The sequence below is a fragment of the Ascaphus truei genome, chromosome 4, assembly GCF_040206685.1.
Source record: "Ascaphus truei isolate aAscTru1 chromosome 4, aAscTru1.hap1, whole genome shotgun sequence".
NCBI lineage: Eukaryota > Metazoa > Chordata > Amphibia > Anura > Ascaphidae > Ascaphus > Ascaphus truei.
The window spans coordinates 84,190,674-84,262,762 of NC_134486.1; positions in this window are offsets into that span (position 1 = coordinate 84,190,674).

The following is a 72,089-nucleotide window of genomic DNA, read 5'->3' on the forward strand; positions in this document are numbered from 1 at the left end:
AGAGGTCAAATACCAATGTCAAACACACAATCATCACACACTCACAGCATTTAATTGTATTTTGTGATAAGTTCGGTATAGTCTGATTGTGCATATGGATGGGTAAGATATAGGATCCCAAACAATGCAAATGAAATCGTGTAAGTGACATATAGTCATAATGGAAGCAAAACACTCAGGTTAATACTATTAAGTCAGATGCAGTCAAACAGCTGCTGAGCCACAGTTCCAGTGATACTGTCACATATGATCACTGCAACCTGGACCGAACCGCGGGGCCGAGGTGAGGAATATATATAACCACCGCCCTAAGCCACGGGGGTGCATCCAGATTCCAGGGTCGTGAACGTAGCCGGGTCAGGATTGGAGAGTGGAGAGGGTAGCGGGTACTTGCCTATGGTCTGGGATTGGAGAGCATAGAGTAGTAGATGTCTGTAAGCTGAGTTTGTGGAGTAGAGAGCGTAGAAGTCCGTTAGCCAAGCCAAGGTTCAGGGGAACAAGAAGAGACAGGTCAGGTACAAGCAGGGTCACAACAGGTATTCGGAATCAACGTGGAAAGGTACTCAGGCTGCAAGTGTGCACAGTGCATAGAAAGGTCTATGCTCAGCAATGACTAGAGGGCAGAATGAGACAATATACAGGGAAGCACCAATCAGGGAGAGAAGGGAGGAGTGGCTCAGACGTAGGTAGACCGGTGATAGGCTGAGGCAGGGTGTAGCTCAGGTGTAGCCCACCTGAGATCAATCCAGGCATTATTGTAGGCGTTTGTCCCTTTAAGACCGCGTGCTGCGCGCGCACGACGGGGGCGCGCCGCGTCGAGATGGAGGTGGGGGCGGCATGCCGTGAGGACGGAACTGGAGGAGGAGCGGAGGATGCGGCCGCATGGGCGGCCCTGAAGGTCAGTAGCTGCTGGTAAGCGGGGAAGCACGGACGGCGGAGGCGTGATCCTGACAGATATCTCATCCCTCTCGTACTAGGTACTGAATATTCTCAGGACACGGCGGACCAAACGAAAGGTAAAAAACACCGATATACAAGCCGTCTCTTTGCTGTGTTACAGGGGAATCTTGCCAATCCGCTGACATGACATCCTACTGCCAATGCACTTTTCGCATGTGAGACCACGCTTCATCAGGGGGGAGGAGTCCCTGAAGAAGCATGTTTCTCACTACTTTCTAACAGCACTGCCAACATTTTATCAAAAAGTTGGGGCTTTTGCAAACTTAAAGAGACATCCCGCAAGATTTGGAGTTCTCCGTGACAGTTTTGTATGCAAGATGGAGTCTTTTCGGTTAGTTTTTCTTTTTTGTTTTTTTTAACACAATGTTGGCTCACACTTTTTCTTATTTGTATCATTTTTTGGCTAAACTTTTTCACAGAGCAAAATATATTGTTGTAGAAGATGCCTTTCCGGAGTATATTGAAAATGGCCCTTTTGGTTTAAGAATAGTGTTGCATGTATTTTGGACTACAGCTGTGACGACTGTTTGCCCAAGATTGCAGACATTTGCTGTTTTTTTTTTCCAAAAACAAATAAAATTGAAAACAAAGTCAAAGTTCGCCAATAAAATTAGCATGATGGTCATATGACCAATGTGCAGGTCAGATTCATCATGTGAATGATGTGTACTTTTACTAAATTGCAACACGTTGCCACCAAAATGTAACAAATTTGGTACCTTTTTAAAACAAGGAAAATATTTGCAAAAACACCCAGAATTACCCTAATTCTGCAAAAAAAAAAGTTAGCAAACTGATTTTACAACCACGACATTGGTCATTTAGTTGCAAAAATCCACAATCTCACAACATCACTACAATTCCATCATAGGCATAAATATCTTCTTAAGTCTGCACACCCAACATGTACTCAAAAAGTATGTACACAAATCTCTGCACGCAAGAACAAAGTATCACGCAGGTCAAAAAGACATTTAAAAAGTATGCATTTATTTGCAGAAAAAAGGTTTAGAGGAAACATTCCTCTTTGTCAGGTGTAGTGACAACATGTATTGACAGTCCTTGAAACATTGGGGCCTATGCAGAGAGCAGCGAATTTTAAAATTGGCGAGTTTAATAAAAAGTAGCTTTTTTGGAGAGTTTTATTCTCCATATGCAGAAATGTGCGAATTCTGCTATGTTTAACATGAATGCGTGTGGCGAGTTTAAATTGGCGAGATGCGCGCTGCAGAAAAGTGTTAAAAAAAATTCGCGCCTTTTTTTTTCCTTTGCTATGGCCGCGAGCGGCAGCTTCTTGCCAACTTTTATTGGCGAGGCAAAAAGGAGACAATCGCGCCATTTTATTGCCGCGAACAGCCGCTAGATGCCGTTCGCGCCTCTCTGCATTAGGATATTTTTAAAACTGGCGAGATGGAGGTTCTCGCCAGCCGCAAGGCGAGTTTTAGAAATATAAAAAAAAAATTGGCGCGTTTTTCGTAACTCGCCATTTTCTGCTGTTTCCGGCGCGAATTTCTCCAAAAAATGGCGAGTTTTGAAATAGCGCTGCTCTCTGCATAGGCCCCTATGTCTTTTTTTCCCCTCTGATTTCATTTCAAAAGCTTTTTTTTTAAACACATCTGAAGAGGAGACATTCCTGAGAACAGGTTCAATAATCCCAGGGCTCCTGTGTGCGGTTTGCTTGGAACATTATATTCTTGTATTCATGTATCCAGTTGGAAGTGTAGTCGACTGATATATTCATCCTATATATTTGTCTTTATATTGATCCAGAGTAGTGTTTCTCAACCATGGTGATGGTGAACTCTGGTGTGCCGCGATCCTCTGCCAAGGGTTCTAAGGCCGCAGGGGAAAAAAGTCAGCTGGCTGCTCATTAGTCACATCCTGCGCTGCCTGGAAATGTAGAGGTTGCGATCTGCCTCTCCTCTCTCACAGAGGAGAGAAGTCTCTACATCTCCAGACAGTGCAGGATGCACACGGGGGGAAAGTGGGAAGGAGTGAGGGCTTTGTGCGTGGGGAGGAGTGAGATGGTTTTTTGTGTGGGGTATGTGTTTTTTGTGTGGGGTGTGTGAGATGGTTTTTTGTGTGGGGTGTGTGTGTGTTTTTTGTGTGGGGGGTGTGTGGGGTGTTTCTGTGGAGTGGGGGAAGGTATGTGGTGTAAGTAAGAGGGGGGGGGGAAATGTGGTGTTTACTGCTGATGATTAAGAAAGAGGGTGTGTGCTATGTGAGAAGGGGGATAAATGTGTGAGGGGGGGGTGTTGATTCAAAGGGAGAGTATGATGTAGGAGGGTGAATGTGGAGTGTGTTAAAAGAGGGTGGGTGAGTGTGGGGTGCAGAGCCACTGACAGCTTTTCGTGGGGCCCAAGGCTAGAGTTTTCACCGGGGCCTCCTGTGTCGTTTTCACTCTGAGCCCCTCCTCCTCTTTTTCTAACACTCCCCTCTTTCTTCTTCTCATACTGCCCCCTCTATTTCTCTACCCCTTGTATTTCTCTCCCTCCCCATATATTTCTCTCGCCCCTGTATGTCACTGCCCCTCTCACTCTTCCTCTCTCTCTCACTCCTCACCTCTCCCCTCCCTCTTACACTCCCATCACTCCCCCCTCCCTCATTTCTCCCCACTCCCTCTCGTAGGGCAGGTCCATAGTAGGTGCGTGTGCGCTCGTGACTGAGCGCATGATGTCATGCGCGCCTGTACTTGAAGAGACCCGTGGCCTGCAGGGTTACGCAATGGGGGGAGGGGGGGTTGAGGGCGTGCCGAAGGTATGCCGGGGGCATGCCCATGACATCACGTGAGCGGTTCACCCTCATTAGCTGACTTGCGCACGTGACCGGCCATTGCGCGGCAAATTCAAAGAAGTTTGTCTCGTATCTGCCGCCTCGGCGCTCTCGTGCATGATCTATGGACATGCGCATTGGCCTCCAGCTGTTTGTATTTGGCATGAGCGACATCGCTCGGACCATCAGATCCACTGTGGCCATGGCCTTACATCCCCTCGCCCTCTCCTTTGGTCACTGGGGCCTCGTCCAGGGTGGCGCTGAGCGGGCGGGCGCACACTCGCCTGGGGGCACGGCCACGACGTCACGGAGCTGGTTCGCCCTCAATTGGGTGAACCGCTCACGTGACGTGCTTGCGAGCGGCAAATTAAAATTTACTTGCTCTGAGCGCCGAGCGGGCGCAGGCGCTTGCTCACGCGGGCCCCACACATTGCCGCGATGTGTTTCATCGTGGCCAGCGTGAGCAAGCGCCTGCGCCCGCTCGGCGCTCAGAGCAAGTAAATTTTAATTTGCCGCTCGCAAGCACGTCACGTGATCGGCTCACCCAATGAGGGCGAACCAGCTCCGTGATGTCATGGCCGTGCCCCCAGGCGAGTGTGCGCCTAGCCGGCCACGAATCCCCTGGCCGAGCAGGGCGCAGTGCATGAGCGCCCGCATGCCCGTTCCCTGCCTGGCCGCAGCCTTACTCCTCCCTCTCTTGCTCACTCACTCCCCTTCTCTTGCTCACTCACACTACTCCACCTCACTCTTCAACCTCTCTATCACTCTCCCCTCTTACACACTTCCACCTCTTTCTCATGCTCCCATCTCACTCCTCCATCTCTCCCCCTCCCTCTCTTACACCCCCTCAATCCCCCACCCTCTCTCTCCCTTACATTTTCGCTCACTCCCCCGTCTCTCTCACTCAATACCCCCTCCTCAGACTCAATCTCACTCCCTCAATCCTACGCCCTCTCACAAATCCCACACTGTCTCTCAAATCCCACTCCTTCTCTCAAATCCCACCCCCCTCACCCTCAATCACCCCCCACACACTCAATACACACACACTCTCCCCTCCCCCCCCCCCCCAGGAATATTACCTTGGGTGGGAGGTCATCGGTGCCACACCGATCCCACGGGCAGATGCAGATGTTAGGCCCGACTACTGGCGCTAACTAGGGGTATTCGGCACCCTAGGAAAACCTTCTTTTTTTGTTATTATAGCCTCATTCTCACTCACCCCTGCACTCCTCCTCTCTCCCCCTCCCACTCCTTCTCTCACCCCACCTCCCACTCCTCTACCACCCCCACTCCACCTCCTCTCACTCACCCCCCCACTCCTCTTTCACCACCTCTCTCACTCACTGCTTCTCCCCCACCCACTCCTCCTCCTCCCACCACCCTCCCACTCCTCTTTCACCCCTCACTCCTCCTCTCTCAACCCCTCCACTCCTCTCTTACACCCCCTCCAACTCCTCCTCAAACACCTCTCACTCCTCAGTCACCCCCCTTCACACTCTTTCACCCCCTCCTCAGCGGTTAGACCGCTGAGGTGCGCTTCTCCCCAACTGCCCTACTCCACTCCCACGATCCTCTGTCCGCTTCTCCCACCGCCGCCTTCTGTTCTCATCCTCTGCTGCCTTTCTCTTGCTTTCCTCCTCCTCTTCCGCCGCACACATTCCTCTGCTCCCTGCTTCCGCCCTGTGCTTACCAACCTCTTCCACCGTACCCCAAAATGTGTAGTCCATGGCAACCGCCTTAGTCGCCTAGTGGTTGCACTGGCCCTGCACGTGGGGGCAGCTTGGGGTGAAGGCCAGAACAATTGTCTCAACACTCATCCTCTGTTGACGGCCCTGGTGGGGGCGGTGTGCGCCTGCTCAAAAAAGGTTCAGAACCACTGATCCAGAGAAAGGCAAACCAAACTAAAATCTGCGAGTTGTCACTATCCTGTCAAGAACTAAACAGGGAACCTGCTTGATGAATCTGCAGGTCCTCCTACACTATCAACAAGTAGATTGTTACAGCGCCCCAGAGTTCCGCACAGCTGTTATCACATACTGTAGATAACGGCAGCTGGTTCCCAACATGCGTAGGAAATATTAGCCACAAGAATAATGGCCAACATAACAAGTGCTCAAACTATACTGTTCATGCTTAAAGTCACCTTTTTTGTTTGGTCAGGATACCCCAAACATGAGAATTTTTAAAATAATTTAATTAATCAAAAGGACTCAATTCTAAACTGCCATTTTTAGTAAACTGCAATACAGAGCACCTCTGGAAGAGAAGGGGTTAAGTGCTAATGTCAGTGGTCAAAGTGCTGTTAAAAAAAAAAGTTGTGGCACTATGGCCTACTATACAGTTTGTGTGTAACAGGTGTTCCCCCACCCCAAGGGAGATGTCACTGTTAACTGTACTCTGTACTCTGTGCTGTACCTGTGAGGCTCTCCAGTTGTAATCCAGGGGGAGCATAAAGGGAAATAGAACAAAAGACAAAAAACAATCTAAGTGCAGACAGTTTTGAAATTAGTGTATAAATTCTGTGTTCTGTCTTGGCTCATATGTGTTGCCTACTTACAAGATGTAAGTCAAAATCAAGCGGTTTTGACACACAATGGTCTCTGCTAGAAGGATTTCTCAACCAGGTAAGTGGAGTCTCCAACTCTCAGAATAAAAACAAGTGGTTTAATTTAAGACCCTTACAGTGCCTGCAAACACCTACGAATGGGAGCAGAACAACCCACTTAAGAGGGAGCCCACGAGGGGAAAAGGCCTGGAAGACGGCGTTCACCGCCGGAGGTGCAGAGTCCCAGAGACTGGTGGTCCACACAGAGTCACACCGGAGGAGGCGGGTGAGCCTGAAGTTAACAACTTTCTCTCCTTGATCACAATGATTGTGACATATGCTTAAACCACTTGTTTTTATTCTGAGAGTTGGAGACTCCACTTACCTGGTTGAGAAATCCTTCTAGCAGAGACCATTGTGTGTCAAAACCGCTTGATTTTGACTTACATCTTGTAAGTAGGCAACACATATGAGCCAAGACAGAACACAGAATTTATACACTAATTTCAAAACTGTCTGCACTTAGATTGTTTTTTGTCTTTTGTTCTATTTCCCTTTATGCTCCCCCTGGATTACAACTGGAGAGGGACGATTTGTGGGACTAGTGGAACCAGTCCCCACCAGCTGGGTCTGAGCAGGGGGTTTGAACTTTATAATATTGTTTGCACGTTATTTTATCACGTCACTATTGTCTATTAATCAATTGATTTTACTTATAATTCACTGTATAACACAAGTGTACACTAATAGAGTTAGCGCCGTTTTCTTCACCTTTACTTAGCACATACCTGTGAGGCTTACAGGATTGCTGAATGTCCGCCGATGGTAGTGGGGAAGACAGGACAGGCTTTCAGGATATTCTCAGCTCTTTCTGGGTGCAGCGCCTCCATTTCCAGCAGGCAGAGCTGGGTGCAGTTCCAGCAGGAAAACCATCTTGCAACCCCCTGATAAACTGCAGTCACAGGCAGGAGTATAAAAGCAGCAACTGGTCTTTATTGCCGTACACAATTAACAATGCATTTCCTCTGGTCCCTGGAATCAACCCCCGGGGCTTGAGGCCCCAAAGGTCTATCCTTTGCTCCCCTACATGCTGGTGGAGTAAGGGGTAAAAGCTCCCACCCCTGCGGGAGGGAATAGAACAACGACCCACTCCCAACTGTCAAATCCCAACTGCCACTCCCCACTGTTACCAGGGGCGGGGCTTCAGGCCTCAACCCCACCACCTAGGCCTCAGGCCACCCCCCTGTCACTCAAGCAAGCTGGATTAACACTGCCTTAAATAAAAGATCTAACAATACTGGCCTAAGTGCCATAAGAGAGCAGTTGTGACAATGGCATGTTTGTAAGATCGAGTAAGATTCTATTTTCTGTTTACATAAATGAGCAGGGGAAGGTTAAGCTTATAAATAAAAGAGCAGTGATACTGTTACCATCCGATATATAGTAATGCAGTAGTTTAAAGGCAAACATCCAGCAAGTTCAATTCTAACTGCGAGAGATATTCACACTGTAAATGTATTTATTTACATTGATCCAGAGGAAGCCAAACAAACCCCCAGTGCAACATTTTGCCAATCACAAAACTTGGATCGTTCCCTGGATTACTGCTCTGTCTGTGTTTTAACTTGTGTTGAGTATATACAGTACAGTAACAGTCTTTATACCTTTCCTCACTAAAGCGATGTACAGTGTATTTCTTTTAAACATACCTCCTGTATCTGCAATAACAGCCCTGATGGTCAGTAAATTCCACATTTTGGGAAATGTTCACTTCCACAGACCAAAATCAGTTACATTTGGTACTTTTGGCCACATAAAAAAATGGCGTTTTATCCACTTGAGTGCTGCGGGTGTTTCTACCCACAAAGCCACAATAACGATAATATGCTTTATATAAACTTAGGCAAATCATTTTGTGCTTTCTTTTTTTCCCCTCAGAACCTGTAGATCATAATTCTATCCATAAATTTGTGTTATAGAGAATATGAGCTTGTATAAATCCTTGATTCGATGTCATACACAATCTACATTTCGTTCTCTAACCCAGGGGTGCTCAACTACAGTCCTCCAGACCCCCCAACAGGTCAGGTTCTAGGATATCCCTGCTTCAGTACAGGTGGCTCAATCAGTGGCTCAGTATTCGACTGACATATACAGCCACCTTTGCGGAAGCAGGGATATCCTTAAAACCTGTCCTGTTGGGGGGGGCGGGGTCTTGAGATAGAGTGGATCCGTTTCCCGAAGTTTTGCAGATATAAACCCCAAAAACCATTTCACAGTGTCAAATTCGCAAATTTGGGCGGTTTCAAACCGTGTGGATTCATCCAAAACTGCTATTGGATACAACCCGTGGCCGGATTCGTAGAATCCAATCCACGGATTCAGCAATCCGTTGGCGTATTCTTAACAATCTGCCAACGGATTGATGATTCCGCAGATTGGATTCTACAAATCCGTCCACGGGTTGCGGAATACGCGGGCTGTGTTGGTAATAATAATATAAAATACTGTATGCAAAAGGCGAATCGCCCTTTTTCAGATCGATCCGCTGAAATCCGCGCACCAAAGTAAGTGGCGGATCCAAATCCGCCATAAAAATTCACCCATCTCTGGTCTTGAAGACTGGAGTTGAGAACCCTCGCCCTATCCAGAAGCCATCGGACATCAGGGCGGGTCCAGCTTCTGGATCACACCGGCGGGAGAGAGGCCCATAAGAGCTGGGGAGAGCTGGGGCACCAAGTGCCTCTGACCACCAGCAAGGTAAGTGTGTGTGTTTGTATTTTGGGGGTGGCTATTGTATTTAGTGTGGGGGTTTATTTTATTTTGTGTATTTGAGGGGGAAGGGCTATTTTGTGTGTTTGGGGGGTGGGTAATGTATTTTGTGTTTGTGTGTGTGTGGGTAGTGTATTTTGTGTGTGTATGTGTGTGGGTGGGTAATGTATTTTGTATGTGTGGGTAGTGTATTTTGTGTGTGTGTATGTGTGTGGGTGGGTAATGTATTTTGTGTGTGGGGGTGGGTAATGTATTTTGTGTATAGGGGTGGGTAATGTATTTTCTGTGTGTATGTGTGTGGGTGGGTAATGTATTTTTTTTGTGTGTGTGGGGGTGGGTAATGTATTTTGTGTGTGTGTGGGAGTGGGTAATGTATTTTGTCTGTGTGTGGGGGTGGGTAATGTATTTTGTGTGTGTGTGTGGGTAATGTATTTTGTGTGTGTGTGGGGGTGGGTAATGTATTTTGTGTGTGGGGGGTTAGGGGGACAAGCCTGGATTATCCACTGGACACAATAGGTACAGTGCCCAGGGCCTACGAAGCTCCCAAGTGCCTATGAAAATCTTTTAGGCCCCAAAGAATTACACAAAAAAGAGAAAACTGCTAAATCAAACTTATTAATTAGCTTTAATTGAATAACTTTACAAAACCTTTTTATTATAATAATACAACTACAAATGTTGAAGAATAAATACCCATCCACGTAACTAGTGGCGTTACTACTGCCTGCGATTCCCGGGCACGTCTCGGTGGCCCAAGCTTGGGGAGGGGGCCCCAATGAGAGTTGGACCCTCCCTCGGGACTCGATTAACACCCCCAAGCGGTTACAGAGTCCCTGCACTCTTCCCCACAGCAATGAAACCGATTGCCCGGGGGAGAGAGCGGGGCTTCTGTAAGAGCAGCCCTCCATCGACGTCACAGCGTCATGGTGGCCCAAAGCCATGACAACACGCCATCACGTGACGCCGCAATGTCATGATGCCGCGACCTTGCTCGGGGGCCCCTTATGGCGTAGTTACGCCACTGCATGTAACGTTAAATAAAATTATGAGATATTATGGAAACTTAAATAATCAAGAATTAATAATAAGTAGCATAACAGCATAATAAAATAGTACAATATAGAGTGTTGGATATCTGAATTAAGTTTAATGATATTTGCTCTGACTTCTTCTCCCCACTAACTCATGGCCTCCCTGATCATTAGAGGCGGCCAGTTACATATAATGCAATACCGCTAACAGTATTGTGGACAACATGTCATAGTCAGAGTATCAAAGCTTCATAGTCATATATTATATAGCTCTATGATTATATTATGGGACCTGTATACAATGCAAATATTTATCAATACAGTAGATTTATCATGGGATCCTACGATTATGAGAGTGCCCAGGGCCTACGGGGGGCAGGGGAGGTGTATTTTGTGTTTGTGGGAGGGGGGGGGGGAATGTATCATGTGTGGTGGGGTTGTATTTTGTGTGGGGGGGGGGGGCGGTAATTTATCGTGTGTGTGTGTGTATGTGTGTATGTGTAGGGGGTAATGTATTTTGTGTGTGAGAGGGTGGGAATGAGTGTGAGGAGAAGGAGTTTGAGGGAGTGGGATTGAGTGTGGGGAAGTAATTAAGTGATAGAAAAGGGGGGGAGAGTGTGAGAGGAGAGAGGGGGTGGAAGAGAGAGCTTGGGGAGTGAGAGTGGGGAGGGGGGTAGGTGGGGGAGAGAGTGAGTAAGAGATGGGGGAAGAATGAGAGGGAGGGGGTGGATAAATACATAGGGAGAGGAGGAATAGAGGGGAGAATAGAGGAGGGGGATCGCAAGGAGGTGTGAAAGGGGTGGGGGCCACCTACATGGATGGGGGGCAATTGAAACTCTTGTTCTGGGCCCCAGGAAATCTGTCATGGCCCTGGCGGTATATAGATAATGGCAGCAGTCACAAACATGTACACGCTCCCTAGTGTGCCAAATGTATCTATCTTGTGCAGGGACAATGCTGCAGCCCTATTGGTTGTTCTGGCTCACATGATCCTGCAGCCCCGGTGGCTGTTGGGGTTTGTAGTTCCCCTTGGAGCCTTCCCTACATTAGATGCCGCTTGCACTACCTTCTGCACATGCGTGCGCTCCCTTCTAATGACCGCCGTTACTTGGGCCATACTGCGCATGCGCAAGCACACCGAGCATGCGCGTGCACCCTAAAGATGGCGGCACCTTTTACCGGACACCACCGGGAGCCTTTGGCGATGGGCTGGCCCCTCCAACAACCGCACGCCGGCGCAGCACTCCCAGCACCCGCCGGACACTTCAGCGCACATACGCCACACAGTAGGAGGTAAGGGGACCCAGGGGGAGGGAACCCTGCTATTTTTGCCTCAAACAATCCTCCATATCAGAAGTGGTGTACGTCCAGCATACTGCATCAGATGTACGAAACTGTTCTTACATATGACGCAGCTCTGCTCCAACAAACTGAGCACTGCGTCTAAACGCACATATGTCTACATTAATACAGTACCTAGACCCCATCATTCTGGCTTCAAAGAGCAAGATTTAATTGAAGTCTGTGAGCAAGCTCATTTTAGGAACCCCTGAGCCCCCACAAAATATATATGTATATAAGTGTCAAAAAGGAGAGCTACTGAGCGTGGCATATGTATACAACAGACGACAGAGAAGCCCAATGCTACATCCAATATGACAAAAATACACAGTAAAATACTTACATATTCTCTTGAAATTTCCAGAGAATATATAAGTATTTTACTGTGTATTTTTGTCATGTTGGATGTAGCATTGGGGTCTCTGTCGTCTGTTGTAGACAGGTAATGACAATGTTAAAACCGAGTTTTTATCGCACCCAAGAAAGAAAATGTCAGGTGCTTTTACAGCAATTTTATTACCTAAGTCGTAAAGATTGCGGTACAGTTTTCCCAGGTGCACTATTTTACAATAATCTGTGATGCAGTAATTAATGGAACTGATAATTACAAGTTAATTACCGCATTGTGTTTTAATGGGGGAGGGTAATGCAATATTTGTACCATAGGGTTATATAATATAAATGATCAAATAACCCTATGGTAGAAAATACATTAACCCTTTGATCCCTCAGGCCCAAAGAAGTTATTATTAGTTCAACTACACTGCCTACCTCCCTTGGCTACCTAAGTGGCTAAGTATCAACCGCTAAGGCAAACAGGGGGTTAACCCCAACCACAACCACCACCCTGGGGGGCCTATTCATCACCCAGGAGCAACTACCCCCCCACAACCTCCCACTGCGCCCCCCCCCCTCCCTGTTAAGTAAACGGCAATAGGGTTTTTAGCCACTAGACCGTAAGTACCAAAATATTAAAGTTTAAAAAAATACCTTAAGATTACTAATACAATATCTAAAAATGTATTAAAATATATTGTAAACATAACCCTGTTGATTGTCACTGTGGCTTTTTAGGCCCTCTCGATAGGAGGCGAGACAGCCACATTGGCACACAATGGAAAGCTGTAAGATAATTTTCTTATGTAACCCCTTGTGTGATCCAACAAACACACTCACACTGTCCCCTGACAGGTTCCACTCCAATGTGCTATAGATGTGTGACTGTTTATGGACATAAGCTCAGCCACTATAAAGAACAAAGGCTGTGGAAGAGGTGTGACTAAGTCTGAGTCCATAGAGACTCCAGCCGTGCGGAGGAGCGCGGAGGCTGAGGGAAAGTGGGTGCTTTCCCTGGACTTACTACGGCCTTATTACGTGCGCCGTCCGGGGCGTGTCAGGGGTCGGGCCAGTGACGTCACGGAGCTATTTCGCCCTCATTGGGCGAACCGCTCACGTGACCGGCCCTGCGCTCCCGTGAGCGCTTAAACTAAAAAAAATTTGCCGGCTACGCCTCCGCACGCCTGCGGAAGCGAGCGCGAGCCCCTGCTAAAGCCGCTCTCATTGCGGCTGCAGGGTCTCACTGGCAAGCGTGAGCGCGGTTCAGCGCGGGTCAGCATCTAAGCGCTGACCATGCCCGTGGCCTAAGCAGGAGAGGGGCATTTAAGAAGGACGGCATGATATATGTAGTTCAGATATGCACAAGCCTGAATACCTTCAGGCTCGATCGAGATTGACCACGGGCCAGTCAGAGTCCCATTGATAGAGAGCCAAGAGTTGCCAAAGTGAGAGCAATACATTGTGGTGAGAGGCCATCGGGTACATGTCGGGAAGCTGGCAGAGCATCGAGCACTGTTGGAGGGGACTCTCAATGGCTGCAATTATAGTGGTACCAAAGAACCTTTGTGAAGTACAGGTTTACAAAACTTTAGTGCTTTAAGAGCTCCCACAGTGTGCTGGCACCATCTCAAAGTCCAATATACCCCGGATTGGGCGGCCCACTCTCAACTGACACCTGCACAGCGTTATTGTTAAGAGTTATAATATATGTATGTTAAGTGTAGTGATTCTTTTCCGAGGATCACAAGGTTCTTGAGATTGGATAGTTATTATATAAAAGCGGATGTACCAGACACACTGTGCATTTATGTTCTGCTTCTTCCCATTTTTTTATCATGACATCACAGATTTTGCCAACCAACCTTCCCCAACATTAAAGAGGACGAAGATTGCTTTGAAGAATAAGAAGAAAATAAGATAATAAATACTTACAACTGAAGAACCTTCAAGCAGCAGAGGAGCCAGGCTACATGTCAAGTTGAGGATGCACCGTTGCAGACCCATCGATAGGGCTGGATTGAAAACAGGCTACAGGGCCTTTATATTACACATAGGCCATCTATCTGGATTGTTTTTGGGGGAGGATTTTTATGTTTTATCTTTTTTTGGCCATCGGGCCTTGGATTAATTTAGTTTTTTTAATGGTTGGATTGGATTAATTTTGATGGGGTTTTTTTTCCAAATGGTTGGGCATCAGCCCTTTTTTGGATTGATTCCAGAGGGCTACAGCCACGAAGATGAGGACAGCATTGAGAAATATTATTATTTTTGTTATATATTTTAGAATTGTGATATTTATAGTATCCAAAAAAGCCCTATCACTAGTCACATTTGGCTAACAGGGCTCTTGGCCATTAGTCTATAGGGGGTGGGGTGTTATGTTTGTTGCTGGTAGGGTGGGTTGCTGGTTGTTGAGGGTAGTTGCCCTGAGGAGGGTGGTTAGGATGAATGCTTTGAGGGATCCCATTCAAAACCATGTACCCCCGCCCCCTCCCCGCAGCTCCATCGCGGCAGACACTGTCCCCGGCGTCGCTGACTTTTGCTTTTTTGTCCGTGACGCGAGGTACAATGTCTTGCTGCATCTGCATATTCACATAGCTTACACACTCACTCTCAGGCATATCATCATCATTATTTTTTTATTGCCACTTGAGAGCTAACTGCGTCTCTTTTTTTTTTACCCCTTCATCAAGTCCTCTTTCTTTCTTTGTGGCGCCTGCCCCAACTCTCTCTGATTTTACCTCCACCATCTTTCGCTTAAAAGTCTGGGTTTATACTCACTACAGTTTAGGGCTGGAGGGTCCCTGTCACAGTAAGCTACCTGCAGAAAGAAGATTTCCAGCCATGCCTTGGGAGGATTACATTTTTCTAAAGACGCTCACTACAGTACATCGATCAGTTGTTTTAAAGGAAAAAACAATAATGAGCCATCTATGTGAGACTACCCCTTCAAGACAGATTGAAAATATAATGCAGGTTTTTTTTTAATTCCAACGAGCATAAATGTTAATGTTCAAGGACATTCAATGAGTGAGCCTAGTTCAGAATGAGTGGCGTTCCTCTTGTTTAGCGTTTACTTCCACCTTTTAGTTAGGCGCTCAAAGCAAGGTGACAAATCTTATTAATCACATTCCTCTTTACCTCTATTGCGACCTCAGAAAAGTTTGTGTTTCTGCAGTCGTTATGCATCTACACATGTTGATAAATACCTACGTTTGAGTACTTGGCAGTGTTGTAGGTACCCAGATTATATCCCCTGGTCAAATGTCACAGAATTAAGTAATAATCCCTAAAAAGCAGGGCATTACCTGGGGTGGCTGGAGGAGCTTTAGTTTGTAGCTGCTTTGGGGCTTATACTTAAGATGTTGGTGGTCATTGGTACATCCTGTGAAAGTCATCAGCTATATCATAGTTTTCTGGGGTAGACCACCTTCACTGAACACGATCTGCACAGGAGAGGAGGACCCTCCATCTCATCAGCGTCACGGCCACGGATTGCTACCCTAGTTATCATTCTGTTGTCATTTACAGAGAGGGACTTGAAGAGGCTACAGCAGCAAACAATGCCACAATTAATATTCACACTAAGAGGCTGATTCTATAAAGAGTAAAGTGGGTGATGCACGGTGAATTGCCGAAATCTCCACTTGACTTTTGGACTTTATAGAAAAACATTCCCTAAGATCCAGGATTTTCATGCCCTGATTTACTGTCATATTTATTGTTATGCTTTGAAGACTCGGATTTCAGACTTATATTTGTGAAGCTTTTGTCACCATTTCATGTGCAATTGTTTATCCTACTTCTCTTTTCTAACACCATGCTTTCTTTTTCTGGCACAATGGGGCCGATTCACAAACCATTGATAAGTGGATTAGTGGGCGATAAATGCCCTTATAGCGCGCTACTGCTGATCTGCTAGTCACAAAGCAGTGATAACAGTGCAGTATCGCGCTATAATGGCTTGTATACGCCCCTAAACAGTCAGAGACAAAAAAGTCGTCGGATAGGGCAAAAAAAGGCAAAAGCGCAATTTTTGGCCAGTTACAGCGATTCACAAAGCTGTGATAAGTTTATCGGAGGATAAAAGCTCGTCATATTTTTTCACCAGCTAAAGGCTGGCACAAAATAATGCATAAAAGAATGTATTTTTTTTTTCAGCACTGGTATCAATCACGAGGCCGGCGGGGGTCTCCGGGTGGTCCCCGCGGGTTTTCGGGTGTCCCACGGTGGTAATTGGGTGGTCCGGGCTGGCCAAAAAAATTCAAAGTGCAATACATTGATATAAATACCCCACCCTCTCCCAATGCATACAGTACAGTAATGGGCAAAATTACAATTATCCAAATATGGATAATAGTGCTTTTGCCCATTTAAAATAAAACATCAACCAGCAGCATAAAGTAAATAAAACTTACACTCACCCCTGCCAGCCTGCTAAGATGAAGACTGTCCTCATCACCGTCCTTGTCCACCGATGCCAGCAACAATACAATCAAAAATACAATCTAATTGCCCCTAACCCCTTAATCACCTTAGCGGTTAGTAACTGCAATAATAATTAAGGGGTTAACCCACCCTCCACAGCTACCCACCCAACCTAACCGGGGAAACCACCCCCACAACCCATTGATGGGCACAGTGTTAAAGCATGCCCAAATAATATGGGCATGCTTTAGCACTATAGCAATAAATGGGGAAGCTAAACAAAAACAGGACCAAAAAAAACCACATTACATAGAAAAATAAACACATTACAAATGCCAATAAACCAATTAATTGTCACAGTGCTACATTATGCTCAAATAATATGGGCATGATTTACCACTATCACAGCCAATGGTCAACCAAAAAAAAATAACAATCACCAACAATATCCATTGAATCAAAACAATCACCAAATAAACAAGTAAACACCACAAAATTACCAGCAATCAATAAAGCAAATACCAAATAAACAGCAGAATTAAAACACCAAACAAAACATCAATAAATCAAAGAAAACTCCAAATAAACATCATTATTAAAAAGCAAAATACCAAAATTAGACCAATATTAAAAAGCAAACACGAAAAAAACCTAGAAATAAACCATTCAAAACACAACAAAAAATCCCATCATTAAAAATCAAAACACAAATAAATAGCGTAAATAATTAAAAGCAACGAACCAAAATACATGTAAAAGAAATAAAAGCAAGCATTTACCAAAACATGCATTGCTTATCACTGTATGTATGTATAGCCCTAAAGGGGCATACATAAATACATTGGAAATCAATAGCCAATTAAAAAAATACAAATAAAAAAAAATTAAAAATCCTGCAAAATTAAAATAACATACTTTCAATGGTTTTTCTTACCTTTAGATGTCTTCATCCTCCGATTCAAGGGGTCTCGGGATGCTCTCGAACAAAGCCAGGATCCTCAACAGCCACGGTCCTCAGGTAAAGTAGAAAGTCCTTTTCTTCTTTCTTCCTTCTTTATCTTCATCTGTTAATTGTAAACCAATTGTGGGTCTTCTTTCTTATTCTTTATCTTCATCCATCTTCACCTGTACAGCCATCACACTTCCATTGGGGAGAGGTGTTGCCTCTTCAGCTTCTTGCCTTCAAATGAGACTGCACATGCTTTTATACGGCCTATGATGTCACATTTGAGTGAGAAATGGTTCCCATGCCATCTGATTGGCTGGGATAACCATGTGACTTTATTTTTTGGATGTGACGTCATTCAGTGCAGATGCTGCCTGCCATGTGGCCTCCTTCTGTAATTGTTCCCTCAGAGGTATGACCTACACCCACTGCCCCCACCTCTCTCTTTGTGCCCACTGCCCCTCTCTGCCAACTGCCCCCTCTCCTGTACCCATTCTAGAGGTGTGCGGCAATAACTGAGAAAGGTTTAAGGCTGGATAGGGCTTTAGATACAAAAGGAGTAGACAGAAGACATCCTTGAGAAGAACGCAAGAGGCACGCAGGTGTATAGTGAGAAATCTAGACCACGATTATACAGCCAGCGTGTGCATGACCGCATGACGTTGCACACGCGAAACCTGCACTGCACACTGTAGGCATCGGGAGGTGACAGGGAGGCGTGACCATGACGTCACATGAGCAATTTGCCCTCATTGGCTGAACCACTCATGTGACGCGGTCGTCGCGCTGTAAGAACAAATTAAATTGTAGGTTCAAAAATCGTGCGTTTGCTAGCGCTCGCAGTCGCTCGCACTATGTGCATCTTTATTGCGATCCATTCATTTGTTCTGGGGATGTGTGGCAGTGCATGCATGCGTGCCACGAGTGTAATCACGGCCTTTAGGCGGAGTTGAAAGAAGGAGCAAGGAGCAGAGGAGTGTATAGCCTTAAAAGTGAGTAGGAGAATTTTGTAAGTAATACGAGATTTAATAGGAAGCCAGGAGAGGGATTTCAGCAGGTAAGACGCTAAGACAGAAATTAGGAGAGAGTAAAGTGATTCTAGCAGCAGCATTTAGGATAGATTGTAGGGGAGACAGGTGAGAGGCAGGAAGGCCGGACAGTAGAAGGTTAAAATAGTCAAGATGGAAGAGAATGAGGGCCTGCGTTAGAGTTTTAGCTGTAAAGCGACAAAGGGAAGGGTGTATTTTTGTAATGTTACAGAGGACAAATTGACTCGTTTTAGCTACATTGTGAATGTGTGAAGAGAATGTGAGTGAGGAGCCAGATGTGACACCTAGGCAGCGTGCTTCTGATACTGGATGAATGATAGTTCTGCCAACATTAATAGGGAAGGGGGCAGTAGGACCAAGCTTCTGGGAAGTATGAGAAGCCAAATTTTTGACATGTTAAGTTTGAGTCAGCCATCCAGGATGATATAGCAGAGAGATATTCGGAGACTTGGTCTGTACAGCAGGTGTAAGGTCAGGAGTTGAAAGGTAAATGTGTGTGTCATCAGCATGGAGGTGATATTTGAACCCAAGTGATGTGATAAGGTCACCTAGAGAGTGTGTATATATAAGGGATCTGTCCGAACATCCAGCATGACTGCTGACAGGGAGTGACATCATCTTCTCCGAAGCTACCACGGCCATCTTGCTTCCTGGCAATCCCTGCCCGCACAGGATGTAAGCCTCGCTTTGGACCTCATTGTCAGCAGCCGCTTCTGACCTTTAGCCAGGCAGTTGCTATCCAACTTTGCTCATGCAAAGTACTTGTACCTTGTCCCGTCTAAGCTCTGTCTTGCCTTTGTTTTGCCTGCCGCCTGTCTCGACCATGGAACTGAATCTGACGACCCCCTGCCTGCTGCCTGCCTCGACCCCGGAACCATACCTGACTACCCCTGCAGCCCAGGCCTCTGATCCCAAGACAAGGTCGGTGTATTACTCCCTACCTCTGCCCTGTGGGTCCATATCCTGTTCTGCAGTCAGCAACGTTACAGTATAGAGAAAAAAGAAGAGGTCCTAGGACAGTACCCTAGAGTACCCCCACAGAGATCGACAGAGGAGGATGTGTCAGCAAACGAGACACTGAAATTACGATGGGAGAGGTACTGTAAGAGGAAATCCAGGATAGATGTCTATATGGTCAGCAGTGGTTGAGTTCTATAGATATTATTGGGTGTAAAAGTGTAGATTCATTAAAATTGGTTACAAAGGTGCAATTCTGTCTATTCTTAATTTTAGTTTTCTTTACATTTTGAAAGCGCAACCATCAATCCACAGTACTGTAGGTGAATGTTCTGTGAACCTTTCTAAGGGGAGAAAATCCATGCAGTCTGGCAAAGAATAATATGGCACATAAAGTTGATGTCGCTGCCCTTTCTTGTACATTATGGAGGATTTTATGTACCGGATTTCCAATTGTATTAAAGTTTATGTGTTTCAAGGCTCGCAAGACCACCGACAGGTTGTATCTCTATTCCTGGGCTCTGGGAAATCTGTCTGCGGCCCTGATCAGGTTTTCTATAATATGAATGCAATACCTTTCTCCCACAAAGAACTAACAATCTAATTTGGCATGTGGGGCACAAGGAAATAAGCCGAATTGCCATAGGTCATTATCAGCTGGCACTTTTACAATACAATGATATTCAATCAATTCTCTACAAAGAACCAACAATTGTATTTTTTTAATACCTAATAAAGAGAAACGAGCCACGTACAGTGACTGGCTGAAGGGAGATGAATCTGCTGCCTCCCACTTCAGAGAGCAGTGCATTATATATGTGAATTCTCTTTATGGCACATACCTGGTTTTGATAAATCAGCCATGCACACCGTGCTCATGCGCTAATAATTCTTGCTTCTGTTGAGCCAAAAGAGGCCGGATTGTGCTGTCTTCAGCTCAGTGGAGGTTGGCAGCGTCCCATCTCCGGTAACCAGCGACCTGACATGAGCTCTCGCAGTGCTGATAGCTGCATACGTTTTTCAGATTTCAAAATGGCCAGGCTGCTGAAAGCCTGTCTTTGGCTTTGATAAGGGCTGGCTACACTTTAGAGAACGGATGTGAAAATGTGGATTGGCTACTGACAGAAATAATTAGACGATTCTTGATAACTGTAGTAGAAATAAAAGAAGCCTTTTAAAATGTTATCTGTGCAATTTACATTTTTGATTTGATGTTGTATTACAAGAGTGAACTTGGGAATTCTGTTTTCTTTTTTTAACATTAACTCTTTATGTACTGGAGAAACCAGTGATAAAATGTATTGTAGATCTCTGCAGTAACAAAGCTGGTACTGTGTTCACTGTACACGGTAATACATTTGAATATGTTTTTTTTTTGTATTGTGTTTTCTTTTAGTGTAAATCTAAAAGTATTTTCCTCCACAGCATCAATAAAATCTGATCACCATATTACTTTGTATTTTAGATATTCATTCTCCAATTGTCATGCTTGCTGATTGTGCCAAAACTCTGCCATAATATAACATATAATATAGAATATATATTTTTTTAGATCTATATAGAAAAGATATGTTACTTTTAAAGCAGCAGTCGAAGCTGCATTTTTTTTTCTTTTTACATTTTTATTTTCCCTTTAATATGTGCATCAATACAACTCACACAATGATAAGTTACAGAGGCCCCACACTCTTCCCCAAGGGATTTAAATTAAACTTCCCTCTGTAACTTCCCTTAGCTGGTCTCCGGTTGCTTCCAGCGACACGTTGTCATGGTAACACGGCATCAAATGACACAGTGGGGGTCACATGACGTCAACACGGGGTCATGACGTCAGAAGACACCGGACACCAGGGCTCGAGGGGGGCGTGAGTAGGGGGGAGAACAGGCAGGGGGGCGCAGCCTGAAAAGTTTGCGCACCCCTGCCTTATAGAACTCCTGAGTCTTCTGCGGTGATATGGGGAAATACATCAGGACTGGCTCATGAGGTAATGCTGAGAACTACTCCCTTCTGGTACAGCGCCTCCATCTCTTCCAGGTCCCCACGACAGCAGGGAGGAGTCTCTGAAAGAGAACCTCTGGGTGCAGCTTCTCCCTGAATGACTCCACTCTCAGGCAAGAAGGTTCTTTCATGTTGGACATTCTTTATTAACATCATTAGTGGCAGACTGCCCATCATTGCGGCCGGTCTCTAGCCGCTCATCATAAAGGTTGCCCACTTCAAGGAAGTCCCTAGGCACCACTTCTAGTCAGTGCCATAGAAGCTGTCCTTGGTCTTCCCTTACTCTCTAATAGAGTAAGGGGAATACTCTGCCCACCTCTCCCCTAGGGGAGGGACACAATCCTTGCCAGAGCCCTGGCAGTATGTTGGGTCAGACAGTCTCATTCAGGTGGGATGAGACACTCACACACACCTAAATTCAGGCAGTGTTGCATACTATATGGCTCCAGTAGGCACCACCCCTGTGTCACTGTAATTGGACACAGAGCATGATGTCACTTCCTTCACTACACAATACACATCACAGGGGATGAGGGCAAACCTCATGATTACTCCTGGCAAACCTGCCCTTTTAACAAGGATTATTGCACAGGAGGAGAGAGGCATGTAACCCCAAAATTACACAGGGCTACAACTGTTTTCAACAAGAGTTTGCACAGGCAAAATGCCTCCTTCCCTCTGTTGTTTACTCTGACAAGGGCAGAGTTGGCTAAGGTAAACGAAAACTGCCCATTCAGGGGCCCCTAAGAAATGTACTTTGTCATTAATGTCCAAAGAGATAAAAGCAGCCATATCTTTGATTTTAACACAGTTAGATTAGATAAAGGAAGCCAATTAGATTGTTATGATTTCAGTGTATTGTTGATTAAAGATTTTGCATTACATTTACAACAATAATACTATATGATATTACTACACAGTAGTTTTAAATGAAAACAGAAACTTACAATTTATTAGTTATTGTGTATTTTATTCATGCACAACGCCTTTGTTGCTTGACATTATAAGTTGATCATTTTTTAATTATCTTATCCTGGCTTATATGTACATAAGAAAAGCCTGGAGGGGAGAGGACTGACTCTCTGATGAAGTGATGTTGCTTGGTTACAAGACGCTTAAGGGTATAGGACTGGCAAGTTCTCCTACCACCCACGTTCAACTACTACAAGTATGTTATTTTAATATGTACTGTGTACATTGTGGAGGATTTTATGTACCGGATCTCCACTTTTTAAAGTTTGTGTGTTTGAAGCCTGAGCTAGCATGGAGTATGAGGACTTCCAGCTAGCATGGAGTATGAGGACTTCCAGCTTGCATGGAGTATGAGGACTTCCAGCTAGCATGGAGTATGAGGACTTCCAGCTAGCATGGAGTATGAGGACTTCCAGCTAGCATGGAGTATGAGGACTTCCAGCTTGCATGGAGTATGAGGACTTCCAGCTTGCATGGAGTATGAGGACTTCCAGCTAGCGTGGAGTATGAGGACTTCCAGCTAGCATGGAGTATGAGGACTTCCAGATTTAAAGTGCTGGAGCTCGGAGTATGGTCTCTATTTATGTTCTCAATGGGGTATTTTTATTTCACTAGCTTACCAGTTGTATAGTTACGGGTATTGAACTATTTATAAACTGACATCGAATACCAGCTATACTATTATATTAATAGTGAGAAACCGCTTTGAAGTAAATAATGAACAGTGAATAGTAATAGTAATAGTAGTGGAAGTGGATGGAGAGACAGTGTTCCCCAATACACAATTAAAATGATAACCTTCCTTTTGAACCAAGAGTATTGCTGTTCCAATACTAAATTATGCGGGGGCATTTAACTGAATCATCAGTAGCAGGCTAATTGTTGTTTGAGTTATCTGCGGTGGTAGAAAAGAGGAATTATGAAGCAGTGACAAATGAATTAAGATATAATTAACCAAGTCATAAAGAATGTATGCACCCTCGCAAATATCACAACCGGGGGTGCGTAATCATTAATAGCAGGCCATATATAACAAGTATTTTATGGATATTTGGTAGCAAAGTGCAAGGGAGAACTTTCCATTTTCTGTTAACCTGCACTGGGAATATCTTTTCTTTTCGGGGAGAAAAGAATATATTTGTCCACAAAATAATAAGCGAGTCTCTTATTAAAGCAGCAATACTACATTCCCTCTTTCTTAAATTTCTTATTTGTATGACTCTCTGATTTGTATTTCTCTCCGTATGACTGAGCCACTAATTGAACCAGCTGTGCTGAAGTAGGGAAATCCTGAAAACCAGGCCTGTTTGCGGCCCTCGAGGACTGGAGTTGTGCAGGCCTGAAGTAAAGCATGTGGCAATGTATATTTCTACATTCGTACCTAAGCTGGCAATCGTTTGGTGCTCCTGTTATACAGCTGTAAATAAATTCTGATTGTGTGCCTAACATAATGGGCGATTTACAGTTTCACTCAAGCCCTGTCAGTGTAACTCAGCAGCTACAATGTATCCTTATATTACTAAGGTAACATTATCTATTGTTACATTTTACAGCTCAAACTGCTGGGAACATTGGCAACAAATTATCACAAACAGAAACGTGTTACAAATATCTTGCACTGCTGGGGAGGTGCTAAAACCTGCTATATAAATCAAAGGATGCTTTAAAACTCATTAAAAATGGCATTAACAGTTGAATAAAACAAAATAAAAAACAGTCACTATTATCTAATACCAGTACTACAGAACTGATTTATTTAAAAAAAAATAACATATAAGATTTAATATGTTTTGCTCCTTTAAAATAGAGAGTTCGATAGTATGGTATCCATTAAATATAAATTCTGTCGGTGTGAATCAGGTTCTAAAGTTTAGGCTTTTATGTATTCGGTACCCACTGAGTGCAATTTACAATACTTTACACTCTGGACCTAAAATGACGTGTGAATTAAACGCATACATACACTTCTCAAGAAACAAAGACAGTTTTGATTTCAATAATAGATATGAGGCAATATCCACCACAACAAAGAAAACAATCTGCCGCCTTCTCAATGTTTTTTTTTTTTTTTGGTTCCTTCCCTTTCTCTCAGTGACAGAGTGAAAGCGGCAGCAACAGCTGCTGGCCAAGCCCTTTAACTCCCAATCTACAGTCCTATCCTCAAAGCCAGGGTCCTGCTGAGAGACTCAGAAACAGCATGTGAAGCCAGACAGAGGGCGGGGCTTAGCAAAGCTAGGCTGGAACAGGGAGAAACTGCAGGCAGTGCATTGTGTGAATCACAGGCAGATCACTGGGGTTCAACCTATTTGCTGCAGTAAGGCTGTGCTGCAACGCATTGCAGTGCACGGGATACCTATGACATAGGTACTGTATACTGAAGGTACTTTGGCACACATGTAATAAAATTAATATTGCTGGCACTGGTTGAGTTCTTGGCTGAACGTGTAACTCCGTATGAATGCTTTGGAACCAGTTTGAATCCCAGTGTGGGCTGACCTTGTACGCGTCACTTTATCCCCCCCCCCGTGCCCCAGGCAGCAAAATGAGATTATGAACTCAACAGGGTGCAGAAGTGGGGCTGTGAAAATCTATGCACAGCATTGTGTGCACTGCCAGTGCTGTATAAGGCAGATTGTTCCCTTTTTACATATAATACATTAATATTATTTGTAAATTAGATACAGTTAGAAAGATATTTGTATCTTTGCTGTGGCACCTATAGGAATGTCCCTACTCCCTGTATTTTTTTAAGGCAAATAGCTACATTTTGTTAGTTCTGACAAAAAAACCCCAGAAATTTTAAGTGCAAACCACTTAATTATTGCAAATTTATATAAACCCATGTGAAAAAGGTGGTAAATAGTAAAAATAGAATCATTGGGGATAGTGCAGCTCTGCAAAAACAAGACTCTTTCCAAGTCTTGACAGGTATGGGGAGAAGCGACAACCAGAGCGGATTTTCTTAAAGGATATATGTAACTAGCTGATATACCCGGAGTTGGCCGGGATTTAGTTTTCCCGCTCCCCCTCTGTCTCCGCTCCCCTCCCCCATTCACAGCTCCATTCCCCCCCCCCCGGTCAAGCTGCAGCCCCCCCCCATTCACATCTCTGATTCCCCCCCTCTTCATAGCTCCGTTCCCCCCCTTCACAGCTCCGTTCCTCCCCCACTGTATAGCTCCGTGCCCTCCCGACGTTCACAGCTCGATTCCCGCCCCGTTAAGCTCCGTTCCCCCCCTTCACAGCTCCGCACATCACTCTCCCCCATGCACCTCACACCACTCTCCCTCCCTGCACCTCCCATCACTCTCCCCCCTGCACCTCACATCACTTTCCCCCCTGCACCTTCCATCACTCTCCCCCCTGCATCTCCCATCACTCTCCCCCCCTGCACATCCCATCACTCTCCCCCCTGCACCTCACATCACTCTCCCCCCCCTGCACCTCACATCACTTTCCCCTCCCCTGCACCTCACATAACTCTCCCCCCCTGTACCTCACATAACACTCCCCCCCTGTACCTCACATCACTCTCCCCCCCCTGTACCTAACATAACTCTCCCCCTCTGTACCTCTCATCACTCTCCCCCCTGCATCCCCCCTATCCCCGGCGCTTGTTTCCCCCCCCCTGTTCCCTGGTGCTCGTACCCCCCCTGTCCCCAGGCGCTTGCCCCCACCCCCCTGGTCCCCGGCGCTCATTCCCCCCCATCCCTGGCGGTCTCGGTGGTCCCCGCTGAGTGTGGATAGTACGGGGCCCGCAGGGTGAGGAGGAGAAGTACCAGGGGAGGCTACCTGTTGGTCCGAGCAGTGAGGAGGGGAACCGCCGACTGAGGAGGATCGAAGATTGCTGTTTGTGATGTCACCCCGTCCCACAAACCCCGCCCCTCAGCCAATGGGAGAGCGCGCCAGGCAACCAATCAGAAAACGCACAAACCCACAGACAAACATCCTGACAGACAAACATTTGAGTTTTATATATATAGATGAAAACAGCAAAGAGAAATACAGTGCAACACTGTAAAAATAATGGACGGGTGTCTATATATCTAACTCACGTGTGGTGCGAGATAATCAAGTGGTGTGGTTTATACTGTAGTAACCAACTACGGATCAATCGTGGCACCTTCAGTACTCTGCTGATGGTAAGGTGGACCCCAGTACATAAAACAGAAAAAAGAAAGATAGTGCAATATTACACTATGTAACGAATAAAAAGTAAGAGTAACACTCACAGAGGTGAGACTACCCTGGGTCAGAAGCCGAGCGTTCTCGTGGCTAGAGCATAGGATGTCGAATGTCTCTATCCTCCGAACGGACATGCCGTGACGTCAACTTCCCTGAGGAAGCTCTATCAATGAAACGAGTAGAGGGTTAGCTGATCGCGTGTAGACTCGTCCGTGTTCTGTGTAATTAACAGCTGAGGTCCTGGCTCGTATCCCCATATTCCGCATCACACCTGAAAGTTACATCACGACAGGTCCGTTCAGAGCACAGAGATATTCGGCATCCTGTGCTGTAGCGACGAGAATGCTTGGCTTCTGACCCAAGGTGGTCTTATGTTGCTTTTTATTAGTTACATAGAGCAATATTGCACTATCTTGCTTTTTTCTGTTTTATGTACTGGGGTCCCCCTTATCATCAGCAGAATACTGGAGGTGCCAGGATTCATCCGAGGTTGGTTACTATAAACCACACGCTTGATTATCTCGTACTACACGTGAGTTAGATATATATACACCCGTTCGTTATTTTTACAGTGATATACAGTGCTGCACTACATTTCTTTTTGTTGTTTTCATTGTATATATGAAAATATTGGAGAAAATTTGCACTTTGGATTTCGCTTCTCCCCATTTTATTAGTTCTGCCTCCAGTGGCCAGTTAAGTGATTTTAGTAGCTTATGAAATGCAATGTGTTGGGGGGGGGGGGGGGGGGGGGGGGGGAACACAGGTTATTTTAAAATAGAAAAGTGGAATGTATTCCAGAATCAAGTGAGGGCCTTGCACCAAAAACAACATTTACCAAGAATGCTATAGCCATTAACAGGACATCAGAGGCAGTAAGTGCTTTAACAAAGTCTCATCGTACGTACTATATTTTGGCACATGACGAATATTGGACACACATTTCAGCTCTCTAGGCCCTTCAGCTGATACACGCCCTTCAGGCAGTGAAGAGATTAAAGCAGCAATCCCCCCAAAATGAAGTATTCTTTTTTTTACCTTATATGAAACAGGATGTTCTCTGGAGCAGAACCACGACACTAAAAACTCCAGGGAACACCCCTCCCCCCCCCCCCCCGATTGCTGAGATTTTGATATTTATATATATATATATATAATGCAATATATCAGGAACCTGATTGCCCCCCCCCAGATATATAGAATGCAAACCAGCAATGGGAGTTTCAGCGGCGCAATGGTGACACGATTGGTACTATCACAGTTTAATGAATAATTTCCATTTGAACTTGAGATTCAGACAAAATAAAAGTCATAAAAGGACATTTATAATATACATACATTATATAGGCTTTGCCAATATGTTTTATATATGAGCATCGCATCACACCAAAACAATGCATTTTACATATTATGCATTGGTTCTAGTGGAACATGTTCAATAATTATATGTAACCCCTCTTTATTTCCCTTAGACTGACTTCTATATGCTAAGGAGGGGGCCCAAGTTCTACTTCCCATTCTGACTCACTAGCTGAGCATGTAGCCAAAGGTCAGACAATAGAACACAACATCGGGCTATGAATAACACAATTGTATTTATATCAAACTCCTATAATCATAGATATATAAACATAATTGTGATCTTCTGTGGGAGGATCATATACATACAATCACAATACTTGTAAGGTGCTGCGCAGTTGTATTTTAATGTCTTTCAGAGTCCCCACAACCCGTTTTATAAAGAGCCCGTGTAGGTGCCAGAACAACATTGGAACTCTTATAATCAGTGTTAACTGTAGCAGGCCTGTCAATTTACTAAGGCTGCGGCCACGCTAGCGTTGAGTGCGCGGTTCTTGCTGAGTTTAGTTTCGGCAATTCAAATTGTCCAGTCCCCGCTAGCGTTGTGCGCAGGTACGCACGCTCACTCAAGCTTGGCGCTTGAGTAAACAAAAAAAAGTTACTTTTGAGCGCACCCAACTTGCCCACAATGCCCCCCGCGCACGCTTGCGAAATAGCTAGGACAACCGGCGCTCATGCTTGGAGAGCTGGTGATGTCACTGCTCTCAAGCATGAGCGCAGTCAGCCCCAGCGGGGCTGCAGCCTAAGACATCGGTACCCTTGTCTGTAATGACGATCCCCTCTCTGTCTACTTTCAACTCCCTTAATCTGGTAGGCTGCTGATCTGCTTTCAATTCCACTCTGGGAGCCTGTCTGTTACCTAGTCACCCAGCTCTACTGAGTTGTCCTCCTCAGGACCTGGTTATCAGGTCACGACAGCTCTCTGAGACAAGGGCTGCTCTCCAGGATATTTCTAGCTCTGGTTTCCTCATGCTACCCTCTCTCTTAACTCCTCCTTTCTTCCCTGCATTTCCTTGATGCATCAACCTCTGATCCTTTGCACTGATTGGCTGTAATATCATGTGTCCCTATCTCAGCATCAGGGGCTTCTGGGAGCTGAAGTCCTGCTGATGTTCTCAGTCATTGGCTACAATGACCAAGAGCACACACCAGAGTGAGACTAGCAAGGGGGTAGTGTCACGATGGACCCAGCTTATTCACACTTTTAGTTACCGGGATCATTGATTGAGCAAGCAAAGAGATAAAAATAAATTGCGTTTATTCACCTAATGAACGCACACAACTATGTTACACAAAAATACAGTAAAAAGACACACTTACTTTGGAAACTTTGATAACAAAACTCATCTTTCTAGTTGCAAACACACAGCAAAATAATTCCTGGCCACTTTTCCTTCCTGTGGCCTCTTGCTGTTTACTCAGAGCTGGAACTTCTCAAATGGGACTGAATCTCAGGTGAATCACACAAGATGGAACTGATGGACTCATGAAAAACTTAGATGGATCTCTTAGAACTGATGAATCTTGAGCGGGGTTCAAATCTGTGATGCTGATAAAACTCCTCTTCACCCCACCCCCTCCTTCTTGATGTTAGAGCAGAGAACAACTTCCCCATGACCTGCACCAGCTTATAATACCACCTGGCCAAACCCCCTTTGCTCAGTGACAGAATATCTGGTTCTAGTCAAAGAATCCCCTTTGAAGCTCTAACTTTTTGTATATATCCTGGAGGGCATCTCCCCAGGGTCCCTTAAAAGCCAGGCCTTCGGAATGGTGGGCCATAAACTAGCAGGGTGAATCTTTTAATGTATCCTGTCCCCTGCCTGTCATGTAAATCCCCCCACCCCACATAACTGTAACCTACACAAGGGCCATGCCCGTTTATGCATTTACACCCATGGTACTATTAATAAAATCATAACAGTCTACATGTCTCTCTCCTAATCGTTTACATACAACAAATTAGAACATTAGGACATTCCTTCAAACATATCAAGCTTGGGGGATGGTTAAAACTCCCATTCTCTTTTCCCTTATTCAAAAACATTGTTACCATACTTCATACATTATCTGATTTTCCCCCTGAACCCTATTTTAATCAAACCAACCTCTGTCTTATACCTGGCTGGAGTGTGGGGATATACATTAACCCCTTGTGTCCCATTTTTACCTTTTCCTGCTCTGTGCTGAAGCCGGGCACACAAGCACCTCTGGAAACGGTAAAACACACATGGCAATTGTCTCATATTTTGCACACAGTCACAGTAATGCACACACAATGCCCGGGCCCAAGAGCTGACACTCTAGGACCCCAAAACACGGGTCAGGGGTAACCAAGTGGGCTTGACCTTTATTATAAGCTTGTTCTCCCTTCCCCCACTACAGGTAGCATGCATACATAGCAAGGGGGTTCCATATATTTGCTTTTATATAGTGCTGGTAATATACACAGTGATGTGCATAGACTTGTACAGAGACAATGAGTTCCTGTCCTAGAAATTCCAATATCATTTTTGGTTTCTAAGATAAGGCACTTGCTCAAATTCACCAGATGTGTGAACCACATTTTGCCATGCCAAAGCAATAGTATAGGTAAGGGATCATGTGGTGTCTAGACTTAAACAGCACAAGCAAGTACTGTACCTGCAAGAAATTACTGATGTAGTAGACAAGATGTGACATGGCAGTCATCTTGGATGGAGGAGTTCTAACCTGCTGTTGTTACAGGCAGATACAGCTCTATACATCTCCTGAGACAAATCACTAAATACACTGTTATGTTAAATAAATATGTTTGTTCCGTACTTACCTGTGTCTAGCAAGCGTGCATGGGAAGAAGTGAAGTGTTTCAGTTGAGAACATAACAGAGAGGTGATTACTTTCTTCCCAAAGTAACGAAAGCTCTGTGACTGCCATCTATTTGTGATGTTATTTAAGTCTAGGCATTACTCCAAACTAGACCCTGAAATAGGGATTTTGCTAGAGAGAGAGACTAATTTACGAGATGGACCATTAACTTGAATACCTCAAAATTTATACTCCAAGAGGGAATCTGCGGTGTGTTCACAGGTATCTCCAGAGCTGAAATCAGAGGGGGTGTGCAGGGCCAACTGTCCTATGTTCTGTACCAAAAGTGGGCATGGCTGACTGAATGAACCCGGAAGTTTGGCACGACTGGCTGAGTCCGGAAGTTCGACCGAACGGGGCATCGAGCAAAATTTCCGGAAACATGTCAGGGTCTCTGCATCCCTCTCCTACTCAACAGGGTCTTGTAACCCCCCTCACCTGTCAACTGCATGGGGGCCAGATGTAGATTCTGTTCCTTGTCCCCTGGTAATGCTTGTGGCAGGCCTGGTTATCTCACCATGTGTAGCATATGTGTAGCCCCTCTTTATTTTACCTCAGATTATATGGCCTATTACTGAGGTGGGAGCCTGAGTCCTATGGGTTACTGTTTAATTCTTATAGTGTGTGGTACATGTTGTGTGAGACTGTAGTGACTAGACACAACACAGTGGTAATGAATTATAACAAGCTTTATATACTCATATAGCTATAATTTGTTGTGTTACATATCTCATACGAATTAGTATTCTTAATCTCAGAATCACTCCATACACATATATACTTAAACAAACTATACCAACTGTGCGAACACTGCGCAAACAAATAATAACTTTTATCTCTGTCTGGCCTCCCAATCATGGGGTACTGGCCTGTAGATCCTGGTGTGCTAGCACAATTGTTGGAGCTCATAAACTGTTTGTGTGTTGCACGCCTGGTGCTTCACAAATATCAAACTGTATGGCAATATAACTGCAGTTTATATCCTTTGCGGGTTAGCTCACCCACTCCAACCTGGTGTAATTCCTGCACAACTGGGCTCCCTAATCTCTCTGTATAGTAACCTCTGTCTACCTTCTTCCCTCTGTCAGGTCCTCGTCTCTGCTGGGCCCTGCTGCATGCACTGGTCCAGTGGGGCATCTCTCTCTCTCTCTCTCTCTCTCTCTCTCTCTCTCTGTCTGTCTGTCTGTCAGTCTGTCTGTCACATTGTCCAGTGGAAAGTAATTCTTAGAGGGGCCATGTCCTGTGCTGATAGCTGATACAGGGGGCTACATATGTTAATATTTCTCTCCTTTCATACGACAGCATCCACTAAGGACTCTCAAATGCATATTTCACAAGTCTTAATTTCTTCTTATTGAATTTTTTTTCAACTCTAAAAAAAATAAACCTATATCAGCAGCGGCAGATTTCAAGATCTTCCGCCCCTGGGCACTTGCATGTGGCGGCCGCCCCCTTGCTACCGCTCTCCTTCTGAATTACTAACGGGAAGTCGCATGACATTGCGTTGCCATGGTAACACGGTCATGATGCCATTTGACGGCGCGACGTTACTTTGGCATGGCAACAAGACGCCTTGTGACAACACATTGGTGACATCCGCAGCGTCATTTGACGCTGTGATGTGAAAAGAGAAGGAGGCAGCATGTACTGGCAGCAGAAAAATAGCAAGTGGGGGCTACGAGGTTAAAAAATAATAAAAATGTATTGAATCAAAATACACATGGTATATAGCAGGTAAGTACTACCTGCTATATACCATGTGTATTTTGATTCAATACATTTTTATTATTTTTTGACCTCGTAGCCCCCACTTGCTATTTTCTGCTGTGCTCCGATGCCTACATTTCTGGAACTTCTATGCTACTATCAGCGTGAGGCACACGTTGGAATTGGAAGGACATCACAATCGTGAGTTATTCTATCACCACTGACTGTCACATGTGGCACACTGGCTAGTGTGCTAGGCTCTAGGGTCTGTTTATATATAGTCCATGGATCTTCGTGGTGGTATTCTACCATCCTCATTGATCCAAAGGACATTTATTGTTCACAGTACCCCACAGGGGTTTATTGCAATCTTATTCCATGCAGATTCATGTTTATCAGCCTTTATATTGGCACAACCTCATTTGAGATTTGGATGCACTGAAAATTGGACTTTGTTCTAATTATATTCACCTGTACTGGCAGCAAGGAGGCGCCAGTACATGTAAGTGCATTCCCATCAGGCCCAATAGTACTGAGAGCGTGGCATCTGTATATGGGGGCTGACATTTTTTCCGCCCCAAAATTTTGCCGCCCCAGGCCCGGGCCTAATGGGAAATCCGCCACTGTATATGAGTAGGTGACAGTCTCCAATTTAGCCACTTAAGACATGCTGTCACATGTTAGTGTGTTCGAGATACAGCAACCACGTTTTGTTCTATGGAATAATGCATCATTACTCCTGAAGAAGTCAGCTGTAAGTTTTATAAATCTCTGTACACTATCATTTCACATATGCAGACATTTCTTGTTGGTCCATTGATATAAATCCCAACACATGCCAAATGTACTCTTCTCCAGGACAAATATGGCTTTGAAGTAATGTTACTGGTGATCAGTGGTTGCAGGTGCAGGCTGCTCTAGTTGTCAGCAGCTGTTCACACTTGTATTTCTGCAAGTGACTGAGGATGATAAATAGGTGTTTTAAAGTGATAATATTATTGGTACTCAGTGGTCCGCAACTGATCTGAGTTGTGGTAGTGAGTGACATAGAACAAAGATCTACTTTAGAAAAAAAAACAAAACAGATCTGTTCCTATTCTCAGGCACATCAATGTTTTGGAAATGAATGAATTGGTAATCATGCATGTCGATACTAGTTGATTATCATCAAAACACGGCATCCCTTGGTACATTAAGGATCATATTCTTAGAATATTTAGTTTATTTATTCATGAAATATTTTTACACACGCATTGAGAGTACAGCCCCTCAAATTATTAATCAATCATCACTCATTTGATGTTTATGAGACCTAAGGTGACATTGTTAACCCTTCATTGCTGAGTGGAGATGAAGTGAAGGTAACAATTTAAACTGATATCTCTCCACTGTGCTTTATTATTGCTCTACAAATTCTACTCGTTAATTGCATTTGAGATCAAGGAGATATGATTGTGATATTGTGACATATTATGCTAACATAGTGCCATGCAGCATTCATTTGACAAATATGATAATATAAAGCCTTGGCAGATCATCTCCCATTAGCTGATGCTTCTGAGGATAGGTGCTGTGGGTATAATTCTTCTCATCATTTTCTTCTTCTTCGTTGTCATGGATGCCATAGCAAAATATTTTGTTGGCATCCATTCTGGTTCGCTCTAGAAAAAAAAGAATCTGTGAAATATTGCTGTATTATTCTAATTCATATTTCAGGCTGCGTATGATTATTCCCACGCTTGTTGGTTCATTGATGTATTCCAAAAAATAGTCAGCGTTCAGTGTTCCTGGTTGAGGGTGTGCAGAACATGGCTCATTGTCGTATTCTCTTTCACTCAGTGCCCTCAAACTATGTCACAAATTCTGCCACATCCACCAGCTAGGGCTGTGCTTTCTTATCAAGATTGACTGGATTAGTATGTAGAGCCTATAGCTCTGTGTAATATATGTTTTCCCAACCCGTTACATCATTAGTAAACAAACAAAAAGGATGTATATTTATATGTGTGTGTGTTTGTGTGTGTCCCCTATGGTTTAGCTACTAAGGGGTTAATGCTAAAGAAACACATTAAGAATACCTCATCAATAATGATCCTTTCCCTCCTCTATAGCTAGTGTCATTTAGAGAGAGAGAGGGGGATTTAATGTCCCTCCATCTACTGTATATTAATAGCTATAACCATTCTCAAAGCTCAGTTTCTTATTTCTTACCCTCAGATTCATCAAGCTCCATTAGGGCTTAATGCACCCAAACATGCATTAATGCCCCTTTGTGCTTCGTTACCACTCAACAAAGCTTGATAAATCTGGGGTTTAGTTCTGTTTGATCAAGTTATGTTTAAGTTTTAGTGTATTGTTTAATGTAACCTAATGTAGTCACTGGGTAGGAAGGAGAGTTTGCTCACCTAGGGATTAACTCAGGGGGTACCAAGAAAACACTCCTGCCTTGGTACTGAATCTTTGGAGTGTTCTATCATTTCCCTCTCCTTGAGAAATATTACCCCCATTTGTTTGAGTCCCAGAGCCTAATAGATGGTGATGTTGTTGAAGCACAATTATTTTAGTTATTTAGTTCAAGACTGTTCAATAATCTATTTTAAAAAAATTAAGAAAAGTTCCTCTATATATATAGCCTCTATATAGGAATATATATATATTCCTTCCTGACTCCAAATATTGGCAATCAAATTACTCCATGGATCAACATCCTTCCCATGTTTACATATTTGAAGATATCTATGGTATCTGCCATCACAGTCTCCATGAGTAATGAATTCCATATTTTAACTGCCCTTATCATAAAGAACCCTTTCCTTTGTTTTCCTCTAACCTTAAGCTATGACCCTGTGTCGTTTGTACTGCCCTAGAGATGAATATTTATTTTGAAAGCTCCTTGTATTGTCATCGAATATATTTGTATATAGTTATCATATTCCCTCTTAGACGCCTCTTTTCTAATGTAAACAAATTTAATTGAGCACGCCTCCCCTCATAAATCAGATTATCCATCCTCTTTATTAATTTGGTGGCTCTTCTATGCACTCTCTCTAGTTCCAGAATGTCTTTTCTATGGAGTGGTGGCAAAAACTGTACTCCATATTCAAGATGTGGTCACTAATGCTTTATAAAGAGGCATACTTACAGTATGTTTACTTCCCTTCCATCCATTGCCCATTTAACGCAAGATAAGATCTTGTTTGCCTTTACAGCGACTGCATGACTTTGTGCACTATTGCTAAGCCTGTCTGAGAAGCAGCGCTTTTAGGGGTGCATGCATGAGATCATTAATGACCTGTGGAACACTGTCCTCACCATTGATCTGCTCAAGAAGTGCTGGGCGGACAAACAGAGTAAGGTGAAGAAGTTGGCTGACCATGCAGCCAAGGTGCGAAGGATGGAGGGAACCAACGGTCCCATTGCACCTGAGCCATATTGAGGAGCAGGTAAGATCCATTATAACCAGATCCCAGGTAGTGGGACTACCCGGCCTTGTGGACTCAGCAGATGCGGAGAGACCTGGTAAGTGACAATACAGTACATATATAATACATTAGATATCAATCTAATGTATAATAAATAAACACTTTAGACACAACCTTGAACATCAGAGCAAACATAACTGTCTTATTTGCAGTGCACTCACACATACAGGTGTTTAGTAGTTAGCTAAATAATGTATGTGACATGCTTACATGTGTGCCCTCATAAGATTACAAAATACTATGGGCCATGCCTTCCACATTGCAGTAAGGGATAAATCCATATAAAGTAATCCTTTACCTATTTGAGAACCATATACAGTAACTACTCACTAATCACAAGTACACTAGTTTATTCAACACAAAGTCTCAGTATCTCAAAGAGTTAATCCAAAACCTATTCAATCATCTTATGAAAGGTATCTAACCATCCATAACCAACCTGCTTATATTGTAAGGTTCACTGATGATTCTTGTTGCTCTTTCTTCTGCTAACAATCAAGCCACTGTTTTACTTATTTACCTGTGCTCCTGAAATCCTCTTTCTGTCTAAATTCATTCCAGACGTATGATGTTAGCCATTGCAAACTTTTTAGATATGGTCACTTTTAAAGTACTTTACTTAACTTAGTGACCAGGACATACTTGAAAATGAGAGGTCATTGTAAATGTTATTTCTCCACAAAAGGGCTATAAGCTGTAGCATTCCTCAGCTCACATTCATGTGTATGGAAGTAACGGCTTTCTAAAGTTTTGTTACAGTTTGAGGATCAGGGCTTCTATATATTCTACTGTTAAAATGTTCTATAAATAAAGAAACATGTTCAAAAATGTATTTTTTTGGCTTGCAAATCTTTCCCAATGTGTTTGGATGTACCCACGTTCTGTATGAATGTATTTGATTATATGCTATATTTATTGTTTAGGACCATCCTAAAGGCGGCAATTGGCTGCAGTTGCTCCTTGAGGATGTGACTGAGGAGGTCATAGCCGATGCTCTAGCTGACCCCCTCCCCCCCAGCTGCACCCGTGGCTGCCCCCTCAGCTGTCCCTGCTGCACCTGCGGCTGCCCATCCAGCCACTCCGGCAGCACTGAGAAGCCAGACCCCACTCCTCTCTCATGTACAGCTGATGGGGTACCAGAGGGAGCGGCTGAACATGCAGCACATGGGATTTGAGAACATCACAGCCCAGGGCAGGGCTAAACTCAAGGAGAAGGGAGCAAGCAGCCAAACGACAACATAATGCTCCTCACCATCCACTTGCACAGTAGTGTTGTCATTAATAGTATAGCCCAGGTTACAGCATCTATAAATGGGCTCATGTGGGCAATGCAACAAGGCCTGGAGACTGTCAAAGATTTCTTCATGTGATTTCCTGCTTCTAAAAAGGACGCCATACACGGTAACTCTGGGCTATTTTAGAATTCCTGTGTATAGACGAATATATAAGGGCCATATTTACTGAGCAGTCTTACTCCAGAACACTCCTTCTGTCAACGGACAACAGCATATGGCCCATTGACGTGAAGTAACACCACTTAGTAAATACGGCTCTTCGTATCTACCATAGCTGCTACAACGTAAATGATCATTTACTGCGATTATGAAGGCAATCTACTAAGCCTTGCAAATATCTTTTTTAACACATGGAAATATCATTTTAAAGATTGTGCTTCTACTAATATGAAATTTCCCCATCTGCGCCATTAGAGTAAAACATTAGTTTTCCCATTTTTGTTGCCGCAACAATTCTTTTTAATGACCTTCATACATACAACGCACATTTTATGACGGTTTTTACTACTTTTTAGCACTAAAATGTTGACACGCTATAAAAAAATCCAAATATTATATTAGTAAAAGGCCAAGCTCTGTGTAGTAACCTTACAGTCAAGGAAATGCTTGATTATCATGCATTGTATCTATTGTGTAAAGCAACAGTGTGCGCTGCTTGTTTTTGTTTTCCCTCTTTTAAGCTTCATGAATCGGGTGGACCCCCCACAGCAACCGGTTCCCGATTGACAAGACAAAATGGCCACTGAGTCAGGCCTCGCAGCGAGAAGAAAGTAGCAATGTCTGCTGCAAAATAAATCAGTACATTTTATAATGTAACAGAAGATAAAAGAAACAGTAGGATGCAATATCTTAAAATCTATGTAAAACCAAATCAAACCAGACTTTAATTGCATTTGTTTAAGGAAGCTAATAACATTGTTAATTTGTCTGCAGAATATGTTTAGAGCGATGTGGTATTTCCCCTTTAATATATACAGAAGCCTTTCACATTAATAAGTGCTGCATGGTTAGTGAAGCCATTTGTACTTAAGAGGTGATTCTCACAAGTGTTTTCTCTGATTTCTCATTCAGTGGAGGGTTTTTTTTGATGTCAAGTGCTCTTTACAAACCTCTTGAAAGTGTATAATTGCCCTGGCGTATAACATTGTGTTAAAATGTGGTACGACGGATCTTAAAATACTTTCAAGGAAAATGTAAAGAGAAGATTATTTAAAAACTCTGGAATTATATCATCTTTTAATCCCCTACACTTCTCTTAAAACAACTCCAGCAAATATTAGATACACTTTGAAGTTTATCTACAGGTCACATAAGCTATCTCAGTCATCAGCTCTGTGCTAAGGAACAGACAAATATAATTAACAAGTAACAACAGTCACCGGATTTACGAACCTGTTTTAATGTAAGTGACATTGTAAGGCCAGGTCCCCAGTGGCCGCTGCAGTGCGCGCTATGTGTGCACGCTACGCATGCGCGACACACACCACAGCACAGCCCTATATGGGGCAGGCCCCAGTGGCTGTGTTTGGGCGCGCAAAGCACTGTAATGCGTACGCTGGTAGGGAAGACAAGAATGTTGTCTACCCGTGCAGCGATGCGATCACGTGGTCGCCGCACACCAATGGAAGGGCAGATATGCCCCGTCATGAACGCGCACCTCCATCATTAAGGCCTCCACCCCCGCATTCCCCTAGAGCTCCTCTACAGACCGTTGATAGCGGCTTTAAACTGTGCACGCGCCGCCAGGTCGCCAGGCGCGCGTGCTGCAGTTATGACTGGGGCCGTAGCCTAACACTGCAGAGGGTGATGGGTCATTAAGCTGAAGACTTCAACAAGTTTTGCACCATTGAATTTTGATTGCAAAACACATTAGATTCCAATCTGTTCAGCACATGGTATTTATTCAATTAAACTGTACTTTAAGAGTACAAGTGGTCTGTTGTCCACCCGAATCCATCCCGGAAATCGCCATCGGATTGCCGACCGTGGGATTGCGTATCCAATGTAGAAACCCATAACACTGGTGATATATCACCTCTAAAATGCAGCCTTAAAGTAACAATCCCAGGATAAAAAAATATTGTGATCTGTAGCTCATCGGTGGCCCCCCGACATCGGTGGACCTCCTGTGTTCCGGTGCTGCAGGTCCATTGGGAAAAGTGGGGAAACAATATGGCCACCTCCAGAACTAGGGAATCCTAGGACAGGGGTACGCAAACTGGGGGATGCGAAATTTTACGGTGGGGGGGGGGAGAGCATGGCGGTTACAGAGGTCCTGCACTCTTCCCCAAGTTCTTCAGTACACCTGATTGGATCCTGGTCTTAATTAGCTGACCAATAAGGGAGGATGTGGCTGTTTATAGTGCTCATGGGTAATGGTAATGAATTTATCCCTGAAGAAGTAGCATCTAGCTACGAAACGTGTAGGATTATTGCTTTTATTGGTATCTTTTATGCCTACCATTTTTATCCTGTAACAGCTTTGTTGCTTAGTTATTTAGATACATCTTTTTCTGCCGTGTATCCGTAATTTACCGCTCGGGTGTCTCCCATTGGAGGTACGCCCCTTGTGTGACGTCACACGTATGTGCGTAATGGAACGTCATTGTCAGCTGACGGACTCTCAGGCACAGACGCCTGAACACGCAACTGTATCCTGGAGCATTGAGACATTGTTGAGTGGACTCAGAGACTTTGTCACAAAACACACATAGTGTGTCTCTTTGGAATAAGAACTTCCTCACTACCACCACGAAGGCGACAACGGAGTTCCTGTAACACGTGATTCAGAGACGACCTGGATGCTGGTGACAAGCTGCAGCCACGGAGTCAGATGACATCTGAAGAGTGCTGAGGTTCACTTACCTGGGGGATCTCCTTCTATCGTCTACCCTGATGCCAGCCGTGTGGTAACTTGTGTATTGATACACGAAATGCTTATGTTCTATTGCTTTGATGTACGCAGAATACTTACCCTTTTTTTATACTAAATATGTTTTGATATACTTCACTATTTGCGTTTTGCGCTTGTTTTTGTCTTTTGACTCTTCCCCAAGGTAGTTAAACTAAATGCCAGGTGTCCGCAAGAGGCCTCTGTAACTTCTCCTACCTTGATTCAGACAGCTTGGTGGTGTCTTCAGCAACACGTCGCCATAGTAACCCGGTGTCAAATGATGCCGCGGGGTCATGTGACGTCACGTTGCCGAGCAGAGGGGGGGGGGGAGGCGAGGTGAGCAGTAGAGGAGAGCTGGCAGGGAGGCGCAAGGGGACAACTTTGTGCATCCGTGTCTTAGGAAATCAGGAGACAACTGATCAGCTCCGGGCACCCGCCGGCTCAGGTAAGAGTAAAATTGCTGCTTGTATTAAGGTTTTATAGTCTATATAAGCAGGGGAAGGAGAGGCGGAAGATGAACCGGTGTTAATATGCATGCTATTAGCCTGTATTCCTGAGACACGTGACACCGCCTTGTCACAGCCAGTCTGTAACTAATATAGTAGACACTCGCATAACAAGTTGCATACATTTGATACCTGCTTAGATTGAAGCTAGGGCGCATTGTTAGACTGTGAGAAAGCACAATTTGCATACTCCTTGGGTTTTTATGCTAAACTAAACGTGCTCAGTGAAAGACCTGTTATTAAACAGTGACCACAAGAGCTTCCTTAACCTTCCTTTTGCATTAGGGTGTCCTGCTAGCTTTATATTTGTACATTTCTCACAGGCGCTAAAACAAAACAGATGTATTTAACAAAAACTCAGTTGCCATGAAAAGAAATGTGTGTGTACAGCCAGTTGTAGTATATGTACCTCTCCCTGCCTGGGTCCTAAGGAGTTTACATGGGATAGTCTATATATTTGGCTTACCCAGTGTATTATCTTATCAGGGTGCTGGGTCAGCTAGGTGGTGGAGAAAGGATGTGCACCAGGAACTTTGTAGTTATGAACAAAATCGTTTATTTGCAGATATTTATATTCACAAGCATCCCCAGATGCATTTCTGCAGTCCTGGAGACACACAATCTTCTAAAAATAGAAGTAATTGCTTGAACATACAATATAACGTATTCTATATTGTTCATACTTTCCTAATAGCTTCTGGGTCCATGCTCGGGCTACCCCTTTAGACCTCTGGTTAATAAGATCTTGGGTTCTGTAACTTTCTCTGACCATCCTTTTGGTAGCGTTTCAGTTGTGGTTGGAAATTCAGGGAGCACAAGTCATCAGTTGATACATGAAAAAAGAAAAAAACACACCTAGTGCAATCCTGTATAAACAAGTAGTGGGAATTAGGGGGCTCAATGGAGGTATTCCCCTTCAGGAATGTACACTCACAATCTTGAACAGACAATCAAGCTCAGAGATCCCAAGGTGAGGGGAAGGACTTGTAAGTGTAGTCAGCCTGCATTCTTTACTTGAATGCAGAGTAGGAGGCAACTTCAAATGGACTCTCACATCAGATGCAAGGAAACACGAGATGGAGACAGGATAGTGTAGAGGGTAACAGTGTATTGGTATACACAAAGGTACAAAATGTGAACTCGCATAACAACCCTCAACACGGGCATTGTACGAAAGGCTGCTGGGTTATTCTTCGGGCGATTGAAACTCTGAGTGCTGTGGTTGTCGGAGATCTCACACAGGGGCTGATGCGCAGTCAGTCCCTGCAATCCTGGTGTTCCCCGACTTCCGCATTCTACTCACGCGTTCCAGCCGATGTCCCCACGTGGTGACGTCAGGCTCACCGGATCTTGTTCACCAGACCGCCGAGGCTCAACTCTACGTGTATCAAAAGATGGGTGGAAGGCGGTCACTGCATATAGAACTCAGCCACGAAGTAAAATAAAATCAGCTTTAATAAAGAGTATTGCTGTACATCACAGAATAGTCCTCTGACGCGTTTCGTTCCATCCTGGAACTTTATCAAAGAGTCAAATCACTCTTTGATAAAGTTCCAGGACGGAACGAAACGCATCAGAGGACTATTCTGTGATGTACAGCAATACTCTTTATTAAAGCTGATTTTATTTTACTTTGTGGCTGAGTTCTATATGCAGTGACCGCCTTCCACCCATCTTTTGATACATCTGTCACTATTACGGCTGGAGCACGCAGGCAATTCCTCCTGCATTGGAGAACCGTGACCGCATCCCAACATATCCGTTCGGGGCTGCCTGGTGGAGCCGCAAGGGGACGTTGGAGTACAGGACACATTTTGGAGCCGTCCCGGAAGGATTTACCTGTTTCCGGCAGTGACGTCATACAGCAGCGCACGAGCAGCAGCGTCGCGAATCCGGGACCGGCAAACCAAGGGAGCGAACAGTGAAGACACCGGGTCGGGCAGGGCAGCAGGCTCTGGTGTTCCGTGAGTACAGGAGAGCGGTATCTTAGGGTACTCCTCGTACTGCCTCTATCTATTTCCTGCACATAGCCCCCCACCCTGGTTTCAAGTCTGTTATATGTTCCTTCCATCATACTTTTATCGATCAATGCTATTATTTGCAGCAGGATTGCCACTACATTTCATAGCTATACCTAGCAAGGGTTGCCTTGCCTTTTCCATCATCAGTCACATGCACTTTGTAGAGCATCGGACATTACGAGGTTCATTCCTCATACTTTACACTCAACTCTACGTGTTTCACAGTTTCTGCTTCATCAGGAGTTAATTTCCCTTTCAGTGCTGGGATTGCAGAGGGGGTCCCTTGCTATTGGGCCCTACCTTTTACTCCTCTGGGATGCTCACAGAAGGAGGGTGTCACATTATACTCCCCTGGGATTCTCACAACGGAAGGGTGTCTAAAGATATAAGTTGCTACTCTTCCAAGAGTCCATATCGAGAAGGGAATGGGGGAGGGTCAATGCTTTTGCGTCAGCCTGTACGGAATTTGTAAAGGGGCAAAAGGGATACACTAGGAGTATCTGAAGAAACGAAGGGACCCTTCTAGACTGGCACTCTTTAATTAAATGGGATATGATAACAATGTAAAAGTTCACCTTTGTAACGGACGTGCTTGCCACAAACCAGGACCGGACCGCACGGCTGAGGTGGGGATAGAGAAACACCGACCTGGAGCCACAAAGCTGGGTTTGGATTGCAGATTCCGTCATCATGGGTAGTCGGGTCGGGTTGGAGAGGTGAGAGAAAACGAAATCCAGGCTGGGTTCAAGGCAGGCAGCACATTGTCTAGGTCACAGGCTGGGGTCAAGGCAGGGAAGGCCAGCGAATGAGCTTCAGTACAAGTGAAGGCCTCCGGAACAGAGCAGCTACAGTACAGGGGATCCAGCGCAGGCACTTCAGTACAAAAACGGCTTCTGGAACAAGAAACAGGGAAGCTTCAGCACAGGGCTTTGGCACAGGGACAGCTCTGGAAGGAGAAGGCTTCATGAAACAGGAAGCTTAGCACAGAAACGGCCTCTGGAAGGAGGAGACATAAGGAAACAGGAAGCTTCAGCACAAGGGCTTCAGCACAGGAATGGCCTCTGGATGGAGGGTAGGTACTGGAAGCAATGAAGGCCTCTGGAAGCAGGGTATACTGCAGACAGGCCACTGGAACAGTGAAGCTATAACGCAGGGGATCCAGCACAGGCGCTTCAACACAGTAAGGCCGAGACAGGTCAAGCAGAGATGTTTGTGACAAGCACAGGTTACACAAAAGAAAATCTTCAAGGGATTTAAGAATTATGCTCAGCCCCTTCCTAGTGGAAGGGCTGACCCTAAATAGCCCGGACAGCTAATAGGGGCAGAGCTACACAAAAGGCAGCAACAAGGCAAACTGGAGTCTGAGTTCAGAAACAGCTGATCCCAATTGCTCAATTCAGGGTGAGATTTGCCTGGAACCTCTATAGCCATGTAAGGGTGAGTTCCAGCCAAACCCAGAACCGGAACCCTTACAACCTTTACTCAAATGAACTAATAAAATAGGATCCTAAGAAAGTTACAAATACGTGGATCTATTGGATACAATACACGATTAGACACACATAAATCCAGCCAACTCAGGGTTCCAAGTGTATAGATCCTTCTCTAACGTACCTCAGAGAGATGTTCAATCCCTTTGAATTTAAAACCTTTAATCTCACCTTATGTGTTCCGAAACTCGGAACTCTGTCCCCTGATGGCCTAAATGAAGGGTTTGTATTCTCTCCCTTCGTTTAAATTATTACAATGATACAGTGTTTATTTCCCACAGATCTATAAGAATGCTATTCCTGACATTAACATCGCAACTTCATTGTAACTGAATAACTTGGCCACCTTCTTTGACCTACCCACTATCTGGTCACACTGTGGACTTCTGCTTAATCAATAGTCCTACTGTCTCGGCCAAGCTTATTCTAAAGCTTGCCGGGTTAAATGCGGGGCTTTTCTCCGGTTTGAACGGAGTTTCCCGCGCGGCGGCCGCATTCAAAAGATAAGCGCTAATGGCGCTTATCATTAAAAGCGCCCGCGGCGCAGGAAAACTAAAAAAAAAAAACGAGCGCCGCCGCTTTTAAAAACAAGCCGGAGAGAAAGCCGCATTAGATTAAAGGCGGCCGCCACTGTATATGAGAACTGCCCCGTACCTGAATTATTAAGGCTCTGTTATTATTATTTTTTAAATCAAGTATTCATTCTGTCTCAGAACAATCTGACAAACCTTTATTTCCATTTATTATCTATAAGTGGACCCTTAAACTTCTTTCTATTTGTGAGGATTTGGGGGTCACGACGGTCGCAGCGTGACCTCCCCTCACCTCTCGTTGCTCCCGCTGCTTTGGGACGTCTCCCTCGCCGGTCCCGTCCGGTCCCCGTGGTTGGGGTACTCCCCCCTCGTCCCCGGCGGGCAGTCGCTGTTCCGCGGGCGGCTGGGACTCTGGCGGCTGCTACCACTCATGGGCGCGCGCTCCCCCTCGTTACGGAGCGCGCGCCGGACCAAGTTAATTTATTCACTGCTCCTGCAGTCAAGCCACGCCCCCAGCTCACGCACAGGCTGCAATCATGCCCCAAAGCTGCTCACCTGCATTCTCCTCAAGGCAGCCTATCCAGGACGGCTCCATGTACTCCTCCAGGTCTGCCCCCTCTTCCTATTCGCCAGCCGCACTATATAATGCCTGTCTTGCCATTCCCACATCGCTCGACATAGTCTCTAATTGCGGATGTCTATTCTGGCTCTCTCTCTTGTCTTCGTTTATTCAGGTTACGACCCGGCTTGGCGGACTTCACTCTCTGGCTCTGGACCCCGGCTCCCACTTGACATCGCTGCTTCTCACGCCCCTCAATCTCAGCTTGGACCCCGACCTTCCGGATCTCTCCTCTCCAAGACCTTGGCAAACGGCAACGACTACGTCTCTTCTTTTACCGGTACCGGCAAGTAATTGCTACAGCTATTTCCACCTGGCCTGGCAACGCCAAAACACCACACTCCGGACACACTCCTTCTGCTGCGGGTGCGTGCACATATACGTCCCAACCTCAGTATAAGGGACGGGTCTGGTCTGTGGGCAGCACCGGCGTAACATTATGTCGAGCCCACAAGACGCAGACCAGACTGATCTGGCCTCTATAATGATGGCCATGTATCAACAAATCCAAGCCTTAACTGATCAGATGGCTCTCCTCACTCAACAGGTACAGGACCTTCCATTTCAGGCACCACCTGTGGCCGCACCGCCGGCGCAGGTAGAACCGGTGTCCACCGCGACCCCAGGCCCGAAGATTCCAGCACCTAAGCCATACGCGGGGGATCCACACGCCTGTCGTGGATTTCTCAATCAATGCGAGATCCAGTTTGAGATGGCCCCGCAGCAGTATTCCACTGGTTGTAAGAAAGTGGCATATGTTTACAGCCTACTCACAGGAAATGCGCTGGCATGGGCCTCCCCGATTTGGGAACTACGTCCCGAAATCACCCAAGATTACGCTGCCTTTAGACGAGACTTTCGACAGGTCTTCGATACCCCCGCAAGCCAAGAAACTGCCTCTGACTCTTTGCTTCAGCTTTCACAGGGACGTCGGTCCGTGGCCCAGTACGCCTTGGAGTTCAGGACAATAGCAGCCGAGACCCAATGGGACCAAGAGGCCTTAGTCTCAGTCTTCTGGCGAGGCTTAACGGATTCTGTGAAGGACGAACTCGCCTCACAACCCAGGCCAGGACTTCTGGAGGAACTCATCTCCCAGGCCATTTGAGTGGATCAACGTCTTCAGGTATGCCGCGCTGAGCGCCAACACCCCCGATTTATGCCTTTCCATGCCCCTTTTCCCAGGTTCTCTTCAACCACGGGACTTGCCGTCTCCCCGCTGCCCGCTATGGAGGCTCCGGAGCCAATGCAACTCGGAGTCCAGCGTCCTCGGGCACCGAAACGACCAAGCCCAGTGAGTACGAAGGGGCTCTCCCTGGGTGCTAAATCTCCTTGTCCCCTTTCCAGGAAGGAACTTCCCAAAAAGTTGACCATTCCCGTCTCCCTCTCCGGTCCTACCTTCTGCACCTCCCCAACGGCATTTATCGATTCCGGTGCGGGAGGAAATTTCGTGGACCAGACCTTCTCTGAACAGAACCAGATTCCACTCATTAGGAAGAAGTCTCCCGTTGCCTTGGTCGGGATTGACGGCCGTCCGCTCACCCCGGCATACATCTCCTTGGAGACTTGCCCCTCACCCTTTCTTCTCATTCCCACAAGGAGACCCTGGCCTTTGATGTAATCCATGCTCCTGGAACACCAGTCACCCTTGGCTTACCTTGATTGCAGAAGCACAACCCGCACATCGATTGGACATCCCAATATCCCATTGTCTGGAGGTCAAGGTCAGAGGAGTTTTCCCCACCAGCTGTACTTCCGCCTCAACTGCTGGCTAATACGTCCAACCCTAAGGGAGATTTACCCGCCCCCTACGCAGATTTTCTGGATGTCTTCAGCAAAACTCAGTCCGAGCTACTACCCCCTCATAGATCATACGATTGTCCGATAGACTTGGTACCTGGATACACATTGCCCAAATCCAAATCCTACCCCCTCTCTCTGCCTGAGACGGAAGCCATGGACGAATATATTCGCGAGAACTTGAAGCGGGGCTTTATACGGCATTCCAATTCACCCACAGGGGCTGGATTATTTTTCGTTAAAAAGAAAGACGGTACTCTCAGACCGTGTATAGACTACCGGGGTCTAAACTGCATTACGGTGAAGAACCGTTACCCACTCCCACTCATCTCTGAACTTTTCGACAGACTTCAAGGTGCTAACCTGTTTTCCAAGCTAGACCTTCGCGGGGCATATAATCTCATTCGCATCCGGGAGGGCGACGAATGGAAGACCGCTTTCAACACCCGTAGCAGCCACTACGAATATCTCGTGATGCCCTTCGGCTTATGCAACGCTCTGGCGGTCTTTCAGGACTTTATCAATGACATTTTTCGGGATGTCCTTAACCGTTTTGTAATTGTTTATCTGGACGACATTCTTATTTTTTTCTAAAAATCTCAGAGAGAACTGCTTGTTTACCAAGATGGAGAAGTGCCTTTTTCACCAGTCTACCACCTCCTTTCTTGGGTATATTATTTCAAGCAGGGGATTGGCCATGGACCCAGAGAAACTTAAAGCCGTAGTAGATTGGCCGCAACCCGATTCCCTCAAGTCTATTCAGCGGTTTCTCGGGTTTTCCAATTATTATCGGAAATTTATTCGCAACTTTTCCACCATCATCGCTCCGATCACGGCACTGACCCAAAAAGGAGCTGATCCTTCGTCTTGGTCACCTGAGGCAGTCACAGCTTTCAAAACATTGAAACAAGCATTTGTCTCAGCTCCCATCCTCCGACACCCGAACACCAATTTTCCATTTACCCTAGAGGTAGACGCTTCGGACTGCGGGGCTGGCGCAGTCCTATCCCAGAGATTTTCTCCCCAGGATAAACTTCACCCTTGCGTTTTTTCTCTAAGAAGTTTTCTCCAGCTGAGAGGAACTATGACGTGGGCAATAGGGAACTTTTGGCTGTCAAGTTGGCCCTTCAGGAATGGAGGCATCTTCTGGAGGGGTCAAAAGAGCCGTTCACGATTCTCACGGACCATAAAAATCTTTTATACATCGAGAGTGCCCGGGGCTTAGGCCCCCGCCAAGCCCGCTGGTCGTTATTTTTCTCCAAGTTCAATTTTATTTTGTCCTACATTCCCGGCACCAAGAACGTCAAGGCGGATGCCCTCTCTAGACAATATTCTTCTGAAGAGAGACCGGAGAAAACTACATAGTCCATCCTTCCCAAGCAAAATATCCCCACGGTAGCGGCATTCAAGAATCTTGAAAAAATCATCAAGTCTCAAAAACACCTTCCTAGTGATCTCGAAGTACCGAAGGATACTTTGTACGTAGAGCCCAAGTTTATTCCTGAGATTCTGGATTGGGGGCATGCTTCCCATTCAGCAGGACATCCGGGATGCAAATAAATATTGGACCTCATCCGTCGCACCTTCTGGTGGCCCAATATGGCCAAGACCATCCTTAAATTTACTCGGGCCTGTCCGGTATGTGCACGCAATAAGATTCCTCGTCAGAGACCCCATGGTCTTCTTTTGCCTTTACCCATCCCGGAGCGCCCCTGGTCCCACATATCCATGGACTTTATTGTCAAATTGCCTAGGTCGAATGGCATGAACACCATTCTAGTAGTGGTGGATCGGTTTTCCAAGATGGCACATTTCGTTCCTCTCAAAGGATTACCCTCCTCACCCGCCCTAGCCGATATTTTCTCCAAAGAGATTTTCCGGATCCATGGCATTCCCACATCCATTGTATAGGATCGAGGCTCTCAATTTGTTTCCAGATTCTGGAGGACCTTCACCAGAAGACTGGGCATCTCTTGTTCTTTTTCTTCAGGATATCATCCTCAATCTAATGGGCAGACCGAGAGGGTTAATCAATCTCTCGAGAAGTATTTAAGGTGCTTTGTCTCTGACTCCCAGGATGACTGGGCGGAATTACTTCCCTGGGCTGAGTATGCCTTTAATTCCTCCAGGAATGAATCCATTCGTGAGACGTCTTTCTTTATTAATTACGGATTCCACCCGGCTCGCCTGCCTATTTCCAATATCTCTTCTGGAGTACCAGCCGTAGATGAACACATCTCCCTCCTACAGGACTCTTGGGCTAGAATTCAATCAGCACTTCAAAAGGCCTCCCGGACTTCGTAAATCCAGGCTGACCATCGTCGCCGACCTGCACCCAATTACAAGCCAGGGGATAAGGTTTGGTTGTCTACCAAGAATATCCATCTCAAAACCCCTTCCCCTAAATTGGCACCTAGGTTTCTGGGCCCATTTCCTATCATGGAGCAGGTAAACCCGGTGGCCTTCCGTCTTCAATTACCTCTAAGCATGAGAATTCCTAATGTTTTTCACACATCACTTCTCAAGCCGTTCATCTCCAGTCCCCTCTTTCCGGACCCCACTCTTAAACCAGATCCAGTGATCATACAGGGCAACGAAGAAGACGAGTTCCAAGCTATACTAGATTCCCGTCTCTCAAGGGGTAAGGTCCATTTCTTGGTCCATTGGAAGGGCTTTGGACCCGAAGAAAGGTCTTGGGTACCTCTTAAAGACATTCACGCACCAGGACTTCTCAAACGCTTCAGAAAAAAGTTCCCATCCAAACCGTGGGAGGATCGTCCTGAGGCCGACCCTGAAGGTGGGGTACTGTGAGGATTCGGGGGTCACGACAGTCGCAGCATGACCTCCCCTCCCCTCTCGTTGCTCCCGCTGCTGCGGGACGTCTCCCTCGCCGGTCCCGTCCGGTCCCCGTGGTTAGGGGACTCCCCTCTCGTCCCCGGCGGACGGTCGCTGTTCCGCGGGCGGCTGGGACTCTGGCGGCTGCTACCACTCCTGGGTGCGCTCCCCCTCGTTACGGAGCATGCGCTGGACCAAGTTATTTATTCACTGCTCCTGCAGTCAAGCCACGCCCAAAACTCACGCACAGGCTGCAATCATACCCCAAAGCTGCTCACCTGCATTCTCCTCAAGGCAGCCTATCCAGGACGGGTCCATGTACTCCTCCAGGTCTGCCCCCTCTTCCTATTCGCCAGCCGCACTATATAATGCCCCGACCTTCCGGATCTCTCCTCTCCAAGACCTTGGCTAACGGAAACGACTACGTCTCTTCTTATACTGGTACCGGCAAGTATTGCTACAGCTATTTCCACCTGCCCTGGCAACGCCAAAACACCACACTCCAGACACGCTCCTTCTGCTGCGGGTGCGTGCACATATATGTCCCCACCTCAGTATAAGGGACTGTATAAGGGACTGGTCTGGTCTGCGGGCAGCACCGGCGTAACACTATTAAGCTCTTATCATCATTAGCTCAGATATGGATGTAAATGTCTGCAACACCAACAGAAAATAAGACGGATCCCCCAAATCGAGTTAGAAAGACAGCAGTTGTCACCAGGCTATCTCACTGTTTTAATCCATTTAGTGAGTGCATTCTTTAATTGTTTTTTAATTCTTGAAATAAGAAAAGATTTTATGCTAAGTTGTGCCCCTTTTCTTTCTTTTGGGGTATTTTTTTATTTTACCTGATAAGGCATACCCCTGTGCACATCCATGGTCCCCCAGTTTCCCAGATATTTGTCTTTTTTTGTGCCTGTCTTGACAGAAAAATAAATGGCCGCCAGGCTGCAAACATGGCTGTGTTGTCAACAGTAGAAAGCTACAGCTTTTCTATTGTCCTCCAGACCAAGACCTTACCACATATTCTGCTCGCTGCCAGAGCAAGGAAACCAGGGGGAGGGGATCCATGGACTTTGTAGGTCATGGTAAAAAAAAGGGGGAAAAAGCAAAGTGTTTCCAGAAATTCTCCCATTTTACATAGTTGATTTTTAAACTTACCTGGACCAAGGGCTCCTCCAGAGAAGGACTATTTTGGTCTTACCATTGAGAACTCTCGCTGAATAGAAGTTACTCACCTCAGAAGTCTCTGGATTTACAGGAGTATACGTATACACAAGCTAAGACGGCCACTGAGTCAGGGAATGCTGTACTTCATAATGACCTTCACTTATTCATTGGCTCCCAGTCAATGCAGCTGCTGCTTGTATGCTTTCTAACCATTGTCATTTTTATTTCATCATTTAAGATGTGCTCAGCGCCAGCCTTACAGGTAACGCCAAAAACAAAACCAACCAAACACTATGTACACAGTAATCTACAGTATCTATTATTTATGTGAAAGTGGAAATCCCAGCCTACTGTGCGTATTTTTGTTTATTCCCCTGAGCAGAACCAGTGATATCTTACAGCAGGGAACCTCCTGGCTTTAGCAGAAATGTTGTGCTGACTTCCTGTGTCTCTGAGGAATCAGAATATTTCCAGGCAGACAGACTGTTTGCAAGCCAGGCAATGAGAGGAACCTCACGATTCATGATGGGCAAACATTTAAAAATGTCGTTTGCAATAAAATAAAAAAATTGCGCAGTTTTGTGTGATTTTTACTGTGTGGAATTTTGCTATGTTTGCCAGATTTAGAGTTATGAGCCCGGGGTGCATCTGGTGCAGCGCCTCCACCCGTGGGGATCCCAGAGTAGGCAGGATGATTCCTCACAGGAACCTGTATACATATGTTGTATACCCCAAATAACCTCGATCACAACAGCAGGTACAATAACTCTTTTACTGTGGTCCCACAGTAGGCATAATAACACTAATGATACATATACAATAATAACCACACATGAACAATAATGATAACCCTAGGGTTAGCTATCCTCAATAGTACAGATGGTGCTTGGGCACCTATAACCCGGTGTCCAGCAAAGGAACCGTTCCCAAGAGTATGTATGAGGGCAGCGCTAACCTCCCCCTTGTGGTGGTGCATTTCTATCTTCCTGGTAATAGGCCTGTAACCAGGGGATGCTTCCAGGAGAGACCGCCGGTAGGGTCCCACGTCGTGGCCCCTCACGCCTCACATGTGGTGTTACTACCCGCCGAAGGGACTCCTTCCTCAGCTGTGGTCCTTCTCCACCGGTATTTTTCTCTACCAGGAGATCCCTAGCTGTTTGGTCAGCCCTACAAACTCTGCTGAGGTGAAGGGACTGCCTGAGGCCTAGCGGAAATGGTTCTGGCCTAGTCGAGGAGCTTGACTAGCTGCCTGGACAAAACTTCAATCTCTGAAGGCTCCATCAGGACTGAGCACGCCATCCCCAGTCCGCGGAGAAAATCCTGCTTTTGCCCAGGACCTTCTCTTCTGGCGGAGCTAACTGCAAGATGGCCGCCGCACTACACACAGTCCCAGTCTAGGTGGCTGCGCCAACCACAAGATGGTCGACGCAACTCCACTGCCTCTCCCGAGCGACGGGACTAATCCCCTCAGGAGGTAAGAAGGGATACCCTGCTACACAAACATAAGGGATTGCTTCCTTGAAGGACTCTTGCCCAGCTGTGGAAATAATTCTGCAGCAATTACAAAGAAGCTGAAAGCAAATTCACTATAATAGCCAAAAAGCAGGAACCCACCACAGCGAAAGTTATAGTTCTTACAAAAAAAATACTTTTTTTAATCGAGTGTGTGAAACCGCATTTCTACAGTAAGTGCACTATTTTCCATTGAAAGGGCATTTCTGGGGTGTCTAAAGCCTAAAGATGTGAGGGGGGCTGGGAGAGATGTGAGAGGAGCTGGGAAAGATGTGAAATGTGAGGGGGGCTGGGAGAGATGTGAAATGTGAGGTGGGCTAGGAGATATGTGAGGGGACTGGCGAAGATCTGAGGGGCTTGGGAGATGTGATGACGAGGGGGGCTGGGGGAGATATGATGAGGATGCTGAGGGGGACTGGGGAAGATCTGATGATGAGGATGTGGGCTGGGGGAGATCTGATGATGATGAGGTGGACTGGGGGAGATCTGATTATGAGGGGGAGAAGCTGATGATGATGCGGGGGAGAGCTGATGATGGTGATTATTCACTATGAAAGGGCGGTAAGGTGAGAGAGAACCGGTTGCTACAATTCTCTGAATCCCACCACTGTCTAAAGGTCATTATGTCTGAGTGTCCAGAAGCATTAAAGCAGCAGCCTCCCCAGAAGCCTATGTGACCATAACTCGTAAAACATTTGTATCATTCCCCCTTAGCCTGACCTGCTTTTTTGATGTCTTTTTCTTGTTGTGTTGCGGATCATTTAATCTTTAGATTCTGCGGTAACCTTTAGACTGCACTGGGCTCTAGGGATGAGTTTCATTTTAACCTCCCGAACATTAAATATTTCAACCGCTTATATCTTCTAAATGGAGCATAGATTAAAAAAAAAATTAAGAAAGAAAAAGCAGCAGATCTCTCTTATAATAAGTAAAAAAATGAAAAGCCAATTTTTAAAAAAAAAAAATGGTGGCAATCAGCATTAAGCTCCAACTGTATGTTGGATGTTGAAGGTATGGTCCCACTCAGTCACTTATATTGGCTCTGCAACAACATGAAAGCACCCAGGCACCTCCCATCTATCATTTTTAATGAGTGTACCATACATTGTGTGCTTGTATTTAAATGTTTTACATTTGCATACATATAACGTTGCAGGAATGGAAGAGGAGAATAGGTGGTTGTACTAACAAGATGAGAAAGAAAGGGGGGAGGAGAGAAATGTGGAATATAGAATATTGAATATATATATGTAGCACTGCTACCCACCCCCTCCCCTCTTAGGAAATTTTGTCTACGCTACAGGTCAGTGTGGTGCTGGTTACCTGTGAGGGTCCAGGAGAGATGAGCTTCCGCGATGTTGTGGGGAACAGGACAGGCGTTAGGTGATCCTCAGGTTCTTTTCATTTGGTAACAGCGCTTCCAGTCATAGTAGGCTACAGCAGAGCTGCAGGCAGTGCTTACCATGACAGTTCTTTTCTCCAATACTTCTGTCCAATAGACTGCAACTTAGCCAGAATTACTGTATATAAAAGGGTCTTTATTTGATTCAGCCACTGCAGATGGTATAACAGCGTTTGCATATAGTGGAGAATGGGTTTTCAGGCCCTTGGATGGTGCTGGCCAGCAGTTAATGTTGAGGCCATGTGCTCTGCACAGATCTTGGTTCATTCAACCCCAGGAGGGACTGAGCTCCTCTCCCTTCCCCAGGTGGGAAGGAACTGACTCTATAATTTGGAAGTTATCCTCCCTAATGCAAAAGGGGAAGGCACAGGGTCTGCACCATGATTGGCTGCAACACAGACCCAGTGTCACCACCTCTACTGCCACTCAGGGAGGCTGCGTGAGGGGGGGGGTAAACCCCACAGGATAGCCTGTCACTGCCTGTAGCTATAGGACTTACGTGACAGGAGGGCAGAAAGATAGTCTGGACCAGCCATGACTCTCTATATATATACATAAAACAATAGAATTAGGAGGAAGTGGGTCAAGTAATAAGGATAACGTATGGCTTGGGCCTAAAATGTATTATGCTGCCACATAGAGCAATCCTGAGAATAACTACATGAATACAAAACTAACTAAAAAAAAAACTCTCTACCAGCGCTTGATCCAAGTGATAGACTAATTGGTGTGATAACAACAATTGAGTGATTACAATGTGATTACATATGCAGCCAAGGGGGCAATAAACAATGGATTGTTCAAATCCAATACCATACAGATACAAATACAAAAAATGTCCCCGGCGCAAAGTGTGGTGATGATAATTACAGTACCATATCGAAAGACAGTCCTGTTTGAAAAGTCAGTCTTGGTAGTAGAATGATTCATCAACAATGTGAGGTAGATTTTCCTCTAGGCGTGTTCCCTTATGTTGTCTGCAATAACAGATAAAGAAAACACACCATTGCGCAGTATACAGACTCAATTGCCCCAACCTGAAGAGGAAAATCCCTACTTACAGGATATTTTCTTGTTCATTCGGGGGAGAGAATCTGTTCTTTGGCTCTCTTCCTCCACCTTGATCTCCACGGGCCCCTCGTGGTTCCTAAGGTGGCTCTCTTCAACTCGGTCTGCGTCGTCCCAGTAGCAGCATACACCGCAACAACCGTGGTTGGAGAAAATTGAAAGACAGCCTAGTGTACTCCGCAAATTTTATTTAACAATGTTAAAAAGCAGCGATGTTACACTCACATTTTGCGAGGGCAAACATGCCGCTCAAGAATGCCGTCTGCAGCCTGTGTCCACTCGATGGTGTGTTGTTCACGACGTCGCGCGCCAACCGATGACGTCAGCGGCGCAGCGCCCGAAGTTCTCCCCACACCACGAGATGCAACGCAGGTGACAGCTTACAACGTGCACTGTACTAGGCTCCTCCTCTCTACGCGTTTCGTGACGCTACGTCACTTCCTCAGGATCTCCTGAGGAATTTTTTGCCCCGACTGACTTTTCAAACAGGACTGTCTTTCGATATGGTACTGAGAATAACTACATACTGCAAACTTCATTTTGTTAATCCCACTGATAACTACAGCAGTTAAAACCTAACGCTCCCTGCAAAAATAATCTAAAATACTCTTCTGTGGGGGATAGATGTGAGAATGTTATTTAATGTGCTTAGTTAACGGTATTCCCAATTTCTCGTATCATTTAGCGTTTTTTTTTTAAACTGTTTTTTAATCAAAGTGCTCAAAGTTTGTTGTGTGTAAATGGTGATGTGTCCCAAATTTAGAAAGGGCCTGTTTAAATCCTGGTTGAAAGCGTGCCTCAGGAACCTTCTGCTCCTGCAGCTGTTCAGCCTGTGTCAGGGTAACAGGTTGTTGTGGAAAGTAGCCCTTTTTTTAAAGGAAGCCGGTAGTAGCGTGGAATGGGCTGCTGACAGCTTTCCCGGGGCCCAGGACTACAGTTTCCCCTGGGGCCCTCTCACTTCCCATGTCTACACACCATGTCAGTGGCCTTGCAAGCCAACCCCTGTTTCTCTTACACACACTCTTGCTTTCTCAAGCCCTCTCTATTCCCCTGATGTATTTCTCTCCCCGGCTCTGTCACACTCTTCCCCTCTCTCACTCTCCCCCCCCTTCCTGTCCCCTCTTACACCTCCTCACACTCCCCCCCTCTCTGCAATCACTCAATGCCCCCCCCCACTCAAACCCACTCCCTACTGACACTCAACCCCCTGCTCAATCCCCCCCAAAGGCCACACACACAATACCCCAACAAACCCTGTCCCCGTCCCACACACACACAATACACCCTTACACACACACACTACCCTCACACAAAAAAAACACACATACACACTACCTCCCAACACATATACACACTACCCTCACACACAAACTACACCCCCCACACACACACACACCCTACTCCCAGCACCCTCCCCCCCCCCACACACACACACACAATAAAACATTACACACTTACCTTGGGAACGTTGGTGGAGAGACTAGCCCTGCAGGAGGCCCAGCGGGGGCGAAACAGGGCCTGCAGGAGGCCCAGCGGGGGAGAGGAAGGCTCTTCAGGAGGTCCGTCTGGGCAGAAACAGGCCCTGCAGGAGGCGTGGCGGGGGAGAGACAGGGCCTGCAGGAGGCCCAGCGGACATGCCTCTCATTGATGTCATGGTGTAAGTCCCCAGACTTCCCCTACTGCCATTCCAGGCTCCTCCCCTAGCTCGTAGGCACCCCAGGGGTGCAATTGTCTGTCAAGAGGCGCCATAAGCATGATGTGGGAATACTTTAGATTGCCGAGCCATGGTTCACTTCTCTGAGGTGGTACACTGCATGCTTCATACTGCAGTGATGTGTATGGGTAAGAGTGGAGGGTGCTTGGGGATGAGTGGTCTTCTGCAACATTTGCGGAAAAAGCACCATTTGGTAGAGGCTGAGTCAGCTAACCTCTGCGTCACATCTTCCCAGATATGATGCTCCATCTCTGGGTCATTGTGTAAGAGCCACCACCACACTCTGCTTCTTCTTCACCACACCGTACACCAGACCCAAATGGGATACACGGTCCACCCCTCCTATGAGAAGGGACTCTATTGCTTTTCCATCCATCTCCCCACTTGTGGAAATTCCTCTTTCTCCCCCATATCCACCAACATCCAAAAGACAGTGGAGATAGGGAGTGACCCAGAGAGGAAGTAGGATTCAGAGTGGAGCAGGGTCCAGTGCCACAGAACAAGCATTGCAAGACATTGTATAGCTTAATGCATTGGTGCAACGTGCGTACTGTGGACACATTGTTATTAGGGGTGTGGTTTACAGGTAGTTGTGGACATGGATACTCATCGAGCCTCTGACTCTGGCCTATCCCAAAGAACTCCACAGTTTGGAGTGAATTGAGCCATTGTTAATGCAAGGGAATGCTCTCCTGTCCCTTTAGTTGTGCCTCCTCAAAAACATGGCGATAAGAGATACTTCATCCTCTCCATTCTCACCCTAAAAGCCATTGGCTCAGTCCCGATTTAGAATTTAAACATTAATTCCTCGTGCCTACTTTGTCTTTCTGCCACTCCTTGACCTCATTCTTTTATGTCGTGGTCTGTCACTATACAGAACAGGGAATTGTTTTTACTGTCAATACACTAATGTGTTGTGGATTGTGTACTAGCTTCTGACACTGGTTGCATCTTGGCCTTTTTAAGTTTGGGGTTTTGTTGTGGAGCACTGTAACAGGGGACTTATCCCTGTTCACAAATGTGCCTCTAATCCAGCAGTGTGGTGGTTAACTGCTGGTAGGCAATTAACTACTGCTGCGACACACTTTATTCGAGCAAATACCCAGTTTGTACCTGGCAGATACCTGGAATGCGCCGCTCCTCACCTCTGACAAGCCCCGTTGCGTTTGCCTTCCCAGCCATGGTTCATGCCTGGCTGACGGGCGGCTGATCTGTTAAATGATAATGATTAGGATTTAATAGGCTGCAATGCTTCGCGTGTCTACCAGATGGCATAAATTCATGAATTGTAATGCAGTATATATATATATATACTGTGCAGTATTGCAGCCAGCGGGAATAAAATGCTTCAATCCCTGCCTGGAAAATAACGCAATGCACTCGGGCAGAAAACAGTCACAAACCTCAATACACCCGAGTATACCCGAATTCGTGGGACTAGCCGAGCTCGAATAAAGTGTGTCGCCAGTGTAACACCACCTGGCTGATTACAGGGGTTAGAAAAAGCCTGCCTCTGAGAAAGGAAGAAAGACTCCTTAGTCCACAACTGGGCTGAACAAGGAGACAGACGTCTTGAGCCTGCCAAAAGAGACTGCAAGCTGACAACAAGACACAGGGGATAATACTTCTATACCTGGATCCTGACATTGCCCTATCACAGACGGGTGTGAACACCAGGAGAACAAAGAAACCTTCCCCTACAGCAGGCCTGCACAACATGCGGCCCGTCTGGCCTCTCTGTGCGGCCCGCGATGACTCCGGCAGGGCGCAGTTAATTAAATAAATTAAAAAAAAAAAGTTTAAAAAAATGGCGGCGATTCATCCCCCCCCCTCCTCCCTCCCTCCCCAGGGTTTTGCGGTGCGCGGGGGCAGCAGCAGCATGAGGAGGATGCGGCAGCCGTGAGTATTTTTTTTTTTCAATAGCAGGATGCCAGGGAGGTCAGAGCATGCCGGGGGTGGGCCTTAGTACCGGGGAGAGGATGTGTTGATCTAAGAGGTGTGTGTGTTGTGAAAAACTGGCTGGTGGGGGGGTGGGTGTGAAAAACGGGCTGGTGGGGGGGTGGGTGTGAAAAACGGGCTGGTGGGGGGGAGGGTGTGAAAAACGGGCTGGTGGGGGGGTGGGTGTGAAAAACGGGCTGGTGGGGGGGTGGGTGTGAAAAACGGGCTGGTGGGGGGGTGGGCTGCTGACATGTGAGGGGGGTGGGCTGCTGACATGTGAGGGAGGGGCTACTGACATGTGAGGGGCAGGGGGGGGAAAGTGATGTGAGGTGCAGGGGGGGAGAGAGTGATGTGAGTTACAGGGGGAGGGTGTGATGTGAGTTGCAGGGGGGGAGAGAGTGTCATATTAAGGGGAGGGGGAAAGAGTGTCATATTGAGAGGAGGGGGAGAGTCATATTGAGGGGAGGGGGAGAGTGTCACATTGATGGGAGGGGGAGAGTGTGTCATATTGAGGGGAGGGGGAGAGTGTCATATTGAAGGGAGGGGGAGAGAGTGTCATATTGAGGGGAGGGGGGGAGAGTGTCATATTGAGGGGAGGGGGAGAGAGTGTCATGTTGAGGGGAGGGGGAGAGAGTGTCATATTGAGGGGAGGGGGAGAGTGTCATATTGAGGGGAGGGGGAGAGAGTGTCATATTGAGGGGAGGGGGAGAGAGTGTCATATTGAGGGGAGGGGAAGAGAGTGTCATATTGAGGGGAGGGGAGAGAGTGTCATATTGAGGGGAGGGGGAGAGAGTGTCATATTGAGGGGAGGGGGAGAGAGTGTCATATTGAGGGGAAGGGGAGAGAGTGTCATATTGAGGGGAGGGGGAGAGAGTGTCATATTGAGGGGAGGGGAGAGAGTGTCATATTGAGGGGAGGGGGAGAGAGTGTCATATTGAGGGGAGGGGGAGAGAGTGTCATATTGAGGGGAAGGGGAGAGAGTGTCATATTGAGGGGAGGGGGAGAAAGTGTCATATTGAGGGGAGGGGGAGAGAGTGTCATATTGAGGAGAGGGGGAGAGCGTATCATTTAGGGGAGGGGGAGAGTGTCGTATTGAGGGGAGGGAGAGAGTGTCATATTGAGGGGAGGGAGAGAGTGTCATATTTAGGGGAGGGGGAGAGAGTGTCATATTGACGGGAGGGGGAGGGTGTCATATTGAGGGGAGGGGGAGAGAGTCATATTGAGAGGAGGGGGAGAGAGTGTCATTTAGGGGAGGGGGAGAGAGTGTCATATTGAGGGAAGAGAAACATGGGGGATGCTGACTTGTGGAGGGGATGCTGACATGGGATGCTGACGGGGGGGGGCTACTGACATGGAATGGGCTGGGGGGATGTGGAGGGGGTATTGTGTGTTTCATGTAGAGGGGGGTATTGTGTATTTGATGTGGAGAGGGGTATTGTGTGTTTGATGTGGAGGGGGGTATTGTGTGGGTGAGGGGGAGAGATGAGGGTATGAGAGATAGATGGGGAGTATCGTAAAGGTTGATAGTGAGGGTTTCTGGGGGAGATATGAGGATGATGATGATGATGAGAGGTGCTGGAGGAGAGATGATGATGATTATTTAACCCGTGCGGCCCAATTTTTTTTTCCTTGGAGCAGTTCGGCCCTTCTTACTTTACGAGTTGGGCAGGCCTGCCCTACAGCAACCCAGCTAACAGATAAGACTTTTCTTGTAAGACTATTATCTATGTCTATCTAAGTATATGAATGTCTCTATGATTTGGGCTGATGAATCGCTGGGCTAACCATGCAGTTAGAGAGCTGGATCAAAAGTGTATACATACTCCAGAGTGGAGCGGATTTTGTTTGCTGATTTTCATGTTTGCTGTGTTTAAAGCAACAGGCACAATAAAGCCTTATTTTAATTTCATCTTAAAACAGTCTCCATTGCATACCTCTGAACACGTTTCTTACATATGGTCGTCAGAAGTGGGACGAGAGGTGGCCCTTGAAGTTAAAAGGGGCCCTGGAGATTGCCTGTGATTTTTTTTGTGCTTTTTGCCTGCATAGTTCCTGCAAAAAGACGGAGCAACAAAGCTAAGAATCTCATGTAGCAGAGACCAGAATTAAAGGGATACACATCCAGGCAGGAAATCTACACTGCACTGAAGAAAGCCACAAAACCACAGATGGACTCTTTTCCCCAATCCCAAGAGGAGAGAGAGAGAGACTGCTGAAGCAGGTAAACCTTACTTGCCTATTACAATAAAGTGTAATATGGTCGTTGAAATTGGGGTTTTGCCTTCCAGCCATAGTCAGGGTTCAAGAAATACGTTAGCACTTAAAAAGGGATAGGCGGTTGTTGTTTTCAAATGTTTCGCTGAAGCAGTGAATACAGATGGTGACCCACGAGCGGTACTGATTCTGCAAGTAAAGGCTGCCACATCACATAGGACTACCAGCTGTGAATGGAGTATATGCAGAAAAGTGTGAAAATTGATGCAAGACTGTGCTGAAGCAGGGGAATTTTCAGCAAACAAGTGCTGAGTGTAAAATTGCCATACCGGGGAAAAAGGGATTGCTGAACTGTGTAAAAGGTATCCCAAAGGCAATTGCTGAGTGTTTTGTCGCCCTGCCGGGAGTTTAAAAAAATTCCACTGTAAAGAATATATTTTTTTTTCTGCAAGTAAAGTCTGCCTATGTATTTTGGGAGTAAAACAGGCACCCAAAGTGTGTAGAGTGAATGCCATAATACCCAAAGATGAGACTGAAAATGACTGAACTCAAGCAGAAAACCACATTATTTTGCTGAAGCGGAGGGATTGGACCTAGCAAGTAAATGGTGTAAAGCAAATAGAAGTTTTTACTTAGCAACTGCACATCCAGTATACCTAATGAGAAAGAATGTGTGCACAGCACTGCTGATGTTTTAAAACTTACAAAAGGAAAGAAAAAGTCTACGGAGATGCCTGTGAGAGCTACGACCTCTACAAGCAAAATATGCCCACCGGTAGGACTATCACAAGCTGGGGTTCTAGAAAATACACTGGCAAAAGCTGCAATAGCGCCTCCAGAGGTCAGGAAGAAAAATACACCTGATAGCCCCAAAATGGAGGACAAGATGCGGCGTTCCTGTAATGAACCCTACCCCACGGAAGAGTGGCCCTTCCAGTCTGATGAGGAGGAAGACATCTCTTATGGGGAACCCAAACCGAGTCACACCCACAAAACACCCCAAGAATGGTGGGGGTGCCTGAACTCGGTACGAACCGAAAAGACCGCTCCCTATGTTGACGAATATGATCGGAAGGAGAAAGAGCGTTAGCAGCGGATCACCGAATATTTCCATCAGCTAATACAGTTGCAAGAAAAGCACAGTGGATCCAGTGAAGCTGCTAAAATTTCAAATGAAGATGAAGACCCCAGTATCCCTGAGGGGACAGAGTCATCCAAAACAAAAAGGCGAAAAAAGAAAAAGAAAAGCGGTTCTTCACATACCGTTGAAGGAACAGACAAGTCCGCAGATCCCGCGGAGAAAAAGGGGGACCGAGATGCCCTGCAGCCTAGAGAAAATGGAGGATTCATCATGCGGATGACCGAATATCCAGAGGGCCCAAGGCAGAAGTCGGGTAACCCGAAGAAGTGTCTGTCCGGTGCCAACAGTGAGGAACCCTCAACCAACCATCCAAGGGAAGCGGAGCCGGAACCAGTGAGTGTCGATCCCTTGACCAGCCCTGAAGATGCCCTGAAAAATGCCAGGCATGACTGTGATATGCTCCGTGAACAATTGAAACAAAAGAAAGATGATTACACAGAGCTACAGAAAAATAACGTGAAGCTACAGAAAGATGTGCTCACAATTTACTCTTTGGCCAAGACAGAATTGGACGATCTCAAGACTGAGCTAGATGCTGCAAACACTACTAAAGCCACCATGGTGGAAAAGCACAGCCAATCCGATAAAATGATGGCTAAGCTGAAGCGGAAGTATGAGGAGGCACTGAAGGAGATTACAGTCTTTCAGCAAGAGGTTCACGGTCTTCACCTAGAACTGAATCCCTCACAACAAGAGGTCAACAATGTCCGGACAGAGGTGGACGTATCCCAGAAGGGGGTTCATACACTCCGCGCAGCACTGGAGGCCTCACAGCATGAGATCAACAGCGGCCGCACAGAACTGGAAGTCTCCAGAAAGGACCTTCACAGTCTCACTGAGGAGCTGGACATTTCAAAGAAAACTATCCTCCATCTTAATTTAAATCTCAAAGTCTCTCAGAAGGAGCTTCAGACCCTCAACCTAGAGAAGGAAATCTCACGCCAGGAGACTGTCATTCTCAAAGCAGATGTGCGTAAATGGAAGGATGACTACATGGAGGCCCTGAATATTACAGAGACTGCAAAAAGAAAAAATTTAAGACTGAAAGAAGAGAATTCTCATTTGACAGACCACGTCAAGGAAAAGAATGAAAAGCTGCACGAGCTTAAAGAAATAAATGAACTTTTGGAAGAGGAAAAGTTTGAAGCAGAGCACCGACTGCAGAACCAACTGCAAGGTCTGCGTACGCACCTCCAGAATGTTGAGGAGAAGCAGCAAACTCTGCAGGAAGACAATCTGCAGGCTGAACAAGAAATAAAAGTGCTGCAGGAACGTCTGATGACCCAGTATGTCTCCGTAAAGCAGCATGAGAAACTGAAGGCTACCCTGAGAATCACCAAAGCATCGCTAGAGGCCAAGCTTAGAGCCCAGGTGACTCGACACAAGAGGGAGCACAAGAAGGTCCAGAAACTGAGACAAGTAACTGTGGCCCAAGCAAAGAAATTCACAGGGCTTCACAATACAATGAAAATGTGGAAGCAAGCTCAGAGAAAGCAAAGTGCGCAGATAAATTCCCTGAGAAGAGACTTGCAAGACGCACTCAAAAAACAGGGATCTCTCGCGGATGAGATTACAGTACTACAAGGTCAAGTATTGACCCTGACCAAGCATCAGTATCCCACAGCCACAAAAACCCAAAGGAAAAAGGGTACAGTGAGAGCTGGGAGCACCGCTACCCTAAAAAACAAGGTTGCAAAGTCTGAACCACCTAAGCAAGCACTAGCTAAAACTTCAGCCACCAAACAGGCAACAAAAAAAGGTATACGTGCAGAATCAAAACCAGAAGAATCCTTAGCTGAGGAAGCTGAAAAGATGGCACATTCTCTGGAAGTGGATCTGGAATTGCAACTCAATCCCAAAGAAGCTGAACTAGCAACTCCATTGAATGGAAAAAGTGCAGAGAGACAGCTTCAAGAGCGGAAAACTCAAAGGGCTATTCTTAAGCACTGTGCAACTGTTGCCATACAGTCTGCCTACAATAAGAGGAGCACCCGACGGAAGGGAAACCTCATGACCGCGCATGCAGTAAAAAGACTATTCTTGGAAAAAGTCCTCCTCGAGCGACTGAGGCGTGCTGATCTCAAGCACCTTCGGGAGGAGACACGAATAAACTGGAGAAAGGGCTCCAATCCTAGCGGGACTGAGGGTTCTCTTCCTCCATCCACTCTCATTCAAGTCACAGAAAGATCTCGAATGAGAGTGGAAGGATGGGCTTTGGCCGTGGCAAGCCCAAGCTTCCCACAAACAGCGGAGGTATGTAACAATGGATTTATCCCTGTTCACAAATGTGCCTCTAATCCAGCAGTGTGGTGGTTAACTGCTGGTAGGCAATTAACTAACACCACCTGGCTGATTACAGGTGGTTAGAAAAAGCCTGCGTCTGAAATAGGAAGAAAGACTCCTTAGTCCACAACTGGGCTGAACAAGGAGACAGACGTCTTGAGCCTGCCAAAAGAGACTGCAAGCTGACAAGACGACACAGGGGATAATACTTCTATACCTGGATCCTGACATTGCCTTATCACAGACGGGTGTGGACACCAGGAGAACAAAGAAGCCTTCCCCTACAGCAACCCAGCTAACAGATAAGACTTTTCTTTTAAGACTATTATCTATGTTGTTATGGAACAAGAGCCACATTTCTGACTCACCCCCCTCTCTCCTTTGCAGTTTCTGCCTGTCAGATTTTATTCCCAGCTGCATGGAGTCTGCAGACACATACTGTGCCTGCGTGGCTTGCAACAATGTTGCACTCCTTGCCTGCGAGCATGACATCAGTGAGCTGCTACAGCAGTCTCTGAGATCCTCACCAGAATGGGCTAGTCTGCCCCCCCTCCTGTTTGTTCAGACATGGTCTGCCCCTAGACTTTTCCTTTGCCCACACCGCACCTCACTTTCTTTTCAACCCTGGAGACAGTGAGTAAAGAACCTTTCTCTGTTTATAACCCTTGGTGAGGCCATCTCTTTTTACCGGTTCCTAACTAATAATCACCAATACACACCATCCACAAGCATCTGTACCCTGCTACCTTTTCCCAATAAAGTGGAGGAAATATTACAGGACTTGGAGTGATTTAAAAGGGAACTGTGTTAATGCTATCGGGAGCCATTCATACCAACGTGCCCTGGCTTCAGAATAGTAAAAAGAGGACCGTGTGCCTTGGGAAATACACACAGAGGAGCTGCTACCCACAGCCTTTATGCTAAAGATACAAGCGAGCAGCTTACGTAGCAAATATATAAACAGCAGTCTCTCACCACATTGCACAAGCACGTTGCTACACAGAGCCACAAGCCTCTACACAGCAAACTACCACAGCTTTATGCAAAGACAGTGAGCAGCCTTACTTTGCTAATACTACACAAAGGAATCACACAGCAGCTACTACTCAAAGACTCTATGCTATACAGAATAGTCTCTGCACCCCAGGACAAGCAGCAGCTTCACTCTGCCAGACAGGGCAGCAAGTTTTATACAGCAAACTGCACACAGCCTTGCAACTAACAGTGCTTCTCTCACAATACCTAATTGCCTTTCTCTCTGTCTGAGTCCACCCGCTGCTCAGCCCCACAGTGAGGAGCCAACGGACATCTGTAAGTACAGCTACCCCAACGCTGCACGCTGCAGGACACCGCTCGGCATCATCTGAGACAGACGCCCATCGCTGACAGGTAAAAGACCGCACGCCACACGCACTGGCAAAGGCCTACACACACCTACAGCATGGCAGAACTCAGAGCCTCACCAGACATCACGCAGGAAAGCGATCTCTCAGACACAGAGACCGCTGCGCAACTGCAACAGGCGCAGGCAGGCGCAAGGCCTAAACGGACAGTCACACTGACACAAAAGGCCCGCGAAAAATATGAGAGCGACATTGAAGCACACCGCGAAAGGTTAGAGAAGGCCTGGGAGGACACTGGTCGTGAAATATGTAACGTTGCAAGCACTAGTGATCAGGAGAAACAAATTAGGCAAGCTATAGCCCAATTGAGGTCAAGTCACAAACGTTACCAAATGCTGTCACAAACATATCTCGCCTACCTAAAAAGAATTAACACAGAGGAAAGCCTCAGCGAACGCGACCAGCAGGAGGCAACTGACCTGGAGCGTGACGGCTTCGTGCAGACCACTATTACTGAGGCCGAAGACCAGAGAAAAGACCTTTTGCTGGAAACTGCATCGCAGCGCTCAAGCATATCCAGACACTCATCAAGGTCAGCAAGATCAATGCAATCTCACGCGTCTAGCGCAAGCTTGAGCGCTACCAAGGCGCGAGCCACAGCAGAGGCCGCACGTGCCAGGGCCGAATATGGTCGGAGAGAGGCAGCCGTAAGGGCAGAAAGAGCGCGCATAGAAGAAGAGGAGCAGAATGCCGCCGCCGCTGCCACTGCCGCCGCTGCCACTGCCGCCGCTGCCAATGCCGCTGCTAATGCCACCGCCGCCAATGCCGCCGCTGCCGTGGCGCGTAAAAAGGCCGAATTGGACGCGGATCTAGAGGCACTTAATCAAGAGAAGGAAGCCGCCGCCGCCATAGCCCAAGCCGAAGTCCTAGAAGCAGCTGCGAGACAGGACGGCGGGGAGCTACCGTACAGACGGATAGCCTCAGAGGATCCAGCCCAACGCACTGAAGACTACGTAAGGAGCCTCTTCAGTGTAAACACCAGCGCACCATCTCAACACGGAGGGAGCGACAGCACAGACAACGAAGACTCGCTAGGACCACGAGGAGAAGACGTTGCTCCGTCAATGGCACACGCTGCCTGGGATAGCCACAGCCGCAACAGTGATCCACACGCCAGAGCGCACACGGATGCACCACAACAGGCTCGTAATCCAGGTACACCCACGCGGGAGAAAACAGCCCCTCACACTGGCCAGCAGCCATCACGCGTCCACGCCAAGGAAGAGGCGACCGCACAGACCGTCCCAGCAACTACCTCAGAACGGGGCAAACGCGCCGACGTCTCAGGTCTGACAGACATAGCCAAGTACATGATCCGGCGCGACTTGGTGCACGCAGGACTCATCAGCTTCGACGACCGCCCTGAGAACTACCGGACGTGGAAGTTCACGTTCAAAGACGCAATCGACAGCTTGGACTTCTCAGCAAGGGAAGAGCTCAACCTGTTAGTTAAGTTCTTGGGGAACGTATCCAGGGAGCAAGCGCAGAGACTTCGGACGGCAAATGCACATCAACCCCAAGTAGGTCTGGACCTAGTGTGGGAAAGGCTAGAAGAGACCTATGGCAGCCCTGAAGCAGTCGAGGATTCACTCTTCAAAAGAATCGAGAGCTTCCCCAAGATCACGAATAAAGACTACTCGAAGTTACGAGATCTTGGAGACCTGCTGCAAGAACTGGAGTTCGCAAGGAAAGACCATTCCTTAATAGGTCTCAACGCCCTAGATTCAGCTCGTGGAGTGAGACCCATCCTGGAGAAGCTACCCTTCAACCTTCAAGAAAGGTGGCTTTCACAAGGTTCCAAATACAAAAGGGAGAAGCAGGTTGTCTTCCCCCCATTCTCATTCTTCGTGAGCTTCATCTGCGAAGCGGCAAAGACAAGAAACGACCCCAGCTTCATCTTAGGGTCGCAAACCACATCCAGCGCCAGCCACCCGAGGAACGAAAGGTCAACAGCAAGGTGCAAGGACTCCAGAACACCCATCTCGGTCCACAGGACGGACGTGCCCCCTACGACCCACGCGAGTCCCAGCCAGACGGCCGACAGGGACAAAAAACCAAGGGACCTTAACAAAGAATGCCCTATCCACAAAAAGCCGCATCCACTTAACAAGTGCTTCGGATTCAGGATGAAACCCATAGAGGAGCGAAAGAACCTACTCAGGGAATGGGGAGCCTGTTTCAAATGTTGTGCTTCCACAACTCATTTATTCAAGGACTGCAAAGAAGCTATGAAATGCACAGAGTGCGATAGCGACAGGCACATAGCCGCTCTACACCCGGAAGCTATGAAGCCCAAAGCAAGCAAAGCCCCTAACCCTCCGACAAAGCAGGGCGGGGAGGAAGAAGTGGGAGACACACCCCCCCCGACGTCAGTAGCATCCAAATGCACAGAAGTATGCGGAGAAGGAGACGACGGTAGATCTTGCTCTAAAATATGTCTGGTAGCAGTGCACCCAGAGGGACAACCCCAAAGAGCCAAACGGATGTATGCGATCATCGACGACCAGAGCAACCGATCGCTGGTCAGGTCAGAATTCTTCGATATGTTCGGCATACAAGACAGTACTTCTCCTTACACTCTCAGAACGTGCGCAGGGCGAATGGAGACTACAGGGAGAAGAGTGAACGGCTACACCATATGCTCAATAGACGGCAAAGTGAGCATGCCCCTTCCCACACTCATCGAGTGCAATCAAATGGCGGAAGATAGGACTGAGATCCCCACGCCAGACGTGGCGCGACACCATCCCCATCTAAAAACCATTGCCGATCATATCCCACCACTAGACGAAGATGCCCAGATCCTGCTGCTACTTGGCAGAGACATCATGAGAGCACACAAGATCCGCGAACAGCGAAATGGGGACCACAACGGCCCAAGCGCCCAAAGGCTCGATCTAGGATGGGTGGTAGTTGGAGAAGTATGCATAGACAGGATACGAGGACCCGACAACGTAGGCGCCCTACAGACGAACTTGTTGGAAAACGGTCGTATATCCCACTTCAAACCTTGTCCGAACCACTTTCAGGTCCACGAGAAGCTCGAGACCAAAAGGAACTACGGAGACGCGCCTGTGGCAAGAAAATACCCCAATGACCTAGGGAGTACAGTGTTCCAGACAACAAAGGACGACGACAAACAGGCGCCATCAATGGAAGACAAAGAATTCTTGAGGTTAATGGATAAGGAGCTCTTCAAGGACGAATTGGGCAGTTGGGTGGCCCCACTACCTTTCCGCTCGCCAAGAAGACGCCTCCCAAACAACAGAGACCATGCTATGTCTAGGCTCGCTTCGCTCCGCCGTAACCTACAAAGGAAACCGGAGACCAAGGAACACTTTGTGGCCTTCATGCAAAAAATCTTCCACAGTGGCCATGCAGAGTCGGCGCCCCCACTGAAAGAAGGCGAAGAATGCTGGTACCTCCCGTCGTTTGGCGTCTACCACCCCCAGAAACCTGGCCAAATCCGAGTGGTATTCGACTCCAGCGCTCAGCATCAGGGAGTCTCCCTAAACGATGTTCTCCTCACCGGGCCGGATCTGACGAACAGTCTTCTGGGAGTGCTGATCCGCTTCCGCAAGGAACCTATCGCCGTAACCGCAGACATTCAACAGATGTTCCACTGCTTCCTTGTGCGAGAAGACAACCGTAACTACCTAAGATTCCTGTGGTACCAAGATGACGACGTAGAAAAAGAAATCACGGAGTACCGCATGAAAGTACATGTCTTCGGGAACAGCCCATCACCTGCAGTGGCAGCCTACGGCCTCAGAAGAACGGCCCAAGACGGAGAAGCAGAGTTCGGGAAAGACGCCAGGAGCTTCGTCGAAAGAGACTTCTATGTGGACGACGGATTGAAATCAGTTCCCACCGAAGAAGAAGCCGTAGATCTACTCAAGAGGACACAAAAGATGTTAGCGAAGGCCAACCTAAGGTTGCACAAAATAGCTTCCAACAGTGCCACAGTGATGAAGGCGTTCCACGCAGATGATCAAGCACCAGATCTCAAGAATTTGGATCTGGGGACCGACACGCCTCCCATACAGCGGAGCCTGGGGATAAGCTGGAATCTTAAAACAGACACCTTTACGTTCCAGGTAGCCATCGAAGAAAAACCCTTCACACGTCGCGGAGTCCTGTCCACCGTTAACAGTCTCTACGACCCGCTAGGATTCGTGGCTCCTGTCACTATACAAGGGAAGTCCCTCCTCAGAGAAATGTCCTTCGAAAAACAGGAATGGGACACCCCACTACCTCCAGAAAAACGGAAAGAGTGGGAAACGTGGAAACACTCCTTGAGGCCCTCGAGCAACTTCAAATCCCACGCCCCTATTCACCTATATCTCTCACCGCCGCACACAGCAAAGAGCTTTGCGTGTTCTCAGATGCCTCCACCAAAGCTATAGCAGCGGTGGCCTACCTAAAAACCACGGACGTGGATGGAAGTTGCCACATCAGGTTCATCCTTGGCAAAGCTAAGCTGGCGCCACAACCTGACCATACTATACCCAGACTCGAGCTGTGTGGTGCAGTGTTAGCAGTAGAACTGGCGGAGCTTATTGAGAATGAGATGGACAGCAAACCAGATGCCGTCAAACTCTACACAGATAGCAAGGTGGTACTGGGATACATCTACAATAAGAAAAGGAGATTCTACGTATACGTAGCTAACCGTGTAGAAAGAATCAGGAAGTCAACCCAACCAGAACAATGGCACCACGTGCCCACAGAGCAAAATCCCGCAGATCACGCCACTAGATCAGTACCCGCATCTCAACTGCAGAATACGTCGTGGCTCACAGGACCAATGTTTCTTGCGCAGCCTGCGGAAACGCTACTAACCCCAGTTGACGATTTTGAACTCGTGGATCCCGAAAAGGATACGGAGATAAGGCCCCCACAAGTATCCGTGGTACTCACCAATGTATCGCACAAAAACGCATTCGGATCACATCGATTCCAACGCTTCTCAAAGTGGACGGCCCTTCTGCGAACAGTAGCCCGTCTCGGGCATATAGCCTCCTCCTTCCGCCAGACACCAGATGGTAAAACTACCGGCTGCCACGGCTGGCACATCTGCAAAGAGCTGCGCACCGTAGAGGAAATTACAAAGGCTAAGGAAACTGTTCTCAGTCATGTTCAAAGAGAAACATATGCGGAAGAGATCAAATGCATTCGCGGAAAAAAAACTGGTTACCAGTGCCGTGGACTTTTAAGAGACATTGTGGTGCGTCAAGCTAACCAAGAGCTGCGCACCCACCTGGCTTCCCTTACTGGAAGGCCTGGCCAAAGGACTTTGATGCCAGTGGTACCAGCCGGTATCACATTGCTATGGAAATATGGACCTTTGCAGTATATTGTTATGTTGTATGTATTGCACATATGTTCCACATAGCTTGCCATATAGTGGTATCTACAGATACCAGACGGGGAGTGTTATGGAACAAGAGCCACATTTCTGACTCACCCCCCTCTCTCCTTTGCAGTTTCTGCCTGTCAGATTTTATTCCCAGCTGCATGGAGTCTGCAGACACATACTGTGCCTGCGTGGCTTGCAACAATGTTGCACTCCTTGCCTGCGAGCATGACATCAGTGAGCTGCTACAGCAGTCTCTGAGATCCTCACCAGAATGGGCTAGTCTGCCCCCCCTCCTGTTTGTTCAGACATGGTCTGCCCCTAGACTTTTCCTTTGCCCACACCGCACCTCACTTTCTTTTCAACCCTGGAGACAGTGAGTAAAGAACCTTTCTCTGTTTATAACCCTTGGTGAGGCCATCTCTTTTTACCGGTTCCTAACTAATAATCACCAATACACACCATCCACAAGCATCTGTACCCTGCTACCTTTTCCCAATAAAGTGGAGGAAATATTACAGGACTTGGAGTGATTTAAAAGGGAACTGTGTTAATGCTATCGGGAGCCATTCATACCAACGTGCCCTGGCTTCAGAATATATGTCTATCTAAGTATATGAATGGCTCTATGATTTGGGCTGATGAATCGCTGGGCTAACCATGCAGTTAGAGAGCTGGATCAAAAATGTATATATTCTCCAGAGTGGAGCGGATTTTGTTTGCTGATTTACATGTTTGCTGTGTTTAAAGCAGCAGGCGCAATAAAGCCTTATTTTAATTTCACCTTAAAACAGTCTCCATTGCATACCTCTGAACACATCTCTTACATCGATTGCTGGTGTTGGATGTTACACAATCCCTTACTATCAGAGTGGAGTTATCTTAGGATATCTCCTTTGTTTAAACCATCACTTTGTTTCTGCTGCATCCTACATGGCCTTGCTCCTCTGACATATTGTGAACACTGCTGTTTTTGCTCTTCTGCATGGTTGCTGTTACTGAGTATACCAGCCTCAGTCCTTTTTATTGAAATAATAGTATGCTGGAGTCTGATATCAGATTTCACGATAAGGCTTAGGAAGGATAGACTAAGGATTACTTAGCATTTTGAATACATTTTTGGGTCTCTTTCTGTGACTGTGTGCACTGGGCATTCAGCATAGGAACGGAAGGATCGTTCATCATCAGTTCACTCAGTCTGGGTCAGTCAG